This window comes from Bubalus bubalis, chromosome X (assembly GCF_019923935.1).
Source record: "Bubalus bubalis isolate 160015118507 breed Murrah chromosome X, NDDB_SH_1, whole genome shotgun sequence".
In the NCBI taxonomy this organism is placed as follows: Eukaryota; Metazoa; Chordata; class Mammalia; order Artiodactyla; family Bovidae; genus Bubalus; species Bubalus bubalis.
This window is the reverse complement of record NC_059181.1, coordinates 50,757,101-50,829,189: the sequence shown is the minus strand read 5'-3', so window position 1 is coordinate 50,829,189 and position 72,089 is coordinate 50,757,101. Positions and strand designations below refer to the sequence as shown.

The following is a 72,089-nucleotide window of genomic DNA, read 5'->3' as shown; positions in this document are numbered from 1 at the left end:
AACGGGTGAATTTAATTCAGATGACCATTATATCTACTACTATGGGTAAGAATCCCTTAGAAGAAATGGAGTAGCCGTCATAGTCAACAAGAGTCCAAAATGCAGTACTTAGGGGCAATCTCAAAAATGACAGAATGATCTTGGTTTGTTTCCAAGGCAAACCATTAAGCATCACAGTAATCCAAGCCTATGCCCCAACCGCTAAAGCCAAAAAGGCTGAAGTTGACCACTTTCATGAAGCCCTACAGCACCTACAACTAACACCAAAAAAGATGCCCTTTTCATCACAGGGGGTTGGAATGCAAAAAGGAGGAAGTCAAGAGATACCCAGAGTAGCAAGCAAGTTTGGCCTTGGAGTACAAAATGAAGCAGGGCAAAGGCTAACAGAGTTTTGTCAAGAAAACACTCTGGTCATAGCAAACACCCTTTTCCAAAAACACAAGAGACACCCAACCAACTGTGGAAAATTCTTAGAGACGGGAGTACCAGACCACCTTGCCTGTCCCCTGAGAAACCTGTACGTGGGTCAAGAAGCAATACTTAGAACCTTATGTAAAACAATGGACTGGTTCAAAATTGGGAAAGGAGTATGACCAGGCTATATATTTTCATGCTATTTAACTTCTGTGTAGAGTACATCGTGTGAAATACTGGGCTGGATGAATCACAAGCTGCAAGATAGCTGGGAAAAATGTCAACAACCTCAGATATTCAGATGATACCACTCTAATGCAGAGAGTGAAGAGGAACTAAAGAGCCTCATGATTAGGATGGAAGAGGGGAATGAAAAAAGCTGGATTAAAACTCAACACTCAAAAATCTGTGTTGGCATCTGGTGATGCCATCAGTGATGGCATCTGGTCCCATCACTTCATGGCAAATAGAAGGGGAAAAAGTGGAAGCAGTGACAGATTTTATTTTCTTGGGCTCCAAAATCACTGCAGACAGTGATTATAGCCATGAAATTAAAAGACACTTGTTCCTTGAAGGAAAGCTATGAGAAACTTAGATGGCATATTAAAAAGCAAAGACTTTGGGACTTCCCTGTTGGTCCCATGGCTAAGATTCCACGCTCCCAGTGCTGGGTTCGATCCCTGGGCAGGGAACTAGATCCCACATGCCGTAAGTAAAGATCCTATGTGACACAACTAAGACCCGGTGCAGCCAAATAAATAAATAAATATATAAAGCAAAGACATCACTTTACCAACAAAGGTCCACATAGTCAAAGCTATGGTTTTTCCAGTAGTCATGTAGTCACGTATGGATGTGGGAGTTTGACCACTGAATGCTGAAGAATTGATGCTTTTGAATTTTGGTGCTGGAGAAGACTCTTGAGAGTTCTGTGGATTGCAAGGAGAACAAACCAGTCAATCCTAAAGGAAATCAATCCTGAATATTCATTGGAAGGACTGATGCTGAAGCTGAAACTCCAATACTTTGGCCACCTGATGCAAAGAACTGACTCATTGGAAAAGACCCTGATGCTGGGAAAGAATGAAGGCAAAAGGAGAAGAGGGCAGCACAGGATGAGATGATTAGATAGCATTACTGACTCAATAGACATGAATTTGAGCAAACTCTGGGATGTAATGAAAGACAGGGAAGCCTGGTGTGCTGCAGTCTATGGGGTTGCAAAGAGCTGAACATGACTTAGCAACTGAACAACAACAGTAGAAGTAATACATAAACAGATTAACTAATTCTGTGAAAAAGAAATATATAAGTCATAAATAATAATCAAGAAAAGAAGAAAGCACAAATACAAACCAGGAAATGAAAAGTTGGACATAACCACAGTACAAGGACATTTTACACATTTTTTAAAGGATTACTCATACAACTCTATTCAAATCATTTTAAAGACCTTGAAGGGATGGAAAACATCCTAGGAAAACATAATTTACCAAAACTCTAAAAAAGCAAAGTTCATATAGACCAATTTCCATGGAAGAAACAGAAAAAGTTATGAAAAGCTACTTTCCTCCAAAAGCACTGGGCCATTATGATTTCACAGGGGAAGTCTACTAACACTGAAAAGCAGATGATTTGATGCTGTTCTTATTTTTCTGAGCCTAGACAAAAGTGGAACACTTTCAAATTCCTTTTATGAAGTGAGTATAATATTGATACCAAGATCTAACAAAGATTCCACAAGAAAAAGAAAATGATAAAGAGCAATTTTTACTTATGTATATTAATACAAAATCCTAAATAAAATATTAGCAAACAGAATCCATGATTATGTAGAGTTTATTCCAATCATATGTAGAGTTAATTCAATATCATTCAAATCATTAATATAATCTAACATGGTGAATCTAAGGAGAAAAATTATATCATCATTTTCAGAGATCCCAGAGAACCATGTGACACAATTCAATACCCATTCTTTATTAAAGGAATTCAGCAGAAGAGAAATATATGGTTTCCCCCTTAACATAATTATGTGTATGTATATGTATTTATATTTGTATATGTATGTATATGTATTTATATACATCTCCCCAAATCCAGCACTTAACTGGGAAACACTAGCAGTGTTTATATGCTAAAATCACAAGGGTATCTACTCTCTCCACTACAAATTAACATTATAGTTAAGGTAGCAGAAGCACTGTGAGTAGAAAAGAGAAAGAAATTACAATTGGAATGGAGGAAGTAAAGCTGTCATTACTTATAGATAAGACTGTATAGTCAGAAAACCCAAGCAAGTCAATAGAAAACAATTACAAACAGAGAACTCAGCAAGGTAGCAGAATATAAAATAAATTATAGAAATCATTCAGTTTAGACAATGTACAGAAGAGAAGTCCATTTATCATAACAGCAAAAAGACAAAATATTGTCTTGGTCTGTTGGGGTTGCTAAGACAAAACACCACAGACTCAGACTATAAGCCAACCAAAACTTATTATTCACAGTTCTGGAGGCTGGGAAGTCCAAGATGAAGGCACTCATAGATTTTTATGTCTGGTGAGGGCCTGCTTCCTGGTACATAGACAGCCATCTTCTCACTGTGTCCTCACATGGCAAGAGTGGCAAGGGAGTTCTCTTGGGTCTCTTTTATAAGGGCACTAATCTCATTCATGAGGGCTCCAATCTCATGATCTAATCACCTGCTAAAGGTCCTACCTCCAAACAGTATCACCTTAGGTTTCAACATATAAATTTGGAGGATGGGGGCAAACACAAACATTCAGTCTACCTAGAAACAAACTTGTCAAGAAATGTTTAAAAGCTTCAAGAGAAAACATTTATAACACTCTGAACAAACAGAACAGGCAGGGACAAATACAAAGGCACCCCATTTTCTTAAGAAGACTAAAAATTATAAAGATATAAAGTTAATTTCTAAATTTAGTATAAGCTAACTAAAAATACCATTTTTTCTTTCTCTGAAACTGTCTTAGACAAGCTGATTTAGAGTTCAAATGGAAAAATAACAAACAAGCACAACCAGGATATCTCTGAAAAGGAAGAATAATGATGGGGGACTATTGCCACAATAATTCTCTGTAAAAAACCAAAATGAATATTTAGATACCCAAACTTAGACACAGTTTATGGTCAGCTGAGAGGTTCTGTGCTCTGGGTCAGGCTCTGTTGATGTCACTGCTAGTTCATGTGTTTGCACTAAGTTGGTGGCTTGGCTAGAGGTTGGTTGCTATAGGATGCCTTGGCTTGGAGGCCCAGGCTCATTTCTAAATGTCCCTCACTGTAGTAGGCTAGCCTGGGTATGTTCTCGTAGCAGCAGCTTTCTCAGGTCTCTGCTTATATCAAGTTTACTACTATTCTGTTGGTTGAAGTAAACTGTAGCCAAACTCAGTCAGTATGGGAGGGTACTACCAAAGGGTATGGAGACACATGAAAAATTGGAGTCATTAATCCAATCTATCTCAGAAGTATAAATCAAAATCTAGAATCCATAAAATAAAACGTGGATGAATTTGTTTACATAAAAATAAAGTAAAATTTGCTTGGAAAAAATACAATGGAAAAATCAAAAGAACAACAAACAGGGAAAATAATATTGACAACTGATATCATTCACAAAAGTCTAACCTCTTTAATTTAATAAGCTTGTAGAAATTGAGGAAAGGTGAATAACCCAACAGAAAAAAACAGAGCATATAAACAGGCAACTCACAGAAAAAGACAAAAATGACCCTTAAACATATGAAAAGATGCTCAATGTCACTCATTATAAGAGAAATATAAATTAAAACTACAGTGAGATACCATTTCTAACCTATCACATTTTCAAAAACTTGAAAATTTTTAATAATATACACTTCTGAATGAGGTTGTGGTGAAACATAAACTCATATATGAATGGTAAGTGCAAAATGGTACACCTATGGAGGGAAATTTTGGCAAAGTTACAAATGTGATTCTTACAGCTAATTCTATGGATATATATCTGTATACATATAAAATGTCTATTCATCATGGCACCATTTGTAATACCAAAGGACTGAAAATACCCTGAACATCTATAAGTAGGGTACTGCAGTCATTAAATTAACTATTATCAGTTCAGTTCAGTTCAGTCGCTCAGTCGTGTCTGACTCTTTGCGACCCCATGAATTGCAGCATGCCAGGCCTCCCTGTCCATCACCATCTCCTGGAGTTCACCCAAACTCACGTCCATCGAGTCGGTGATGCCATCCAGCCATCTTATCCTCTGTCGTCCCCTTTTCCTCCTGCCCCCAATCCCTCCCAGCATCAGTCTTTTCCAATGAGTCAACTTTTTGCATGAGGTGGCCAAAGTACTGGAGTTTCAGCTTTAGCATCATTCCTTCCAAAGAAATCCCAGGGCTGATCTCCTTTAGAGTGGACTGGTTGGATCTCCTTGCAGTCCAAGGGACTCTCAAGAGTCTTCTCCAACACCACAGTTCAAAAGCATCAATTCGTCGGTGCTCAGCTTTCTTCATAGTCCAACTCTCACATCCATACATGACCACTGGAAAAACCATAGCCTTGACTAGACGGACCTTTGTTGGCAAAGTAATGTCTCTGCTTTTGAATATGCTATCTAGGTTGGTCATAACTTTCCTTCCAAGGAGTAAGCGTCTTTTAATTTCATGGCTACAATCACCATCTGCAGTGATTTTGGAGCCCCCCAAAATAAAGTCAGCCACTGTTTCCACTGTTTACCCATCTATTTCTCATGAAGTGATGGGACCAGATGCCATGAATGTTTTCTGGTCCCATCACTTCGTTTTCTGAAGTGATGAGCTTTAAATTAAAGCTCATCACTTTAAAGCTCTGTTGAGCTTTAATCCAACTTTTTCACTTTCCTCTTTCACTCTCATCAAGCAGCTTTTTAGTTCCTCTTCACTTTCTGCCATGAGGGTGGTGTCATCTGCATATCTGAGGTTATTGATATTTCTCCTGGCAATCTTGATTCCAGCTTGTGCTTCATCCAGCCCAGCGCTTCTCCTGATGTACTCTGCATATAAGTAAAATAAGCAGGGTGACAATATACAGCCTTGACGTACTCCTTTTCCTATTTGGAACCAGTCTATTATACATCCATATAATGTAACAGTTTGAGGAACTACTCTGTCTTTGCACTTCCATATAGTGTCTATGTACTGGAAACTTTCTAATGCTCTGATATGTAAGGACCTGCAGGATGTATCAAGTGAAAAAAGCAACATGTATAACTATATATATATATATATATATATATATATATATAGTATGTTAACTTTTGTGTAAGAAGAGGGAGATGGAACAGGATATACATTTATACTTGTTTGTAAGTGCATAAAGAAACACCAGAAGAATTTAAAAACACTGGTAACTACGGGCAGTGTGTATGGTGGCAACTGGGAAGAATGGAGAAAGGTTAAGTGACAATCCTCAAATTATAATTTTTATATAAGTTTGCTTTCAAAATGCATGTGCATTATCTATTCAAAAAGAAATTAAAATATTCACAGTAGTAACAAAAACCAGGGGATAAAGCTACTAGAAATTAAATTAGTAAAATACATAACAATTCTAAAGAAAAAACTTTAAACTCTTAATAAAGAGCACAGCTAAAAGGTGAACTGAACAAATGAGAACATTCCATACTCTTGGATGGGACGAGTAAATATTTTGATGGTGTCAACTCCCCTAAATTAATCTATAAATTTAGTGCAATCCTAATAAAAATTACAGTTGATTTTTTGAGGAGCTCAATAAACTCTTTTTAAAATTTATGTGGATAGTTAAGACAACCCAAAAGAAGACTAAAGAGGAGGGACTTGCCCTATCAGATTTAAGATACATTATAAAATATTAAAAACAAGGTGGCATTAGTACAAGAACAGAAACAATCTATTTGTGTACATTTCATAATATATGAAAAAGGTGGTATGGCAAATCAGTGAAAAAGGAAGGACTGCTTAGTATTTGGTGGTGGGAAATGTTGCTATGTGGAAAAAATAAAATTGCATACCTACCTATCACCACATATGAGATGGATTCTAAATGCATTAAAACCATGAAAGGTAAAACTATAAAGTTAATAGAAAAAAAACAGGAGAATATCTTTGTAACCTAGGAGGGGGGGACTACTTTTTAAGTACCCCTCCAAACCCAAAACCATAAAGCAAAAGTGTGATGAATTTGATTACAGTAAAATGAACAGTTTCTGTTCAAAGATGGCTATTATGGGCAAAGTTAAAACAAGGAAAGAATATTAGTCCCCTGAACTGACAGGGGACTAATAGCTAGACTATATATGGAACTCTAGCAGATCAATAGGAAAGAAAGGAACCCTAATAGAAAAATGGGCCAACAATACAAGCAGGCAATTTACAGAAGAGGTATTTAACATACATCTAAAGAAATGCTCAAAAACTAATTAGTGGGAATTCCCTAGTGGTATAGTGGTGAGGATTCTCTACTTTCACTGCTGAGGGTGCAGGTTCAATCCCTGGCCAGAAACTAAGATCCCACAAGGTGCTCAACAGTAGCCACCCCCAAATTAATTATTAATCAGAGAAATATAAACTAAAACAAGGTAAGATATTACTTTACACCTATTAGACCAGCAAAAACTAGAAAGCTGGAAAATGTCAAGTGTCAGCGAGGATGGAGGGGTCCAGGAATCTTTGTACACTGATGGTAAAATTGGACTGGTGCAGCCATCCCAAGAACCATTTAGTAGTATTGGTATTCTTAGTTAAACTAAGTATATGCACACTATGATGCCATCATTCTGTTCCTGAGTATATATTTCAAAAGAAATTCTTATACAGGCCAATAAGGAGACATGTACAAGGATGTGCATCACAGTATTATTTATGGTGTCATGGAGCTGGAAGCAATCTTGCTGTCCATCACTGGGGTAATATTCAAGAAAAATGTGGTGAAGGCACACTGTGGTTAGCATGGTGGTGTGGAGAAGGCAGTGGCACCCCACTCCAGTACTCTTGCCTGGAAAATCCCATGGATGGAGCAGCCTGGTAGGCTGCAGTCCATGGGGTCGCGAAGAGTCGGACACGACTGGGCGACTTCACTTTCACTTTTCACTTTCATGCACTGGAGAAGGAAATGGCAACCCACTCCAGTGTTCTTGCCTGGAGAATCCCAGGGACCGGGGGAGCCCGGTGGGCTGCGTCTGTGGGGTCGCACAGAGTCAGACAGGACTGAAGTGACTTAGCAGCAGTGGTTTGGTTTCAAAGTCAAGTCCAACTCTTTCAACCCCATGGACTGTAGTCTGCCAGGCTCCTCTGTTCATGAGATTCTCCAAGAAAGTATACTGGAGTGGGTTGCCATTTCCTTCTCCAGGGGATCTTCTCGATCCAGGGATTGAACTGGAGTCTCCTGCATTACAGGCAGATTCTTTACCAACTGAGCTATGAGGGAAGCATGCTGCTGCTGCTGTTAAGTCGCTTCAGTTGTGTCGGACTCTGTGCGACCCCATAGACGGCAGCCCTCCGGGATCCCCCATCCCTGGGATTCTCCAGGCAAGAACACTGGAGTGGGTTGCCATTTCCTTCTCCAATGCATGAAAGTGAAAAGTGAAAGTGAAGTTGCCCAGTCGTGTCCGACTCTTTGTGACCCCATGGATTGCAGTCCACCAGGCTCCTCCATCCATGGGATTTTCCAGGCAAGAGTACTGGAGTAGGGTGCCGTTGCCTTCTCCAGAGGGAAGCATGAGCAGTTTCAGTTTCTAATTGTATTAGCATGAGCAGTGGTTAGCATGAGCAGTTTCTAATTGCATTAATGTACATACAGCAATATGGATACTTTCAAAACAAAAGGATGAATGGAAAAAAGTAAGAAACAGAATGAAATGCCATTTATATAAAACAAAAATACACAGACAGAAAGCATTCTCCACAGTGGGACAACCTGATGTTATGTGCTCCTGAGAAGATACGATATGAAGTAAATGACAACCTGTATGTACTGTTGTTGGAGAAGGCAATGGCACCCCACTCTAGTACTCTTGCCTGGAAAATCCCATGGAAGGAGAAGCCTGGAAGGCTGCAGTCCATGGGGTTGCTGAGGGTTGGACACGACTGAGCGACTTCACTTTCACTTTTCACTTTCATGCATTGGAGAAGGAAATGGCAACCCACTCCAGTGTTCTTGCCTGGAGAATCCCAGGGACGGGGGAGCCCGGTGGGCTGCCGTCTATGGGGTCGCACAGAGTCGGACACAACTGAAGTGACTTAGCAGCAGCAGCAGCTTGTACTGTTATTGCTGAAATTATTTAACCTGAATCTAATCATGTGGAAAGAGGTGATTCCAGATATTCTGTGGGACACTCTATAAGAAACTGGCCTGAACTTTTGAAAAGTTATCAGTGTAATATCACATGCACACAAAATATAGGGGTACTATTCCAGATTAAAAGAGGCTAAAGTGTTACAACAACCAAATGTAATGCACAAACCTTGATTAGATACTGGGATCAAAATATTCAGAGATGGAGAAGCTCTATACAGTTAGCAAAAATAAGACCAGGAGCTGACTGTGGCTGAGATCAAGAACTCCTTATTGCCAAATTCAGACTTAAATTGAACAAAGTAGGGAAAACCACTAAACCATTCATGTATGACCTAAATCAAATCCCTTATGATTATACAGTGGAAGGGACAAATAGATCTAATCAAGGGATTAGATCTAACAGATGGAGTGCCTGAAGAACTATGGACAGAGGTTTGGGACACTGTACAGGAGGTAGCAATCAAGACCATTCCCAAGAAAAACAAATGCAAAAAGGCAAAATGGTTGTTTGATGAGGCCTTACAAATAGCTGAGAAAAGAAGAGAAGCGAAAGGCAAAGGACAAACGGAAAGATATACCCATTTGAATGCAGAGTTCCAAAGAATAGCAAGGAGAGATGTCCATTGGCAGATGAATGGATAAGAAAGCTGTGGTACATATACACAATGGAATATTACTCAGCTATTAAAAAGAATGCATTTGAATCAGTTCTAATGAGGTGGATGAAACTGGAGCCTATTATACAGGGTGAAGTAAGTCAGACAGAAAAACACCAATACAGTATATTAACGCATATATACGGAATTTAGGAAGATGGTAACGATGACCCTATATGCAAGACAGCAAAAGAGACACAGATGTAAAGAACAGACTTCTGGACTCTATGGGAGAAGGCGAGGGTGGGATGATTTGAGAGAACAGCATTGAAACATGTATATTATTATCATATGTGAAATAGATCGCCAATCCAGGTTCGATGCATGAGACAGAATGCTCAGGGCTGGTGCACTGGGATGACCCTGAGGGATCAGATGGGGAGGGAGGTGGGAGGGGGGTTAAGAATGGGGAACACATGTACACCCATGGCTGATTAATGTCAATGTATGGCAAAAACCACTACAATAATGTAAAGTAATTAGCCTCCAATTAAAATAAATTAATTTTAAAAAAAGAAGAGGTGGCAAGAATACACAGAAGAACTATACAAAAAAGATCTTCATGTCCCAGATAACCATGATGGTGTGATCACTCACCTAGAGCCAGACATACTGGAATACAAAGTCAAGTGGGCCTTAGGAAGCATCACTACAAACAAAGCTAGTGGAGGTGATAAAATTCCAGATAAGCTATTTCAAATCCTAAAAGATGATGCTGTGGAAGTGCTGCACTCAATATGCCATGAATCTGGAAAACTCAGCAGTGGCTACAGGACTGGAAAAGGTCAGTTTTCATTCCAATCTCAAAGAAAGGCAATGCGAAAGAATGTTCAAACTACTGCAAAATTGCATTCATCTCACACACTAGCAAAGTAATGCTCAAAATTCTCCAAGCCAGACTTCAACAGTATGTGAACCAAGAACTTTCAGATGTTCAAGCTGGATTTAGAAAAGGCAGAGGAACCAGAGATCAAATTGCCAACATCCACTGGATGATCAAAAAAGCAAAAGAGTTCCAGAAAAACAACTACCTCTGCTTTATTGACTATGCCAAAGCCTTTGACTGTGTGGACCACAACAAACTCTGGAAAATTCTTAAAGAGATGGGAATTCCAGACCACTTGACCTGCCTCCTGAGAAATCTGTATGCAGATGAGGAAGCAACAGTTAGAACTGGACATGGAAAAACAGACTAGTTCCAAATCCGGAAAGGAGTACATTAAGGCTGTATATCGTCACCTTGCTTATTTAACTTATATGCAGAGTTCATCACGGGAAATGCTGGGCTGGATGAAGCACAAGCTGGGATCAAGATTGCCAGGAAAAATATCAATAACCTCAGATATGCAAATGATACCACCCTTATGGCAGAAAGCAAAGAACTAAAGAGCCTCTTGATGAAAGAGAAAAAGGAGAGTGAAAAGTTGGCTTAAAGCTCAACATTCAGAAAGCTAAGATCATGGCATCTGGTCCCATCACTTTATGGCAAATAGATGGGGAAACAATGGAAACAGTGAGAGACTTTATTTTTTTGGGCTTCAAAATCACTGCAGATGGTGACTGCAGCCATGAAATTAAAAGATGCTTGCTCCTTGGAAGAAAAGCTATGACCATCCTAGACAGCATATGAAAAAGCAGAGACATTACTTTACCAACAAAGGTCTGTTTACTCATGTATGGATGTGAGAGTTGGACTATGAATGCTGAGCGCAGAAGAATTGATGCTTTTGAACTGTGGTGTTGGAGAAGATTCTTGAGAGTCCCTTGAACTGCAAGGGGATCCAACCAGTCAATCCTAAAGGAAATCAGTCCTGAATATTCATTGGAAACTGATGCTGAAGCTGAAACTCCAATATTTTGGCCACCTGATGTGAAGAACCGACTTATTTGAAAAGACCCTGATGCTGGGAAAAATTGAAGGCAGGAGGAGAAGGGTATGACAGAGGATGAGATGGTTGGATGGCATCACTGACGTGATGGACATGAGTTTGAGTAGGCTCCAGGAGTTGGTGATGGACAGCGAGGCCTGGCATGCTGCAGTCCATGGGGTCACAAAGAGTTGGACACGACTGAGTGACTGAACTGAACTGAAGAACATTTTGGGCTTAACTGGAAAATCTGAATATAGGGTATCATTTATGATATTATGGAATTAGTAAGTTTTCTTAGGTGTGATAATGGTACTGCAATTATGTAGGAAAATGTCCTTATTCTATAAGATATGTGCTGAAGTTTTTAGGGGTGAGGAGGTGTTATACTGCCTGCAAGAAAACATACACATATAAAGAAAAGTAGAGCAAATCTGGCAAAATATTAAGAGTATACTCTTTCATTGCACTACTTTTTCAACAGTTCTGAATTTTTAAAAATGAAAAAATGAAAATTTGGGGGAAATATATGCATGTAAAACAATATGCATTTTGCAAGAACACATATAAAGAAAAAGATATGCATAAAAGACTTTCAAATGGTTGTCTACATGAGGGAAATAAGAGTGGGAAGTAGAGATGAAAAAGAATGTAAAAAACAACAAAACCTCTCCCTAAAGTAACATATACTCATTGAATACGTGGAAAACACAGAAAAGTACAATGAAGAAAACTAAATTGATTGATAACTTCATTTTCCCTGTCAGTTCTCAAAATGTGGTACCTGGGTTTGCAGAAGCAGCTTCATCATTATCATCATCATTGAGAACTTGTTAGAAATGTAAATTCCTGGGCTCTACTACAGACTTAACTAAAACACAATTCTGGGTGTGGGGCCCACCAATTGGTATTTTAATAAGCTTTCCCAAGTGATTCTGCTGCTGGTCAAATTTGAGAACCATTTAGACACCATTAATTTTGTTACAGATACAGTCTTTCTTAAAAAATATGAACTACTTCAGGCATACAAATAAGTATGAAGAATAACACAACACACACCCACGTACCTAGTACTCAGATAAAATATTAGAGAAACAGTTGCTAAGTCCCTGTCAATTTCTCTCTTATGTTGTTCCCTCGTTTTCTTCCCCAGAGGTAATCTCAGGGCTACTGAGATGCTGCCTCCTGGGTTTTCTAGCTTAAAAAATCCATATAAATGGTCTCACACTTCATGTATCCTTTCACAACTTGCATTTTATCACGGCATTATGTTTTTGAGATTTATGTGGATTGGTATACCCAATTCTGCTTCGATTTTTTTCACTGCTGTATATAGTACTCTATTGTGTGGCTGTACAACTATTTACTTATTCTCCTCTTGGTGAACTTTTAGATTGTTCAGTTTTTTTCCCTATTACTAACAGTTCTGCAATGAATACTCTTTTTTCTTACTGCTTTAAAATTTTTTATTTTGCAATGAATATTCTTGCACATGCCTCCTTGTGTATATGTATAAGAATTTCTCTAGGACTTAATGTATATATGTGCACATCTCTAATAGAATTGCTGGGTTCCAGGGCCATCTTCAACTATTTGGATTAATTCTTTTATTTTTTTCTGATTACTTATTTTCTAAAGTAGTAGTACCAATTTTCATTCCTATCAAAGACTTCATACAGTTTTTCCCCATGGTTTGTGCATTTAGGACTTAGTATAAAAAGTCCTTCCACCGTCCTAGGTCACAAAGATATTCTCTACCATCTCATGTGGAAATAAATAGGGATCCAGTTAACTTTTTCTTGTTATGGTAAGCCAAATTTTCCAGTGCTATCTACTAAAATGTCCATTTCCCATTGATCTGTGGTGTAGGCCTGTAAACTTACCCATTTAACAAATATTTGCTGAAGACTGCCTTGTCTTGTGCTGGGTCTTGCAGAGGGCTCAAAGATATAGGCCGCTAGTCTCAGGGAATTTGCTCTCCTGTGGAGATACAGCAACATCAATGATTACCGTACTGAGATAAATGCAACAAGGTGCTCTGAGTTTTTAACCAAGCTGGGAAAGTTCAAAGAAGCGACAAGAATTAAGTCTTAAAGAATTTGCTAATGCAAAGGGGAAAGTGAAGGTGGCCAGGGCTGGTTTGGGGTCCAGAGTTGTGTTTCTCTAGGGAAAAGAGTTTAGATGCCTTCCATGGATGTAGTGGCAGTGAGTCCTGTGTATGTAAGGGGTAGGAATAGGCAGAGGGTGTCCAGGAACATATCCTTGGGATAGAGAAGCTTGGCCTCACCCCAAAGTTTAGGCTAGAGGAAGAGCCGTCACTGGAACTAAATTATCAGGAAGAAGACATTTTCAGACATAATTATTTTTTTATGGGGAGACTTTATTCTCCAGCCAGGTCAGGAGTTCCCCGAGATGGTTTCTTAAGAAACCCTCACTTGCCCCTACTCGAAAGATAAATCCATTCCCTCCAGCAGATGCCGCTCCGGAACCTGAGGGAAGGAGGGAGGAGGAGAAGAAAGCAAATGGGTGGGAGAGACTTCCAGTTGTCCGGGTTCCTGGGCCTGGCCGTGGATCTTTGCTAATGCAGAAAGAGCTCCGAGTGGGTCCCTCAGGGTTTGTCTGGGACCCTGCACGCCGGGATGGTTGCTGGGAGTAGTCATTTCAGGTGGGCATACGCTGCAAAACATGTGACTCAGGCAGCCATTTTCTCACACTCTGCCCGTCGCCATCTTCCATTGTAGACAAAGACACCGACCCCCCCACCCTTGTCTGATGCGGCCCTGGAGAAACCTTGGTCACTAAGATTCGAGAACACACATATTTAGGCCCAGGCAGAGGCCCGCAGACAAGAACTTGACTTACAAGTAGGTTATATGGCCACACCAGCCGATGAACCGCTGCCCCTCCCTCTTCACCACCTCCCCCTCAGCTATAACCTTACCTTACTGCGCAGCCGGGAGGCGGGGCCAGCGGGGCCGCGGGGAAGGGACGGGCGGGCGCGAACGGTCAATCCGAAGCTCCACCTTCGGGGACGCTCAAAGTACTGAACCGGCTCGGCGAGACCGGGATCCGGAAGTCGAAGACTAGCGGCGCGAGCGCAGCCCCTGGGCCAACAGTGTTGTGCTGTCTTCTCAGAGCTCCGCCGGAAGTGGAGGTAAGAAACTACTCTCTTTTTTTGTGACGAGAGCTCACCTAGCCGGCCGCGCGGAAAGGATCAACTGTTTGCGGTGAAACCAGAGGCACCCTCAGCCCCGGAGCAGAGAGGTAAAGAGTCAGGTTCCTTTCAGGGTAGAAGGGCCTGGATGAGAGACAGGGATTGCTCGGCACGTGGACATACGCCCAAACTCATTCTTGCGAGTAGAGGGGCACGGACCACCTAATCTAGATAGGCGTAGACCCCTGTGTGTGTGTTAGTCGCTCAGTCGTGTCCGACTCTTTGCAATCCCATGGACTGTAGCCCGCCAGGTTCCTCTGTCCATGGAATTTTCCAGGCAAGAATACTGGAGTGGGTTGCTATTCCCTTCTCCAGTAGACCCCTGGATACCCTTTATGGAGAGTTACAGACCCCGCTTGTGTGGAGAAGCGTGGATTGCCGTCCTCCTTTAGGGTAGTTAGGCTCCATTCCGCACTTTCCCAGTGTAGATGGGCGTGGACACCCCAAAGGTGTGGCGACATCGACACTCCCCTGTAAAGAGATATATCTTCCCTTCTCACGAGGCTGAACCACGCAGATTTCTACTGGCAGGTACACTTCGGCGCACTTTTTCCCTTATGACAGAGGCTTTGATGTATTTACCCCCACCCCCGCCCGACCACTAGAACAGAAGAGCTAATAAAACAGTCGAGTGAACCTCTTTCCCTTAGCGTCAAGACCTAGAGACCTCCCTACCTTGTCCCTGTGTAACTAATTCCTGCAGAAGTGCTAGACCACCCCTCCCTAAGTGTTTCGAGGCACAAGCCTCAGCCCACAGAGAACCACGCAGATATACCCCTTCTAGGCTAGAGTGAGTCCCCATTGAGGAAAGTCAGGCCTGATCACCTTCTTCCCGGGCACTGGCTTACTGAATTTGTTAAGGCTTGACCCACCAAAAATGCCCTGCAGCAAACAGCAGCAGGCCTTAACCAATGAAGAGAGAGAACTGCCTCTTCTGGGTCCCCTGGGGAAGAGGGACTCAGATTTATTCTTCTTTTCAGGTAGACGCAGATCATTCCTTCTCCCCTGCCCTTCCAAGGATTTAGAATCACCAACTGTAGGAAAGGAGAGACCCCAAAGGAGCAGAGAGGTGCCTTGCAATATTGAGAGGCAGTGACATCACTGATCACCCCATAGTGCAGTGCATATGGGCTCCCCCTTATCCAAGGTAGAGGAGCTCAGACCTTTTTCTCTCCATCCAGGGAAAAAAAAAACAACCCATAGGAAACCATCTCCCCCTCCCCATGTAGAGAACCAGAGGTCCTTTTCCTTCAGTGTTAACCACACTGCTGACTTCAATAGGTTTGCAAGATAAGCAGATGATGCCCCTCCCAACCTCCCTGGAAAGGTCTAGAATAGCCCACTGCAGGCAAGGTGCAGGCCCTGTTCATGGAAAGCTGAATAATTTCCCCCTTTGTTAGCATGGGACTAATGAACTAATGTCATCTTGTAGTGGAGGTAGGCATATCAGTCCCATCCCATGGCCCTCCCTAGGGTAAAGAGACTCAAGACACCCCCCCTACACACACACAAATGTACAGACCTGTGCTCCTCTTCCATGCAGCAGAGATGCACACAGCCACTGTGCCAATTTTTCCAGTTCCTCTGTATCCTGGAGTAGAGTGACAAAAGGCATCCTGCTCTCCCTGCAATCAAGGAATCTGCCAAGGAACAGACCCCAGCCATATATACAGGCACAGATTTTTTTCCCCCTCTCCCCCAAGATTTTGCACTGATCTCAGTCCACATAGAGATACATAAAAAAAGCTCTATTCAGAGGTCCCTTGTCCCCTAGGATATGTCTCCTCCCTCACCTCAGTTCCAGAATAGATGAGACATAGAACTCCCTATTTGGGGAAAAGAGATGCAGTAAATACTGTATGTAGAAACAGATTGTCCTTGCATACCCCTCTCCCCTTAGAGTAGAGAAGTTTAGAGCTAGTCCCTTACCTAAGGTATATAACACTACAGTGTGGAGGATTGAGGACCCAGGATCCCATCTGATGCATTGAGGCACTGACTCCACCCAGGAAGAGAGGTTTACACCTATATTCCTATAATATTATTAATAATCATATTCAGCCATACCAGACACCAGTTCCAGTATAACCCCTTCACTTAAATTCCTCTAATTGTTAGGGCTTCCTTGTCATGTTCTTTAACATTTTATTTTGCCTTCAGAGGGCTTAGAAGGGAGCTTGTGGCATTGTGGTTCCCCTCTCTGTCTTCAAATTGGTTCTTCTCCCATTCCGACAGGAAACAAAAGCCTGCAGATTTGAATCTACCTGCTTTCAAGTTAATCATCATGATGAAACTTAGACACAGTGAGTTTCTTTTACTGCTCCTTCCCAGTCCTAAGCTTTAATAAATACAGTATTTCAAGGCAGCTTTAAAAAATTGCCCAGTATAAGCCAGATCATTCAGTCTGTCTTTTATGTATGGTATTATTGTTGTTTTCCCTCATGTTATCCCCCATACCCATTTTACAGATAAGGAAACCAAGGCTCAGCAAGGTTAAGTGACTTGATCAAGAGACTGTGGGTGAATAGTGGTAAATACCATATTACACTGCCTGTAACCCTAACACAGCTTAACATTTTTCTTTATTATAAATTGTACCTATAAGTTGGTATCATAGATTGTGCCAGTGGTTAAGAGCATGGACTCTGGAGCCAGACTGAGTTTGAATCTCAGTTCTTCCACTTACATGTGTGTGGCCTTGGGCAAGTTACTTAACTTCATTCTCCTTATCTACAAAATGGATGGGAGTGGGGTGGGGGAAGAGGAGAATAATAATAGTTCCTACTTAATAACGAAATAAAAATAAATAGTATTTGCCAAATAGTGTTGTGAGGATTTCAGTTCAGTTCATTTGCTCATTCATGTCCGACTCTTTGTGACCCCATGGACTGCAGCACGCCAGGCCTCCCTGTCTATCACCAACTCCCAGAGTTTACTCAAACTCATGTCCATTGAGTCAGTGATGCCATCCAACCATCTCATCCTCTGTCGTACCCTTCTCCTCCCGCCTTTGATCTTTCCCAGCATCAGAGTCTTTTCAAATGAGTCAGTTCTTCATATCAGGTGGCCAAAGTATTGGAGTTTCAGCTTCAGCATCAGTCCTTCCAATGAACACCCAGGACTGATCTCCCCCAGGATGGACTGGTTGGATCTCCTTGCAGTCCAAGGGACTCTCAAGAGTCTTTTCCAACACCACAGTTCAAAAGCATCAGTTCTTCAGTGCTCAGCTTTCTTTATAGTCCAACTCTCACATCCATACATGACTGTTGGAAAAACCATAGCTTTGACTAGACGGACCTTTGTTGACAAAGTGATGTCTTTGCTTTTTAATATGCTGTCTAGGTTGGTCATAACTTTTCTTCCAAGGAGCAAGCATCTTTTAATTTCATGGCTCAGTCACCATCTGCAGTGATTTGGGAGCCCCCCAAAATAAAGTCTGTCACTGTTTTTGCTGTTTCCCCATCTATTTGCCATGAAGCAATGGGACCAGATGCCATGATCTTAGTTTTCTGAATGTTGAGCTTTAAGCCAACTTTTTCACTCTCCTCTTTCACTTTTATCAAGAGGCTCTTTAGTTCTTCTTCACTTTCTGCCATAAGGGTGGTGTCATCTGTCTATCTGAGGTTATTGATAATTTCTCCCGGAAATCTTGATTCTAGCCTGTGCTTCCTCCAGCCCAGTGTTTCCCATGATGTACTCTGCATACAAGTTCAATAAGCAGGGTGACAATATGCAGCCTTGACGTACTCCTTTTCCTATTTGGAACCAGTCTGTTGTTCCCTGTCCAGTTCTAACTGTTGCCTCTTGACCTGCATACATGTTTCTCAAGAGGCAGGTCAGGTGGTCTGGTATTCCATCTCTTTAAGAATTTTCCAGAGTTTGTTGTGGTCCACACAGTCAAAGGCTTTGGCATAGTCAATAAAACAGAGGTAGTTGTTTTTCTGGAACTCTCTTGCTTTTTTAATCATCCAGTGGATGTTTGCAATTTGATCTCTGGTTCCTCTGCCTTTTCTAAATCCAGCTTGAACATCTGGAAGTTCTTGGTTAATGTACTGTTGAAGCCTGGCTTGGAGAATTTTGAGCATTACTTTATTAGCGTGTGAGATGAGTGCAATTGTGCAGTAGTTTGAGCATTCTTTGGCATTGCCTTTCTTTGATATTGGAATGAAAACTGACCTTTTTCAGTCCTATGGCCACTGCTGAGTTTTCCAGATTTGCTGACATATTGAGTGCAGCACTTGCACAGCATCATCTTTTAGGATTTGAAATAGCTCAACTGCAATTCCATCACCTCCACTATCTTTGTTCGTAGTGATGCTTCCTAAGGCCCACTTGACTTTGCATTCTAGTATGTCTGGCTCTAGGTGAGTGATCATACCATCGTGATTATCTGAGTTGTTACCTGGGTCGTGAAGATCTTTTTTGTGAGAATTTAATGCATTAAAATAGGAAGAACACTTAGAAGAGTGCCTGGCACATAATAAGCACTCTATTAAGTATTGGCTTAAAAGATTCAGCCTTCATTTCTCTTTGGAATTTAACCCTTCAGAGCATGCATACAGTGTTCTGCCACTGAATTGTTGTCTGACATCTCTTGAGCTATGGATTTTTCTTACTGTGAAACAGACAGTGTGGATAAATTGCTGTTGTTTCTGCCTTCAGGACTCCTTTTCCTTCTCATCCTTTAATGGAATAACTCTTGCCTGTTTTTCAGATTTTAACTTATACATCACTTCCTCTGGAAATTGCTGCTGTTAACGTCCTCCCTTGGTTTCCACTTGTCTGTGCACCCATAAGAACCAGGGCTATTAACTCTGTAGATTAGGTCTGTCTCTTCTGCTGCTGCTAAGTCATTTCAGTCATGTCCAACCCTTTGCGATCCCATGGACTATAGCCCACCAGGCTCCTCTGTCCATGGGATTCTCCAGGCAAGAATATTGGAGTGGGTTGTCAGGCCCTCCTCCAGGGGATCTTCCGGACTCAGGGATCGAACCCTTGTCTCCTGTGGCTCCTGTATTGCAGGCGGATTCTTTACCACTGAGCCACCAGGGAAGCCCCTGTCTCTTCTACCATGCTGTTAACTTCTCACTGACACCTGGTTTATGTTTTTGTCCCAAGGGTGCAGCATGACCAGGCATAGCTATTGGACACTTACTGTGTGTCAGGCACTAGAATGTCTCAGTAATGCTAACTCAGTTCCCTCTCCTTCCACCATGATGTTTATAGTCTAGAAGGAGAAGACAAATGTGATACATGGACTCTTCCTTATAAGAGATAAGGCAAGGGTGGTAGGACAGATTTTGTGCTCCCCTGCCTTTATCCTGCCATAGCCCGAAGAGAAAACAGCATGTGGATAGCACACTGGATAGACTGGATGAAAACTGTGCAACCCAGTGACCTTGTATTCTGTGTGAATGGTGGCCCTGCCTATGTAGGGCTTGGTTAAAAAAAAAAATTCACTTTATATAATGATAAAAATTTCATCAAGAGTCAGGCTTTGGTTATGTCAGTACCAAAAACAAATAATCATTTCTTCAAGCAACACAAGAAAAGTGAACAAAATTAGTTTATATTGTAAGAACATCAAATACAAGATAATAATAGAATTTCTATTTTTTTAAATTAATTTTTATTAGTAACAATTATTGGTAGTGATGAAAAAGACAATAATTAGCTGGTTAAATAGAGTATATGCATACAAAGGAACCCTGGCAATTGAAAGAATGAAGTAGTATGGAAAAACAGTTAGATGGAAATATCTCCAGGATTTGTTAAGTGAAAAAAGCAAGTTACCGACAGGAATACATAGTATATTACCTTCCTTGGGAGAAAATGGGAAAATAAGAATATATATTCGTATTTGCACAAAGAAACTGAATGATGTGTGACAAACTAATAAAGTGGTTTCTTGTGGTGAGAGGACTGCAGGGACTAGGGACAAGTGTGGGAGGGAGACCTCTGAGAATACATATTTTTATTTATTTTTAATAATTTTTATTGGAGTATAGTTGATTTACAATGTGTTAGTTTCAGGTGTATAGCAAAGTGAATTAGTTATACATATATCCACTCTTTTTTAGATTCATTTCTGATATAGGCCATTACAGAGTATTGAGTACAGTTCCTTGTGCTATACTGTTATTACTGTTGTTGAGTAGCTCAGTCATGTCCAACTCTTGCGACCCCATAGACTGTAGCCCGCCAGGCTCCTCTGTCCACAGGATTTCCCAGGCAAAAATACTTGAGTGAGTTGCCATTTCTTTTTCCAGGGGATCTTCCCGACTCGGGGATCAAAACTGGGTCTCCTGCATTGCAGGTAGATTCTTTACTGTCTGAGCCACCAGAGAAACCCCATTTTTTATAGTAGTGTGTATATGTCAGTCCCAATCTCCCAGTTTATCCCCCCACTTTCCTGCACTGGTGACTGTAAGTTTGTTTTCTACATCTGACATGGTTTTATTTTGGAACTGTATGACTGTATTACCTGTTAAAGACATTTAAAAGATTTACAGCCATCAGTGATTGGTTGCACAGCTATGTAATCCATCATAATGGCAGACTGTGCAAGCTGCACAGGGAGGGAAATGGGGTGGCCACTGAATGAAGAACCAAGTGGCATCAGTGTTTTGGAAGTCTCTGGGAGGTTGAACAAATGTGCTTGAAGATAGTTGAGAGGAATGTCTGAGACTATTTTTCTTTCAAATAATAAAACACACTCTCCTTTTTAATAGCCATTCAAAAATATACAACAGTTGAAATTGTATTTGAACACTCTTTCTAGGGCTTCTGAGTAACCTTCCTAGATTTAATCATTATCATTACCATTTGGGTCCAGGGTATCTCTAGCCCAGGATATGGAGAGCTGTACCATGAAGCATCTCCCCTACCTTCTGCTGCTGAATATCAGTGCGAGTTGATAGATGGCGATATTGGTGCTTAGATTTAAGAAAATTCTTCAAGGTCATATAGGTAGGTAGTTATTGAACCAGAACAGAAACCTAGCTCTGGCTGGCTAAAAAATGGTAGCTGTTTTCTCTCTGAAGCTATTAAAGAACAATAACAGGGGCTCCTGGGTGTTGCAGTGTTGTGAGTGGTGAATGCACCCCTACCTTCTTCCCTGTTTCTCCTCCCCCTCCTTCTCTCTGAAGCAGATGTTTTTTCCTCTCTCTAAGTGAGGTATTTTCTTTCATCGTGGTGCTCATTTTCCAGGGAAGTTAGGTTGATGAAAATTGTTGAGTAAAATGGCCAGACCTGGTTAATTCCAAGCCTCACATTCTTTTCATTGCAACGTGAATATTGTGGAAGAAAAGACTTGGGATCTGATTTTTTTGTTACAGGGAAATTCAGTCCATTTACTTTCATTATGATAACTAATATGTTTGGTCTGATTTCTACCATCTTATTTTATATTTTTTGTTTGTTTCTTCTTATTCCCTTATTACTTCTAAAAAGTTTAACAAGTTAAATCTTCCACCAGTACTTAAAATTATGTTGGTAATTGCATTCATATTTAAATCAAGTGTAACTAAATTTCTGCATCACTTTATCATGTAACTAAATTTCTGTATCACTTTATCAAAGTTAAATAATAACTATTTTTATCCTACTCTTCCAAAGTGAGACCTTTAGCATGGTTTTATGCTTATTTTTGCTGATATACTTCCTCAAGTCATTTTACCAGAAGGTGAATGCAGGTGGTAATCTTTCCACATCTGAAAATTTCCTTTACCTTCACATAAGAGTGATCTTATTGGTCAGTTGTAGAAGTTTAACTTGCAATACTGTCCCTTGTCTCATTACTTTGTAATGATTATTCTTCCGTCTTAAGTGTTCAGAATTGTGGCTTTGAGAAGGCTGTCTGTTCTCCTTTGCTGGGAATGCCTTCTAATTGGAAGTTTACAAGATTTTCTCTTTGTCTTTGGGGCTCAAAAATTTCATCAGTATATGTCCAGGGCATCATCTCATGACTCATGAAGTCGCTCAGTCGTGTCTGACTCTTTGCGACCCCGTGGACTGTAGCCCACCAGGCTCTTCCATCCATGGGATTCTCCAGGCAAGAATACTGGAGTGGGTTGCCATTTCCTTCTCCAGGGGATCGTCCCGACCCAGGGATCAAACCCAGATCTCCCGCATTGCAGGCAGATGCTTTAACCTCTGAGCCATATGTCTTTTTTTGTTAATCTTGATGCGCCTGAATCCTGTTTTCAATTTGGAAAATGTTTATCTAGTATTTTAAAAAATAATTGCTTCTCCATTTGTATCTTTTCTCTTCTGAAACTCTTCTTAATTTAGATACTAGCTCTCTTGAGTCCATTCTCCATTTTCTATTTTATACTTTTCTTTGTATTTTTGTTCTGTTTTAAAGAAGTTTTTCCCTTGGCCTTCTAGCTTATTAATTTGGTTGTTAGTGTTATTCCTTCTGTTTTTCACAACATTGAATTTTTATTCAATATCAGGTTTTGGGAATCTTTTTCTTATACAGTTCCTTTGAAGTATCTTCTTGAATCTCCTTAAGAATAAGTAGTATTTAAATCCTCTGTTTCCTACAGTAACACTGCTTTGATGTGAACCACCTGATGTGATTGGGGAGCCTGTCCTCTGTCTGATAATCTCAAGCTGCTCCTATATTTGTTTGTATATCCTGACCTTCTAGAACCTCTTCCTGTAGGAATTCCTTTAGCCTCTTTGCAAATGGTGAGAATTATGGGACGTCATTCTTTCTGAGAGGCCAGTTGTGAAGGAGGTGACAGAAGGGACTTCTCATTGAAGTGGGGAGAGGACTTTTACTTTCCTAGGCTTTGTTAAGGTGTGATTGTAGAAGGTGAGCTCTCTGCTTCTTAAATCAAAGGGAGGCTGCAGTTTGGCTGAGTAGTGTAATTCCCTTGGGAGGCAATGGCATGAACAGGGTCAGCAGGAAAGGACAGTTCTCTCTCCAAGGGCTGAGGGCATCTACTCTGGTTTAGCTGGGTGGGACTCCTCAGATCACCTTCTCATGCTGCCAGCCCCCCACTTCAGTCTGGTGCCAAAATTGTTGAGCTGCCTCAGCTAGAAGTTGTAAGAGAAAAGTTATAAGTGCATGTTCCTATTGTTCTCTTCACAGGATTCCCTTAAGAATTGTTTCAGTTTGCACTGGATATAATGTTTCAGGTATTCACTGAAACATTGTATCCAGTACCTCTTCTGACACTGTAGCTGCCAGCTCTATGTCTGTCTTGTGTGCCTAGAGAGACATGGAGTCTGAGGCTTCCTTAGATTCCCAGTGTTGCCTACCTCCATTAAGGCTCAAAGAATGTTGGGTAGGTGGATGATGGCTTTTTTTTTTTTTTTTTTCTTTTTTAGAAAATAAAAAGCCAGGTAAAGGTTCCAAAGGCTGCAAGAAGGTAAGTTGGTACCACTCTCAGGTAAGGTATACCCATTGTTGGGGACAAGGTTGGGAACAGGTTGCCCACCCCAGAAGAGGCCCACAAAACCAAGTAGATATTGGGTGACTCCAAATAGAGCACCACATTGGAATCAGCAGATTTGGCTTTCCCAAAAGCCATTTGGGTGGCTTCAGCAGAGAAGCGGCAACATTTATTAAGTTCCCACCACAAGCCATATACTGCTTTGTGCTTAGTTTACCTTGATAGGGATTGTCATAATCTCATTTTTTTTTAGATGAAGAAACTGACCCTCAATGAGAAAGTTCCTAGGTTCAAGGTAGCTCAGCTGGGACTTGAGTCTTAATTCCCAAGTCTCTATTGCTCATGGAGAGGCAGGACTCAAACAGTCTTTGGCCCAGCTCCTGAATCTTCTGGTCCCACTGGGAAAGTTGTGGACAAATAGGACTTGCATCAGAGCAGCAGTTCTTAAATTTTAGCATGGTTAAAGTTCTCAAACTTTAGCCCTCCAGAATCACCTGGAGTGTTGGTTAAAACACAGATTGCTTGAGTTTTTGATTTAGTGTGTCTGTCTCAGCGTCTGAGAAGTGCCCAGATGATGCTACTGCTGTTCCAAGGGCTTCACTTGGAGAGCTAATAGTATTCCCTTGGCCTCTACTTGGGAAACCTTTCTACTTACTGCCCACCCCCCACCTTTCCTGGTATTCTTTACTTAGTCCCTGCCTAGCTAGGGGAAGAAGGGTCTCTCTGGTCATATGGACAGACTTCTGGGAACAGAGCCTTTTTGTTTGCTTCTCTCCTCTTTCCTCCCACAAATCTACTTATGAGCAGCTTTAAACCCCCCCCCCCCACAAAGGGTGATTTCTATGGGTTCATTAACTCTTCATTTTTTTCTCTCTTGTTTGGTAACCAGCCTGCAAAGCAGAATGGGAAGAAAGCAGCCACCAAAGTGGCCTACTCTCCCCAGTTTTTCCACTCCAATGATCACGCCAGTCGAGAGGCTGAGTTAAAGAAGAAGAGGGTAAGCCCTTTCCCTTGGGGGAGAGAGAGGGCCTCACTTGACTGCCAGGTCCATGGAAATGTTGAAAGGCAAAGGCCAGAATTGTTAGGGTTGTTGAAGCTGTTTGTGGAAAGGAAAGAAAGGGCAGTTGCTTTGATACTTGATTTAGTGTCTCCATTTGCTCACCTCCCAGTTCATGGCTGTCTGGTTTTTGGTCTCACTGCTCCACTGGAATGACCCTGCCAGTCTCACCAGCATGTTCTCTGACATCAGACTCATGGATTGCTTTCTTCCCTCATCTTTTTCAATTCTCAGCATTTGAGACCATGCTTTTTTAAAAAAATTATTTGTAATTGAAGGATAATTGCTTTACAGTATTGTGTTGGTTTCTGCCACACATCAGCATGAATTAGCCATAGGTACACATATGTCCCCTCTCTCTTGAACTTCCCTCCCACCTTCCTCCCCATCCAACCCCTCTAGAGCCCTGGTTTGAGTTCCTGAGACATACAGCAAATTCCCATTGGCTATCTGTTTTACATATGCAGGCTTTTTTTTTTTTGAAACACTGTCACTTTGGTTTTCCTGTCATTTCTCCTGGATGTCCTTCTTCCTTTTCTCTAGTTTCTTTTGCTGTTCTTTATAGGATGGAATATCCCAGTCAGTTCAGTTCAGTCACTCAGTCATGTCTGACTCTTTGCGACCCCATGGACTGCAGTATGCCAGGCTTCCCTGTCCATCACCAACTCCTGGAGCTTGCTCAAGCTCATGTCCATCGAGTCGGTGATGCCATCCAACCATCTCATCCCCTGTTGTCCCAGGGCCTATTTTTTTTCCCCCCTCTCTGGTCTTAAGCGGTTCCCACTGCTTGGGACATGATCTCTCTCAGCTTTATATATTTTCCTTGTATTAGTGTCTGCCATGCTTTCCCCTCCTTCATCTCTTTGTCTTTCTTTCCCTCAAACCCCTTATCTCTTTATCTCTTGCTGTCACGTCTCTTCCCTCCCTGTATCCCTGCTCCTACCACTTGTGCCAAGTCACACTGTTTTCTTTCTCTGTCACCTGCTCCCTATTACTCTTGATCTTCCATCCCTCCCTTAGATTGCAGACCTCATCAGCTTCAGCCCTTTTGTATGGTCACTTGTTAGGTTGGGGAGATGAGGGAGAAGCAGCAGGCTGCCCGGGAGCAAGAGCGACACCGACGTAGGACCATTGAAAGCTACTGCCAGGATGTCCTGAGACGCCAAGAGGAGTTTGAGCACAAGGTGAGAGAGCAGTCTTTGCTCCTCAGTAGGGCTGGTGTGGGCTTGCTCAAAAGCATCTTTTGCCATTGCTCTGTGAAAAGGAAAGAGGAAGGGTGTGAGATTTTTGGAGGGGGAGTAGGGAACCAGTTCAGAGAGGATGGGAAATGGTAGGGACATGGAGGGAGGGTAAGAAGGAGGTGAAGAGCTATATCTGTGATTGGAGAGCCCTGGTTAGGTCCTTTCTCCCAAGCTGAAACACAGACTGGGGATTGGGAGTGGAGAGGACTGGGAGACAGGGGGAGAGAAAGATTGAGAGTGTGAAGTGAAAGTTAAGAGAGGAGTCGACTTCTTTCTACGACTTCTTACTGCATTTCTGACATATAATTTCATCTCACAGAATATACACTTTCCAGTTCAAAGTTTCTTTTCTAGTATAAAGTACACATTTTGCTTTCTCCATCGCATGTTCCCCATAGATTGTTTTTTCACTTACACCTCCCTCTTAAATTCCTCCCTCATACACTCAGGTGCATACCTGGTCCTCTAGTTGGTACTCAGACACAAACTTAGAAATAGGCACACACATGGACCATGTAGGTCTGTCCTTTCCTCTTCTTGATTTTGTTGCTCATGGTGGGCTGGGACTCACATGACTCTCCCAGCCTCACATGACTCTCCCAGCCTCCCATGGTTGCCAAAGATGGCTCTCACTCTCCTCCCCTGGACCATCCTCTTTTTTTTCTTCTAGGAGGAAGTTTTGCAAGAATTAAATATGTTTCCTCAACTGGATGATGAGGCTACAAGGAAGGCTTATTACAAGGAGTTCCATAAGGTATGGGGGCCCATTTCTTAAGGCCCTTTAGGGAGGGCACCAATCCAGTCATGTCTCCTCTCTCTTTCTGTTTTTCCTAAGAGGAAGACCTCTTCTTTCATGGGCCTTTTGATTCCTGCCCAGTTCTTTCCTTGCCTTCTTACCCTCTTCCCTGCCCTGCAGGTGGTGGAATACTCTGATGTGATTCTGGAAGTCCTGGATTCCAGGGACCCATTGGGCTGCCGCTGCTTCCAAATGGAGGAGACTGTCCTACAGGCAAAAGGGAACAAGAAGCTGGTCCTGGTCTTGAACAAGATTGGTAGGTGTTGGACAGGATTGGGTAAGGCAGGGCAAGGGCCAAGCCTTGTTAAAAGACAAGCTTGGACTAGGCCCTGAGACACAACAACTCAGTGGTATTCATAATAGTTGTGCAAGGTAGGAATTCTTGTTTGAGTTTTTAAAGCTAGGGATTTGAGAGGTAAAGTCACTTGTTGAAACATACACACACACCACACAGTATAACAGAAGTTGAGAATGGAGTTAAAGCCTCTCTGCCTTTCATTTCCCTGTTTTTGGCATTTTGAGCTTTATTTGTGCCTGGCCAGTGCTAGAGAGTTCCTCTTCTCCCTCATGCTGGATCCCAGATGGTGGGGCATAAGAGCACATGGATGCGCTCAGGGGTCACTCTGGTCTGGGTTTCATCTCAGTTTTGATGTCTATTTTCTCTGGAATCTTGGACAAGTCATGTCACCGGAGAGCTTCCATTTTTCTAGGTGTAAAATGGGCTGTGATTGTCCCAATCTCATAGGATCATTGTGAGAATTAATGATAAAGTGCTTGGTACATACATGGTCAGTACTTCATAAATGGTAGCCATTCTTTTCAAGGTTATTTTTGACATTTGGCCCAACCTAGAATAATCCAGGGAGGAAATGGAAAATAGTCTTTGGGAGGCCTCTGGTACCAGGCCCCAGGTCTGGAAGGAAGGCATCTAGGAATATAGCTGGTTACCCATTGTCCTTGAGGAAACAGGTCTACTTAGAGAGGGCCAACTTGTCCCCTAGACTAGACTGTCCTTTCTGACTAACCTGGGGACTGGACAGGAACTGGCAGGCTAGGGAGATATCTGTTGGCAGAAAGTGGGCCAAGCCTGGGTTGTGGGTGGCTGCATCTTTGGAGTGAGCCATGAGGTGATGTTCTTACCAGTCTTATCTGTTCCAATTTTTCCTAGACCTGGTCCCTAAGGAGGTTGTGGAGAAGTGGCTAGAATACCTTCGGAATGAGCTGCCAACTGTGGCTTTCAAGGCCAGTACCCAGCATCAGGTCAAAAACCTGGTAAGCTGGGGCCAGAAACATCTAGCCTCTTACACAGTAGCCTGGGGCTACACTCTTTTCTAATTATATTATTAACATAGAAATATGTTTACAATGTCAGACTAAATTAAAGTGTACAGAAACATTTGTTGCTTCTAGGGAGAGAAAGTGGGTCCTGGGGGACATTTTTTTTCCATTTTGTACGAAGTGTAAAACTTACTTATTAAAAAATAAAGTAGAAAAAGTAAAAACAATTACAATTGACCCTTGAACTACACAGGGATTAGGGACATCCCCCTTCTGCACAGTGGAAAATCCGTGTATAACTTACAGTTGAACCTCAGTATCTGCGGTTCTGCATTTATAGATTTACCCAACTGCAAATCATGTAGTACCATAGTATTTATTAGTGAAAAAAATTTGCATGTAAGTGGACCTGCACCATTCAAACCTATGTTGTTCAAAGGTCAACTGTATAGATGAGACTTGAATATCCTTTCACTGTTACCCTAATCCCAATCTCCTTTATCCATATACCAGATTAACCACCATTGTTAGTTTGGTGTATCCTTCCAGATGTTTTTCTGTGCTTTATATTATATGTGGATTTGTATATAGAGAAAATAGTGCTTGGGTGTATCATATATGTTATCCTACGATGTACTTTTTTTCCCTTGAAGATCTTTCTATAGAGTTCTACCTTTTTTACACTAAATAAAAATAGTTTTCAATTTTTTTAATCATTATAAGCAGTCTTCTTGGCTAGTCAGCAAGTGTTTGTGTAGGTTGGGTACTGAGAGGTAGAGTGGCTGGGTCATAGGTATTTTGCATTTTAGATTTTCCTAGATACTGAAAAATTGCTCCCCAGCCCCACCTCCCTCCTCTACCCCCCACCCAAATGGCTGTACCAATTTATCTTCCCACTACTGGGACAGATGAATGTGTGAGAGGGCCTAATTCCCTCCACCCTTGCCAATATTTGATATCATTAAACATTTTAATCTCTGTTCATCTGGGAGAAACATGGTAGTTCCTTTATAATTTTTTGCCTTTTAGATATCAAAAATGTGATATGCATCCTTTTATAACAGGTTTTTCTTTGATCTGTATTCCACTTTAAGGATATAGCTCCTTAATCTATTTCTTATTAATGGATATTTAAGTCAATTTCTATTTTGCAGTACTATGGTAGGTAAGTAAGGACAGAGGAAGAGATGAAAGGGCATTCTGGGCAGAGGAGGTGGCATCAGGAATAAAGAGATGGAGGCTGAAATGGCCTTGTCCTGTGTGAGGAATCAAGGGAAGGTAGGCTCTATGTGGGCCGAACAGTGTCTCTTCTTTCTCTGGACAGGGAGGCAAATGTTCTCATCGTGTAGACAGGGTTCACTGAAGCCCAGAGAATGGAATCAGAATTTGCTGGCCACATACCTGTGAGAAGCAGAGTTGGAACTCAAACCTGGCCTGCTTAGAGGCGAGGAGGCTGTCCTGCTCCTGCTGAGGGAGGCAAGCAATGTGTGTCTAGGCAGAGACTGAGACAGAAGCCTGGAGATGGAAAAACTGGAAGAAATAGGCCTTGTAGAAGCAGAGAAACGGCACTTGTTCATTCAGGGCCTGTGTAAGAAGCCCTTTGCTTCATGCTGGGGATTTCAGTGATAACAGGGAGGCAGTCCTAAAATTTGGAAATCTGCACTCAGACCACATCTCTCATCTGATGCCTTTTTCTGTAATATCCCTCATTTTCCAGAATCGCTGCAGTGTGCCAGTGGATCAAGCCTCCGAGTCACTGCTGAAAAGCAAAGCCTGCTTTGGAGCTGAAAACCTCATGAGGGTTCTGGGGAACTATTGCCGCCTTGGTGAAGTGCGCACCCATATCCGTGTGGGTGTTGTGGGTAAGGCCTCGGGGGGAGGTTATGGGGCCCGGGCTTCTTCCTTGTGCAGGGGCTTCACTGGGGGAAAGGATTCTGGGAACTTCATGTTACTTTTGGCTAGGGAGGAGAGGAGCTGTTCAGGAAGGGTCCTTCTTTTTTTTTTTTAAGGTATTTATTTATTTTGGCAGCACTGGGTTTTTGTTGCTGTATGGGCTTTCTCTCATTGTGGCAAGTGGGGGCTACTCACTAGTTGAAGTGCTTGGGTTTCTCATTATGGTGGGTTCTCTTATTGTAGAGCATGGGCTCTAGGGTGCACAGGCTTCAGTAGTTACAGCTCGCATGGGCTGAGTTGCCCTGAGGCATGTGGAATCTTCCTGGATCAGGGATTGAACCCCTGTCCCCTGCATTGGCAGGCAGATTCTTACCCACTGTGCCACCAAGGAAGTCCCAGGAAGGCTCTTGTGATTTGTAATTTGGATTGGTGGACATGGGGAGGCATACTCAGAATCACCACTGTAGTTGGAGTATTAAAACCATGGACTAAATGTGTGGGGCTGGGCTTAGAGTTGACCCATGTCATCCTACCACTCTGGGGAAGGGGATGGTTGCCTCATCCAGTATTCTTTCCTGGAAGATCCCATGGACAGAGGAGCTTGGTGGGCTGCATTCCATGGGGTTGCAAAGAGTTAGACATGACTGAGCACATATGCATGCATCCCACCAGAGCTGTGGGAGAGAGGGGTGAACATCTCCCTTTCATAAATAAGAACACTAGGGCTCAGAGAAAGGAAAGGGACTTGTAGTGTTCACTCCGGTGTGAGACAAAACAGAGCTGAGGCTCAAACCTGGAGCCCAGGGTGTTGAAGCAAAGCTGTTGGGAAAGGAGCCGGGAAGTTGAGAGAGGCAGAGATAGACCAGCAGGGAAAAGAAATGAAGCCAAGAGAAGAAACCATTGGAGAAAGAGCTGGAAACAGGAAAAGGTAAAATACCTGAATAGATACAGAAAAATATCTGGAAAACCAAATGGTGGGATTGGTGGGGAGTGGAGAAGGAAGACAGAGTTGAATGACAGAGGCATGCAGACAGAGGGAGATATGATCACAAAAATAGGTGCAGAGACCTGCAGAGAGAGACATGAGAGGGTTAGAGACCCTCTCATGTGAGTAGGGAGGGAGATATGTATACCCAAGGAAAGAATGAGTGAGTCAAACTCAGGGATAAAGAGATTCAGAGGGAGATGCACATAGAAAGAAGCAGGAACAAAGATGCAGACAGACACTGAAGAATGTACACCCAGACCTATACACACATGTGGATCCACAGACACATGTACAGATCCACACATATGAAGACACATACAGATCCAGAGCCAAAATACATGCAGACCAAGCCCTTCCCACATACCTAGCCAACTCCCCTCCAAGCAAACAGAGCCATAGAGATACACGTGTGCCCAGATGCATTTGACCCTCAGACACAATCATGTCAGAGACACAGACACACATCTATGATGAGACAGATATATATGTATATATAGAGAAATAGAGGCAGAGAGAGGACTAGGGAGACACAGAGAATAAGAGACACAGTGCTTCATGTAGAGAGACGAGCCCACTGAGAGAAGGACCAGGTACAGAAAGAGCTGAGAGGAGTTGGCATAGAGGGAATTAACAAAGAGGCAGAATTGATGGGGTGGGGAGAATTTGAGAGAAAGGACAATGGCCATAATGAGAGAAAGTGAGACAAACTGGCAGAGAAAGAGTTGCTTAGCTATGCAGAGTGAAAGACAGAAATAGGAAAAGCAATGGTATTTAGAATGAGAACAGCCAAGAAAAGATACACAGAGACTTCTATACACAAGGGATATATACACAGGCACATCTATCAGGGAATAAATAGTACACATGTAAGTTCTAGCACACAGAGAAAGAGAATGGTGGGAATGAGAGACCCAATGAGTAAGAAATAGACAAGGACATCCATAGACCGAGAGGTGCTTACAGATGCCCAAACAGAAAAACACACCACAGACAGAAAGCTCCTCAAAGACTGACATCTCAGAAAGGAGCCCCACCTCCCACTCCCTACCCCCTGCCAGGTGAATTATACACCAGGATGGATGGTTCTGTTTTATGACACTTCCCAGTGCCCACCATCCATTGGATTGTGTCACAGAGGCCTTGCATCCAGCACCTTTCCCAAGCTGGTTGTAAGTGGGAGGTGAGTGTTACATCTAGTGAGAGGAACACATCTAGCCAGGGTGCTCACATGTAGAGGAAAGGGATAGAAAGACCATGGAGGGGCTTGGTCAGGGCCTTTGGACAGGAAGGCAGAAGGCCAGGCTCTGTTTTTGGCTTCCAGTGGCCTGGTCACACTGCCCCTGCCTGGGCCTCCCACACACAGGCTGTCCCAAATAGTTCTGAGGACCCTTCCTGCCATGAGCTATCTGCTGCTCCTTTGTAGGCCTTCCCAATGTTGGGAAGAGCAGCCTGATCAATAGTCTGAAGCGCAGCCGTGCGTGTAGTGTGGGAGCCGTTCCTGGGGTCACCAAGTAAGTACCTGCTTGCTCCCCTACTTCACAGATCATTCACCCTACCATTTCCCAACTCCCGTGCCTTCAACCCCTGTCCCTTATGTTGGACCAGTTTCTGATTCTGCCGTAGGCATGAGAGTTTCATTAATAGCCCTCATTTACCTGGCACACCCTGGGTTTGGGCCAGGCACCCAGCTGGGTGTCCCCCCCACCCACAGCTCCTTGAAGCCTCCTGACAATCATGCAAGATTGGGCTCTGAGTAAGCAGCTCTGCTTCTTCGATGAAGCAACAGGCTCAGAGTCAGAGGCTTGCCTGTGGTCCTGCAGCTCAGTCCCTGGTGGTGGAAGTGAATCAGATTAGAATCAGACCCTGCATCTCTCCACCTTCATCTGTGTGCCATTTGTCACACTCCTTCTCTCTAGTGGGTGCTTGGCTTAGAGGATGCCAGACACATCTGGGCTCATCACTGTCCTACGTCCTCTCTCATCTCCCCTCTCCTGACCCAGGTTCATGCAGGAGGTCTACCTGGACAAGTTCATCAGGCTGCTGGATGCTCCGGGCATCGTCCCAGGACCCAACTCAGAGGTGGGCACTATCCTGCGCAATTGCATTCACGTGCAGAAGCTGGCGGACCCTGTGACCCCGGTGGAGACCATCCTGCAACGCTGCAACCTGGAGGAGGTATGCAGGGCTCTCACTTATGCCCTGCCTTACTCCAAGGGCCCTTCTTTCTTACTCATGATTTCTTCCTCTCTTTACCAGATTTCCAGCTATTATGGTGTCTCTGGGTTTCAGACCACTGAGCACTTTCTGACTGCAGTGGCCCACCGCTTGGGGAAGAAGAAGAAGGGGGGCATATATAGTCAGGAGCAGGCAGCCAAAGCTGTCCTGGCTGACTGGGTGAGGTGAGTAGGAGTAAGGGTGAGGCCTTCTGGGAGTCAGGCTCCACAAGGGGGCTCATCTGTTTTCACTGCAGCAGTGGGGCAGCCTGACTTCCTGGGTAGGGAAGGCCAAGGCATCAGGTCATATCCTGCTTGGCAACTCATGCCCAGTGATTATCCAGCAATTCAACCTCTTGTTCAGAAGTTACTGTCTGGGCTTTCTAGTTGACCCTCACTGTTTCTGACTTGAAAACTCATCCTTTCTTTGACTGGTCATTAGCTTTTTTTAACATACAATTAACAATTTTATTTATTCATTTATTTATGTTTGGCCATGCTGGGTCTTTGTTGCTATGTGTGGGCTTTCTCTAGTTGTGGTGAGTGGGGGCTACTCTCTAGTTGCAGTGTGTGGGCTTCTCATTTCAGTATTTTATTGTGGAGCACAGGTTCTAGAGTATATGGGCTTCAGTAGTTACAGCGCGTGGGGCTCAGCAGGTGTGGCGATGGGCTTAGTTGCCCTGTGGCATGTGGAATCTTCCTGGACCAGGGATCAAACCTGTGTCCACTGAATTAGCAGGTGGATTCTTAACCACTGGACCACCAGCAAAGTTCTCATTTGTCATTTGTTGTCTTAATAACATCAGTTTCTTCCCACCTCCCAATGCAGCGGGAAGATCAGCTTCTATACACTTCCACCCTCCACCCACACTCTGCCTACCCATCTCAGTGCTGAGATCGTTAAGGAGATGACTGAGGTCTTTGACATTGAGGATACCGAGCAAGCCAATGAAGACACCATGGAATGTAAGTAGGGTTAAGTGGGTTGGCCTGCCCAGCAACTGGTCCTGTCCTAGTGGAGCCACACACACCTGACAACAGGTCCCATATTTGACCTCCCCATGCTCTGGCCCTAGTCTGGTTTCGGGAGAACTATTTTAAACATCTTTAAGTTTAATGTCTTTTCCCACAAAGTGAAGAACTATAATTTGGGTCACAGGAAGATAGGGTGGTGGTGGAGTGGAGTGGGGGGTTGGCTGGTTGTGGGCTCTTACTAGATACGAAAAAGTCAACAAAGTACCCGGAACATGGTAAGGTGTTTAGGAAGCGTGAGTTTCCTTTCCCCATCTCTTGAGGCCTGGAGTGGACTGAGATATTTCTCTCAAAAACCCTTTCTCTCCACAGACATAGAGAACAGACTGGTGGACATAATGGAGGGAAGGAGAGGGTGGGACGAATAGAGAGAGTAACATTGAAACATATACATTACCATATGTAAAATAGATAGCCAGTGGGAATTTGCTGTATGACACAGGGAGCTGAATCTGGTGCTCTGTGACAATCTAGAGGGGTGGGATGGGATGGGAAGTGGGAGGGAGGTTCAAGAGGGAGGGGCATATATATACCTATGACTGAATCACGTTGATGTATGGCAGAAACCATCACAACATTGTAAAGCAATTATCCTCCAATTAAGAAAGGAAACAAAAAAGAAAACCCTTCTCATTGCCCCAGGTTTTGTCACAGCCATTGACATGGATATTGCATGTCCATTCCCACATTTTTACCCTCGTCCCCATTGGTGGGTGAGGCATCTGAGACACAGAAAGGTGATACTTGCTAAATGGTACATGGTTAGTGACAGGCAGATGTGGCATTCAAACTAGCTCTCTTGTCCTATTGTTGAGGACTCTTCTAGCTCAGTGTATCTGAGTGGTTAGAAGAATGAACTGCCTGGATTAAAATCTGAGTTTTGTTAGCTGTGTAGTGCTGCACAAGTTTCTTAACCTCTCTATGACCAATGACATCATCCCTACAATGGGATGATAGCACATACCTGATAGTTGTGAAGACTATTTAATATGTAAAACCTAGTGCCTGGCATATAGCACATGCTTGGTAAATATTAGCTGTTATTAAGATGGTTATTTTTTGGAGTACAAAGGTATGACTTTCAGAAACTCCTTTGGGAAGTTTATTCTCTTCAGCTATTCTACCATCTGCAGCTCCTTCCTTTTCTACCCCACCCAAGAAAGGTGCCCAATGCTCTCTGGGCCTGTCTGTGGACACTCTGGGGTAGTGGAGAAAGTCTTGGCTGGCCTGGCTTCCAGTTACTCTGTTTCTCTTGAGGGCCACTAGCTTTCCTTCTCTGGGTCTTATAGTGTGCTTGGATTACAAATGAGGACAAGAGGCTTGCCTGCTTCAGAATATATTCCCCATGTGGCTTCGGGCAAGTCAGCCCTCTTTCTGAACTTTACTTTTCTGTCAAGTGGGCATTTGGGAGGAATTAGAGCTCACATTTTTAGGGCTATATGTGAGGGCAAGTGGGGCTCTGGCAGTGAGAATGCACTTTAGCAAATGATTGAGGTCCCGGAAGTTGAGAAGAAGGAGTGGTTAATAATTAGAGTTTCCTAGTTGCCCTAGTGTTGAATCTTGAAGAGTGATTAGCAATTAGAGGCCCAGGGAAGGAGATGGGGCAAAGTTTAGAAGAGGTGCGAGGGTAGTGTGGTCCCAGGGCAATGTGCACATTTGTGGTCTGCAGTAGAGGCGAGCTCCAGACAAGGCACCAGTGAAATAGGGAGAGAGGCCTGGTCCTGGGGAGGGAATCCCAGTAGCTACCATTTATAGAGCAGTGTCTCAGGCCAGTGCGTTTCAGGCACCCATTGCTGTGATTCACAGCAGCCCTGTGTTACAGGGCTTGTGGCATTCTGCTTTTCAGATGAGGAAACTGAGGCTTCATGACTGGCAGGCAAGTACCCTAGTGGAAAACCCACACCTTTAATCCTTTGTTATATGGCCTCCCAGCAGGAATAAAAGAGCCTTTCTTCTTTACTCCCCTGGGCAGTGTCCACATATTCTTTCCACTGAGGCCTGACTGGGGGGCTGGTAGCAGAAAGGAGCCAGGGCCCTGACAGTGGTATTGATTGTGTTAAAGGCTTGGCCACTGGAGAATCGGATGAGCTGTTGGGTGACATGGACCCGCTCGAAATGGAGATCAAGTGGCTCCATTCTCCGATGGTGAAAATAGCAGATGCCATGGAAAATAAAACCACCGTGTATAAGGTACCTGTCTCTTTCTTCATGGCAACCCTCTCCTCTACCCAAGGGCTCTGGGAAATGGTCAGTCCCTTCCACTTGGCTCCCACGAGGTCCACCTATAATAGTGGGGAGGTACAGGTCATTCATTCACTCCCTGTGGGCACCCTGGCTGTAGGCAGGGTATATCCTTTGCAAACCAATGGTACATCCAAGGAGGAGATATGCTCTCAGGCAGCTTTCCCAGCCCAGCTTTAGCCCTAGAGAACAGGATCCCCATCTATCTACCCAGCTGTTCAAGTTACAAACCTGGACATCCCTGACTTGTCCTTCCCACTAACTGGTATCTTGGATCCTATACACAGTCACCAAGTGTGTCTTCTCTCTCCTAAATCTTAATAGATGCTCTCGGTGTCTTTCTGGCCTACCATTTCTGTAACCCTAGCCTAATCTTTCAGTTGTCTTTGACCTGGACATATGTCTCATATGGCAGCTCCCAAAGGTCACTTGCCCTTTCATGGGTCCCCAGCACCTACTGGATCAAGTTGATATGCTGTGCTGTGATCTCTGGAGGCTTTTTCAGCCTCTTCATCTGCCAGTCCCCCCTGTCTCTGCCCTTCGAGAGGTCACAGTTTAGTGGTTTAAGCCATAGATATCTACACTGATGAGAGACACACAGGGATTCAGGGCAGAGGATGGGAAAGCATGGATCTAAGGGCCCTAACCTATACTACTTGTGAGCCAGGGAAGTCTTCCCTCGGGGCTCTGATACTTCTGCCACATCTTGAAATTTGAGGAATTCTCTGGGCAGGAGGGGCAGCAGCCCTTGGGCAGGGGCTCAGCCTGTGCATGTGCCAAGACCTGAAAGGGTAAGAGCATGGTATTTTGCAGAAATCACTAGTGGTCTGAGGTAGCTGGAGTCAGGGTAGAGGCAGGGAAGGGTGAATCGGTGTCAGATCCCTGAAGGCCTCGAGTTTGACTTTAAACCATGCTGCTAAGTCACTTCAGTCGTGTCCGACTCTGTGTGACCCCATAGACGGCAGCCCACCAGGCTTCCCCATCCCTGGGATTCTCCAGGCAAGAACACTGGAGTGGGTTGCCATTTCCTTCTCCAATGCATGAAAGTGAAAAGTGAAAGTGAAGTCGTTCAGTCATGTCTGACTCTTAGCGACCCATGGACTGCAGCCTACCAGGCTCCTCCATCCATGGGATTTTCCAAGCAAGAGTACTGGAGTGGGGTGCCATTGCCTTCTCTGTTTAAACCATGGGTAATAGGTAAACACTGAAAGTTGGCTATTTTACGTGGGAGGAGGAAAGGCAAAGGGTTTAAATTTTTTCCCAGTTTGTTTATTTAAGATATTTTGACTAGGTACATGGTAAAAAACTGAAAAGGTAGGAAATTCCCTTGCAGTCTAGTGGTTAGGACTCTGCTTTCACTGCCAAGGTCTGGATTCAATCCCTGGGGAACTAAGATCCCACAAGCCATGCAGGGTGCCCTCCCACCAAAAAAAGGTAAAGGGTATACAATAAAAGTAAATCTCTCTTGCTTCTCTATTCCAGCCACCCTGCCCTCTCCTTGGAGGCAATCACTATTGGACTTGAGTGTCCTTTCAGAGCTATTGCATCTTCACACACATACACATAAAAGCAGATAGTGGATCTATTTTAATCCAAATAGTCATATGCTGTTTGTATTGTTCTGCACATTCTTTATTTCACTTACAAATTCATAGTGTAGATTGTTCCATATGATTACTTAACTGCCCTTCATTTTTGATGGCTATATAATATCTGGAAGGGTTCCTTAAGCAGGGAAGTGACATGGTCAAGTTTATATAATAGAACTATCACTCCAGTGACTGCAGTAAGAATCAAGTTGGAAAGAAAGGAGCCAAAGTAGAGGTAGGGAGTCTATGAAGGAAATTTTTGCCTGTGCTCTGTAAGAGATAAGACCTGCCTTAGGGCAGTGGTAGGAATTATGCCCATTCCCATTTTCATATAGTTTCAAAACTCCCCCTAGTGCTTATAGGAAAATCAGTTTAAAGTTGTAAGTTTAAGGCCATCTCCTAGTATTTCTTACTGAGTCCACAGGCACCCAGAACATACCATTTTTCCTCATAGACCAGCAGTAGTTCCCTACTCTGTATTACAAGTTCCAGGCTCAGGTTCAGGGCCATGAGTAGGGCCACTCCATTGTCCAACTCTGGGAGATACCATTAGGTGTGCTGTGTTATGAATGGTGCCCACCCCCTGCAACCCCAGAGTTGTAGGGTTTATAGCTTTGCTTTTCCCCCGCTGTAGTGTAGTAGGTAGTCATACATACAGAATTCTGATTGCTTGGGTTCTGATTTATTCCACTGCTTCCTAGCTGTGTGACCTTAATTACCTTGTTTGTCAAAGACATTGTTGCCAGCATTAAATGAGTTAATACGTACGTGTGTGTGTGAGTACATGTATACATATTCATATGTATGTATACGACACACATACACGTATGTGCTTAGAAAGGTACCTGGCACATAGTGAGCTTTCTGTCAATATTATGTTTTACTGACCCTGTGTACCTTCTACTCCAGCCCAGTAGATACCCTTTCAGGTGCCCAGGTATGCTCTGTGCTTTCCAGTGTTCAGTCAGGAATGACCCTTCCATCAGCAGTGTGTTGACCACCACCATGCTCTCAGCTTCTGTCACCTAGGCTGCATATCTTTGGTGGGCACTTACTATATTCTAACTTGTGGTGTGGTTGAGTTTTTTCCTCTTTAGCCTGGTTGCTTCCCAAAGATGGGTGTTCACGCAAATCATTTCTCCAGCATTTCCCCATACAGAACTGGGCACAAGATAGATGTTGGAACATATTTGTTAAATTGAGTAAGACCTTAAAAGGTCATTTGAACAAAGAATCATTGTAATATCAATTGTCATTGACAAGTAGTTCTAATTTTTCATTTTATTCTTGTAAAAACCAGGCAAGCTACCCACTGCCCACCCTTATTTGACAGATGAGCAAATTGTGGCTGAAAGAATAACTAAGCACCTGCCAATCTGTGGTAGAACCAGACTTGGAGCTTAGTTCTGTGTAACTCCAGACTCCTGTTCTTAATGCAAGCCTGTCCCTGCCTCCTTTGCAGAAGTCTTTGGAGTTATTTTGGGGGCTCAGACCTCACTGTTGTCCTCACTTTCCCCAGATTGGAGATCTTACTGGGTATTGCACCAATCCAAACCGTCATCAGATGGGATGGGCCAAGCGCAATGTGGACCTTCACCCTAGAAACAATAGCATGGTGGATGTTTGCCCAGTGGACCGCCGCCCAGTGCTCCAGAGGATCATGGAGACAGACCCCCTGCAGCAGGGCCAGGCTCTGGCATCTGCCCTGAAGAAGAAGAAGAAGATCCAGAAGCGTGCAGGTGGGAGGACCTGACCACCCTCCTGTGTTCCACCTGAGGCCTTAATTAAGGGCTCCTAAATGAGCATCTCCATGTGTCCAACCCTCTGCCAGGATTAGGGGGCAGGGATGGGTTAGGAGGATCACCTGCTAGCAGAGTGGTCCTCAAACTTCAGTAGCTTATTTTAGAATTGCCTTGGAGGTTTATTAAAACACAGGATTCTGTTTAACATCCCCAGAGTTTCTAGTTGAGTAGATTGGCCATTGACAGGGGCTGAGAATTTGTGTTTCTAACTGGTTCCTAGTCAGTGCTGATGTTGCTCCTCTGGGGGCCACACTTGGAGAACCACTGGCCTAGTCTTATGTATCAAATGCCACCATTTATTTATCATTTCTTTCTATGTGTTAAGAAGCTTTCAGGCTACATACATATGTTTACTTTATCTATAGATAAAACACTCAAAATCCAAAGCATACAAAAGGATATACATTAAAGTCTCCTCCAGTCCCCTAGTTCCAGGCTTCCCCCCAGAGGCAACCAGTTAATTTCTTGTATCTCATTCCTGGGGTAGGTATACAGGCAAATATCTATATATTCCTTGTTCTCTTTTTTAGACAAATGTTAGTCTCCTGAACATACAATTTGCCACATCATTTTTCCACTCAACATATATTACAGATATTTCCCCATCAATTCACCAAAGAAGTCCCTTTATTTTAATGGTGGTCCATTGTGTGGCCGGTCCACTTAGGTCTTCATGCTATACTAATTTTCACTAACTCATTGCAAAAGTCTTATTCTCATTCGGTAAGTGAGGAAACTGGGTCCCAGATACTCCAGGTATTTGGGCCAAAACGTGAACCTAGGATTGATTGATCCCATAAGCCCTGTTCTTTGAACTAGACTATGTTCATAACCATTTGCTCTTGGCCTGATTCTACACTGAGTCCTGGGAATACAGAGATTAATTGCTCTTTAACTGCTGGTCTTATTGGAGTGAGGAGGAAATAAGAAAACAGACATTGGGAACACAAAGTGATCACTATGAAGACATAGAAAACAAAATGAGGGAACTTAACCCAGCCTGAAGGTTGTGGTGGGATAGAGGTGATTGGAGAAGGCTTCCTGAAGGAGGTTATGTTTGAGGAAAATCCCTAGGAATAATAGGGTGTGGCTGAAGGCTGGAGGTGAGCATTCAGGTTCAAAGCCCTTACCGCTATCCTGCCGGTTTGCTGTAAGAGCTTTGGGGGTCTTACAAAGCACTGCTGATGGCAGAATGCTAAGTTCAACACAGTAAAAGAAAAGAGCTGTTTTGATACTAGGAAGAGATAAATATACTTGAAGCTCAGTAGTGTGACTCTGAGATATAAGCTATTTTGGGGTGATCATTTCACAGGTAGACAAATGGGTCTTTGTGTGAGATTTAGTAGTGGTCTGCCAGTAGCCCACCAGTTGTTTTGTTTAGTGTTGACGGTGGGCGGTTAGGGATCCAGTTTGGGAGTTTGGTGTGGACAAAGATAAATGTGGCCTAGCTCCTGCAAACCTCCTGTTGGCAAGCCAACCACCAAATGACTTCCTGTTTTTCTCCATCTGCAGACAAACTTGCCAGCAAGCTGTCTGATTCCATGATGTCCGCTCTTGACCTCTCTGGCAATGCTGATGACAGTGCTGGTGACTGATCCACTGATCTCACCTCCCTCTCCAACTCCAGTTCCAATGGAAATAACAGATGAAATGGTTTGCTTCTCCCTGAAGCACCTGCATATTAAAAGAACCCCTCACCTACTTCCCTTCATTCTCCAGGAAAAAAAAAAAAGGTCCCAAGTGTCTCAAGCTGACAAACCTAATACCTTTATTTAATCCCTACTCTGTTTACAAGAGAAATAAAAGAAAATAATTGGAAGATCCCTTATGCCAACAATTTATCCCCCACCTTATAGGCTGGACTGGTTGGAGGGCCTGCCAAGACAACATACATGTATATTGGAACCTAGGTGCTATCAAAACACCACTCACAAAACCCTCCTGGAGACTGCAACTAGAGGCTAGGCTGCTGTGTATCTGGGGATTCCTTGTGTGTGTGTGTGATGATTTGTCTACCAGTCCACAACAGAGCTTAGCAGTAAGACATCCCTGCAATGGGCTGCAGGCCACACATCTTCCTCCCACCCAAGTCCCCAGATCCTTGCTGTGGCAATGGGAGTAAAGGGAACAGTAATGAGCCTTCTGAGACTCTGGAAGGATCTAGGGATACGATAGAGGAAAGAAGACAACACACAAGCCTGGCTGGTTTGAGGTGTGGTAAGCACTGTTTGTTCACACAGGGAAAATAAGGCACCTATTGGTAGGTGCTTGTTATGGGGCATTTCTGGGCAGACTGAGTTGGAATCCCTGGAACTGATTGATGTACTCTGGCTGGGCCGCATCCTTGTGTCACCATGTCTCACCCAGTACCAGCATTTGATTCAAAAGAGTTTTGGTGTCATTTATTCATAGGCTGCATCCTCAAGAGCTACCAACTCCTTTCCCAGTGTTTTCTAAAATTATACCCCTGTTAGCTACCTCTTCTGGAGGAACCTACCCTATCAGACAAAGGCCCAGGCAGTGTCAACATTCCTCAGTAAGGAACTTGGGTAAATTATGGCAACAGAAACACAAATCTTATTTTACCAGAGCTTGTTTGAGTCATGCTTAGGACCTCAGTTCCCAGCAGTCTACCAGAGACGACACATTTGAAGGGAATGGGTCTTAGACTGCAGTCTGCCCCAAACTCCCACATCCTCATCTTTGGAACCACATTCACAGCTTAGCCTTGCCTCTTGCTGTCACCCTCTAATTTACCTATTCAAATCCTAAGACTAGAACCATGTAATGGACTGATGAGCCCTTGGCTGCAGGATGATTGGCAGGGAAGTGCAGACCACTCCTGCATTCTGGAACAGCCAGAGGAGAGAATTACATACCGCTTGAGCACTATACCCTGATACCTCCCTTAACATTCAATGCAATTCTTCCAGTAAGAGGTTAGTCTCTCCACATGAAAGATAGTAGGCTCCAAGTTGTCAGGAAGTAGGCAAGACAACATACATGTATATTGGAACCTAGGTGCTATCAAAACTATGCCAGGCCCTTTACTCTGCACTGTACTGCCTCCTTAACATTGATTAAGTACCTATGGTGTGCTAGCCTCTGTTAATCAAAATTTTAAATGCATTCTCTTTTTTGGCTTTAAAAATAGAGTCTTGCTAAAATTCTGCTCCACATATCCTTTAATGGGGGCCAACTTACTTCACACTACCTTAGCAAACTCCTGAAAGATAATAGTGCTACAGTGAAAAATTGGGTACTAGGACAGCTAAGGCCATTTAATAACCATATGACAATTCATAATTTAACTTCATAAATCTTTTCTAGTGCTCCTGAGAGAGAAAGTACTAGGAATTGGTATCTTGATAAGGAAGAAACAGCAAGGGAACAAAATTTGGTCCAAGTCAAACAGAAGAACTAAGGTACTCATGTCAGGATAAGAATTTGGGATTCCAGATTTTCTACAGCATATCACAATTGATCCCTGGTTAAGATTCCACATGTCACAAGAGCAACTAAGCCTGTGTACCACAACCACTGAGACTGTTCTGCAACTACTGAAGCCCACATGCCTAGAGCCTGAGAACCCACTGCAATGAAGAATACACCTCACTGGCCACAACTAGAGAAAGCATGAGCAAAGCAATGAAGACCCACTGCAGCCAATGATCCCTGGTTAAGATTCCACATGTCACAAGAGCAACTAAGCCTGTGTACCACAACCACTGAGACTGTTCTGCAACTACTGAAGCCGGGTTCTCAGGCTCTAGGCATGTGGGCTTCAGTAGTTGCAGAACACAGTCTCAGTGGTTGTGGTACACAGGCTTAGTTGCTCTAGTGACATGTGGAATCTTAACCAGGGATCAAACCCATGTTCCCTGAATTGCTAGGCAGATTTCTAGCCACTGTACTACCAGGGAGATCCCCACAGGTTTTAAAAAATGTTTCTCGAGTCTTTTCCCTCTTGCCTTAATAGTATAATTTATATACGATAAAGTTTACCCTTTATAGTGTAAGTTCTGTGAGTTTGCACAAATATATACAGTAGTGAACTACCATCACTATCAAGATATGTGATAGTTTGCATCACCTCCAAACTCTCGGAGGCCTTTGTAGTCAACCCCTACCCCCACCCTCAGATCCACTGATCTTTTTTTTTCTGCTCCTATGGTTTTGCCTTAATATGAATGTCATGTAAAAAGAATCATACAGCATGCAGGCTTATTTTATGCCATTGCCACAGTGTGTGTGTTCTCAGTCGTGTTCAATTGTTTTTGACTCTATGGACTGTAGCTTGCCAGACTCCTCTCTTCATGGGATTATCCAGGCAAGAATACTGGAGTGGGTGGCCATTTCCTTCTCCAGGGGATATTCCCGACCCAGGGATTGAACCCATGTTTTCTGCATCTCCTGCATTGGTAGGCAGAGTCTTTACCTTTAGGTCACCTGGGAAGCTCTTTTATGCTTTATGTTTTAAAATTTTTTGTTAAAAATTTTACATAGAATAACTAATGTCTGGTGTACAGTTCAATAAGTGTTGACAAATGCATAGAGTTGTGTAACTAACACAGTTAAGGTACAGAACTGTTCCATTACCCTTTGCCCTCCCCTGTCAAATTCATACTGGCTACTTTATAGTAAAAACTTCCCTACTCTGACTCATGGCAACCCTGATTTGTTCTTTCTCCTTATAGTTTTATCTTTTGGAGAATGTCATATAAATGAAATTGTATAATATGGATCCTTTGGAGACAGGATTCTTTCACTAAATATAATACATTCGAGATTCATCTACCTTGTTGGGTTTAATAGTCCCTTACCTGAGTTATACTCCATTGCATGAATGTACCATCATTAGCTTATCCATTTCCCAGTTGAAGGGACACTGGGTTGATCCCAGGTTTGATCAATTACAAAAACAACAACAACAAAAAACTGGAGAACAATTATACCAAAGAAGTTCTTACAATGTTGTGAAAGTTCTAGGCCCCAAAACAGACTTTCCAACCTAGGGATCCCAGCAAAGGGACTGAGAATTCCCAAGGAATCTAACTTTGAAGGTCAGCAGGATTTGATTACAGAACTTCCACAGGACTAGGGAAACAGAGATTCTTGGAGGGCACAAACAAACCTTTGCACACACCAGGACCCAGGGGAAAGGAGCAGTGATGCTACAAGAGACTGAGTAAGACTTGTCTGTGAGTGTTTGGGAGTCTCCAGCAGAGGCATGGGTCAACAGTGGCCTGCTGCTGGTCAGGAGCACTGACAGCAGCAGTCCTGGGAGGCACAGAGTGCTAGCATAAGTCCCTTTGGAGGAGGTTACCATTACCCCTACATTGGTTTGCCATCAAGGCCAAACTACAGGGAGGGAACACAGTCCCACCCATCAGCAGAAAGTTGGATTAAAGATTTAATGAACATGGCCTTGCCCACCAAAGCAAGACCCAGTTTTCTCCACAGCCAGTCTCTCCCATCAGGAAGCTTGCACAAGCCTCTTATCCTAATCTATCAGAGGGCAGACAGAATGAAAACCACAATCACAGAAAACTAACAAAAATGATCATATGGATAACAGCTTTGTTTAACTTAATAAATTATGAGCAAATGCTATGTAGGGCCACCCAAGACACATGGGTCATGGTGGAAAGTTCTGACAAGACATTGTCTATTGAAGAAGGGAATGGCAAACCACTTTAGAATTCTTGCCTTGAGAACCCTATGAACAGGATGAAAAGGCAAAAAGATATGACACTGAAAGATGAATCCCCTCCAGGTTGGTAGGTGTCCAATATGCTACGGGAGAAGAGCAGAGAAATAGCTCCAGAAGGAAGGAAGAGGCTGAGCCAATCAGGAACGATGTCCAGTTGTGAATGTGTCTGGTGGTGAAAGTAAAGTCTGATGCTATAAAGAACAATACTGCATAGGAACCTGGAATGTTAGGTCCATTAATCAAGGTAAATTGGAAGTGGTCAAACGGGAGATGGCAAGAGTGAACATCAACATTTTAGGAATCAGTGAACTAAAATGGACTGGAATGGGTGAATTTAATTCAGATGACCATATATCTACTACTGTGGGCAAGAATTCTTTAGAAGAAATGGAGTAACCCTCATAGCCAACAAGAGTCTGAGCTGCAGTACTTAGATGCAATCTCAAAAACAACAGAATTACTTCGATTCGTTACCAAGGCTATTCAAAATCACAGCAGTCCAAGTCTATGCCCCAACCATTAACGCTGAAGAAACCGAACGGTTCTATGCAGACCTCTAGAAGGTCTACAAGACCTTCTAGAACTAACACCAAAAAAAGATGTCTTTCTCATCAGTGTTTTTCAGTCGCTCAGTCATGTCCAACTCTTTGTGACCCAATGGACTGCAGCACGCCAGACCTCCCTGTCCTTCACCATCTCCTAGAGTTTGCTCAAACTCATGTCCGCTGAGTTGATGATGCCATCCAACCATCTCGTCCTCTGCCGTTCCCTTCTCCTCTGCCTTCAACCTTTCCCAACATCAGGGTGTTTTCTAATGAGTCAGCTCTGCATCAGGTGGCCAAAGTATTGGAGCTTCAGCTTCAGCATCAGTTCTTCCAATGAATATTCAGAATTCCTTTCCTTTAGGATTGATTGGTTTGATCTCCTTGCTGTCAAAGGAACTCTCAAGAGTCTTCTTCAGCATCACAGATTGAAAGCATCAACTCATTGGCCCTCAGCCTTCCTTATGGTCCAACTCTCACATCCATATATGACTACTGGAAGAACCATAGCTTTGACTTTATGGACCTTTGTCAACAAAGTAATGCCTGCTTATTTATTTATTTATTTACCGACTTTTTGGCTGTACCGGATCTTAGTTGGGGCATGTGAACTCTTAATTGTGGCATGTGAGATCTAGTTCCCTGACCAGGGATCAAACCCAGGCCCCCTGCATTGGGAGCTTGGAGTCTCAGCCACTGGACCACCAGGGAAGTCCCCTCTCCCAGCAATCTTGATTCAAGCTTGTGCTTCATCCAACCCAGGCTTTTATGTGATGTACTCTGCATATAAGTTAAATAAACAAGGTGACAATATACAGCTTGGTCATACTCCTTTCCCAATTTTGATCCAGTCAGTTGTTCCATGTCCAGTTCTAACTGTTGCTTCTTGACCTGCATACACATTTTTCAGGAGGCATGTAAGGGGGTCTGGTATCCCTATCTCTTTAAGAATTTTCCACAGTTTGTTGTGATCCACACAGTCAAAGGCTTTAGCATAGTCAATGAAGCAGAAGTAGATGTTTTTTGGAATTCCCTTGCTTTTTCCAGGATCTGAAAAATGTTGGCAATTTGATCTCTGGTTCCTCTGCCTTTTCTAAATCCAGCTTGTACATCTGGAAGATCTTGGTTCACATAATATTGAAGCCCAGCTTGAAAGATTTTGAGCATTGCCTTGCTAGCATGTGAAATGAGTGTGATTGTGCAGTAACTGGAGCAACCTTTGGCATTGTCTTTATTTGGGTTTGGAATGAAAATTGACCTTTGCCAGTCCTGTGGCTACTGCTGATTTTTCCAAATTTGCTGGCATATTAAGTGCAGCACTTTAACAGCATCATCTTTTAGGATTTGAAATAGCTCAGCTGGAATCCCATAACCTCCAGTAGTTTTGTTTGTAGTGGTGCTTCCTAAGGCCCACTTGACTTCGCACTCCAGGATGTCTGGCTCTAGGTGAGTGATCACATCATCATGGTTATCTAGGTCATTAAGACCTTTTTTCTATAGTTCTTCTGTGTATTCTTACCATCTCTTCTTAATATCTTCTGCTTATGTTAGGTTCTTACTGTTTCTGTCCTTTATTGTGCCCATCTTTGCATTAAATGTTCCCTTGGTATCTCTAGTTTTCTTGAAGAGATCTCTAGTCTTTCCCATTCTATTATTTTGATCTATTTCTTTGCCTTATTCACTTAGAAAGGCTTTCTTATCTCTCTCTCCTTGTTATTCTTTGAAACTCTGAATTCAGATGTGAATATCTTGGACTGTTCTATGTAGATTACTTTGCCTTCTGCAAATTTTAACAGTTTAATTTCTACATTTTCAATATATATGATTTTTATTTTGTTTTCCCACTGTACTGGTGAGAATTTCCAGTATAGTGTTTAATTGAAGTGATGAAAGTGGAATTCTTGCTGTGTTCCATATCTCAGGAGAAAACATTGTCTTTCACCATTTTGTGTCATATTAGTTGTAGTTTCTTTTTTAGATGCTGTTGGTCAAATCAAGAACATTTCTATCATTATTATCCTGGGTATTTTTTTAAATTTATTTTTTTAATTTGGCCCATGCTGGATCTTCATTGCAGTGTGGGCTTTTCTCTAGTTGTGGTGAGTGGTGGCTACTCTCTAGTTGAGGTCTAGGGCTTCTCATTGCAGAAGCCTCTCTTGTTACAGAGCACAGGCTCTAGGATGTGTGGGCTTTAGTAGTTGTGGCACATGGGCTAAATAGTTAAAATTCCTGGGCTCTAGAGCACAGGCTCAATAGTTTTGGTATACAGGTTTAGTTACTCCCTGGCATCTTCCCAGATGAGGGATTGAACCTGTGGTTCTTGCATTGACAGGCGGATTCTTTAACTCTGAGCCACCAAGGAAACCTGAGCATTATTATTATTATTATTTTATATATATCATCAATGGATGTTGAAATTTTGTCAAATGCTTTTCTGTATCAGTTGATATAATTATATGTTATTTCTTTTTCAGTCTGTTGATGTGATGAATTACATTGGTTGATTACAAATGTGGAACCATTCATGTTAACACTGCTTTAGCTTTGTCCCTCAAATTTTCATATGATTTATTTTCATTTCCATCCAATTGAATCCAATTCAATGTATTAAATTTTTTTTTAATTATTGAGATACAGTACCATATCTTCTTTATTCATTCATCTGTTGATGGACCCTTAGGTTGCTTTACTATCTTGGGTATTGCAAATAATGCGGCAGTAAACATTGAAGTGCACATATCTTTTCGAATTAGTGTCTTCATTTTCATTGGATAAATACTCTGAAGTGGAGTTGCTGAATCTTATGACAATTATATTTTTAAATTTGTGGGAACTTCCATACTGTTTTCCATATTGGCTGCACCAATTTGCATCCCCACCAACAATGCTGGAGTGTTCACTTTTCTCCACATCCTCACCAACATTTGTGTTTTGTAGTCTTTTTGATAATAATCATTCTGACAGATTTAAGGTGATATTTCATTGTGGTTTTGATTTGCATTTCCCTGATGATTAGTGATGTTTTTGTGCCAGTAACATACTGTTTTGATTAGTGTAGCTTTTCAGTATAGTATGATATCAGGGTGTGTGCTACTTGCAGCTTCTTTCTCAGACTGTTTTAAGTACTCAAGCTTGTATGTGTTTCTGTGATGCCATAGAAAATTTAGGATTCTTTGTTCCAGTTTAGTGAAATATGCTATTGGTACTTCAATAAGGATTGCATCAGATCTTTAGATCATCTTGGTAATATGGTCATTTTCACAATATTAATTATTCCAATCCATGAACATGTATATCTTTCCATCTGTCATCTTCAATTTCTTTCATCAATTTATTCATTTTCCAAGTATGACTCTTTTACCTTTTGATTAGGTTCATTCCCAGGTAATTTAATTCTGTTTGATGCAACTTGTAAATAGAATAGTTTTTTTAATTTCCAGAAAAACATCTATTTCTGCTTTATTGACTATGCCAAAGCCTTTGACTGTGTGGATCACAACAAACTGGAAAATTCTGAAAGAGATGGGAATTCCAGACCACCTGACCTGCCTCCTAAGAAATCTGAATGCAGGTCAGGAAGCAACAGTTAGAACTGGACATGGAACAACAGATTGGATCCAAATTGGGAAAGGAGTATGTCAAGTCTGTATATTGTCACCTTGCTTATTTAACTTTTGTGCAGAGTACATCATGAGAAATACTGGGCTGGATGAAACACAAACTGGAATCAAGATTGCCGGCAGAACTATCAATAACCTCAGATATGCAGATGGCACCACCCTTATGGCAGAAAGTGAAGAAAAACCAAAGAGCCTATTGATGAGAGTGAAAGAGGAGAGTGGAAAAAGTTGGCTTAAAACTCAACATTCAGAAAACTAAGATCATGGCATCTGGTTCCATCACTTCATGGCAAATAGATGGGGAAACAATGGAAACAGTGACAGACTTTATTTTTGGGGGCTCCAAAAATCACTGCAGATGGTGACTGCAGCGATGAAATTAAAAGACACTTACTCCTTGGAAGAAAAGTTATGACCAACCTAGACAGCATATTAAAAAGCAGAGACATTACTTTGCCAACAAAGGTCTGTTTAGTCAAAGCTATGGTTTTTCCAGCAGTCATGTATGGATATGAGAGTTGGACTATAAAGAAAGCTGAGTGCCAAAGAATTGATGCTTTTGAACTGTGGTGTTGAAGAAGACCCTTGAGAGTCCCTTGCACAGCCAGGAGATCCAACTAGTCAATCCTAAAGGAAATCAGTCCTGAATATTCATTGGAAGGACTGATGCTGAAGCTGAAACTCCAATACTTTGGCCCCCTGATGCGAAGAACTGACTCACGGGAAAAGACCCTGATGCTGGCAAAGATTTAAGGCAGAAGGAGAAGGGGACAACAGAGGATGAGATGGTTGGATGGCATCACCGACTCAATAGACATGAGTTTTAGTAAACTCTGGGAGTTGGTGATGGACAGGGAGGCCTGGTGTGCTGCAGTCCATGTGGTTGCAAAGGTTCGGACATGACTGAGTGACTGAACTGAACTGAACTTTCAAATAATATATTATTAGTGTATACAAAGGCAACTGATTTTTAAAATTAATTTACTTTTAATTGAAGGATTGCTTCACAATATTATGCTGGTTTCTGTCATACACCAACATGAATCAGCCAAAGGTACACATATATCCCCTCCCTTTTGAACCTTGCTCCCACCTCCCCGGAGAAGGCAATGGCACCCCACTCCAATACTCTTGCCTGGAAAATCCCATGGACGGAGGAGCCTGGTGGGCTGCAGTCCATGGGGTCACTGGGAGTCGGATACGACTGAGCGACTTCACTTTCACTTTTCACTTTCATGCATTGGAGAAGGCAATGGCAACCCACTCCAGTGTTCTTGCCTGGAGAATCCCAGGGACGGGGGAGCCTGATGGGCTGCCATCTATGGGGTCGCACAGAGTCGGACATGACTGAAGCGATTTAGCAGCAGCAGCCCACCTCCCACCCCATGCCACCCTTCTAGGTTGTCAGAGAGGCCTGGTTTGAGTTCCCTGAATCATATAGCAAATTCCCACTGGCTATCTATTCTGCTATCTATATGATAGTGTATATAGTTCCATACCACTCTCTCCATTTGTCCCCCACTCTCCTTCCCCAACTTGTGTCCACAAGTTTTTTCTCTATGTCTGCCTTTCCATTGGTTCCCAGAAAATAGGTTCATCACTACCATCTTTCTAGATTCCATATATGTATACATTAATACACAGTACTTGTTTTTCTCTTTCTGAATTACTTCACTCTGTATAATATGCTCTAGGTTCATTCATCCACCTCATTAGAACTGAATGAAATGCATTCCTTTTTATGCTGAGTAGTATTCCATTGTCAGAGAAGGCGATGGCACCCCACTCCAGTACTCTTGCCTGGAAAATCCCATGGACGGAGGAGCCTGGTAGGCTGCAGTCCATGGGGTCGCTGAGGGTCGGACACGACTAAGCAACTTCACTTTCACTTTTCACTTTCATGCATTGGAGAAGGACATGGCAACCCACTCCAGTATTCTTGCCTGGAGAATCCCAGGGATGGGGGAGCCTGGTGGGCTGCCGTCTATGGGGTCGCACAGAGTCAGACACGACTGAAGTGGCTTAGCAGCAGCAGCAGCAGCAACAGCAGGAGCAGCAGTATTCCATTGTATATATGTACCACAACTTCTTTTTCCCTTCATCTGTCAGTGGACATCTAGGGTGCTTCCATGATATAGCTATTGCAAATAGTGCTGCAATGAGCATTGGGGTACATTGGCCATTCTCAATTTTGGTTTCCTTGGGGTGTATGCCTAGGAGTGGGATTGCTGGGTCATATATGGTGGTTTTATTCCTAGTTTTTAAAGGAATCTCCATACTTCAAAAGCAGAGACATTACTTGGCCAACAAAGATCTGTCTAGTCAAGGCTATGGTTTTTCCTGTGGTCATGTATGGATGTCAGAGTTGGACTGTGAAGAAGGCTGAGCGCCGAGGAATTGATGGTTTTGAACTGTGGTGTTGGAGAAGACTCTTGAGAGTCCCTTGGACTGCAAGGAGATCCAACCAGTCCATTCTGAAGGAGATCAGCCCTGGGATTTCTTTGGAGGGAATGATGCTAAAGCTGAAACTCCAGTACTTTGACCACCTCATGAGAAGAGTTGACTCATTGGAAAAGACTCTGATGCTGGGAGGGATTGGGGACAGGAGGAGAAGGGGACGACAGAGGATGAGATGGCTGGATGGCATCACTGACTCGATGGACGTGAGTCTGAGTGAGCTCTGGGAGTTGGTGATGGACAGGGAGGCCTAGCGTGGTGCGATTCATGGGGTCGGGAAGAGTCAGACACGACTGAGCGACTGAACTGAACTGAACTGAACTGAATAATGAGCAATGTTGAGCATATTTTCATGTGTTTATTAGCCATTTGCATGTCTTCTTTGGAGAAATGTCTGTTTAGGTCTTCTACCCACTTTTGATTGTTGTTCAGTTGCTCACTTGTGTCCAAATCTTTGCGATCCTATGGACTGTAGCCTGCCAGGCTCCACTGTCCATGGGATTTCTCCAGTAAGAATACTGGAGTGGGTTGCCATTTCCTTATTCAGGGCCTCTTTCCAACCCAGGGATTCAACCTGCATCTCTTCAATCTTCTGAGTTGACTGGTGGGTTCTTTACCAGCTGAGCCACTGGGGAAGCCCCGTATATGCAATAATGTATTAATTAATGCATTATAACGTGTTAATATACAATATTTATTTCTCTCTTTCTGACTTATTTTACTCTGTATAATAGGCTTTAGGTTCATTCACTATATTAGCAATGACTCAAAAGGGTTCCTTTTAATGGCTGAGTAATAGTCCATTGTATATATACACTATAGCTTCTTTATCCATTCATCTGTTGATGGACATCTAGGTTGCTTCCATGTCCTAGCTATTGTAAATAGTGCTGAATTGAACATTGGGGTGGATGTGTGCATGCTAGGTCACTTCAGTCATGTCTAACACTTTGCGACCCAAAGAGTGTGGCCCACCATGTTCCGCTGTCCATGGGATTCTCCAGGCAAGAATACTGGAGTGGGTTGCCATGCACTAGGGGATCTTCCCGACCTAGGGATCAAACCCAGGTGTTCTGCAGCTTCTGCATTGCAGGTGGATTCTTTACCACTAAGTCACCAGGGAAGCCTGAACACTGGGGTACATATATCTTTTTCTATTTTTAAAAAATAATTAATTTATTTTTTATTGAAAGATAATTCCTTTACAGAATTTTGCTGTTTTCTGTCAAACCTCAACATGAATCAACCACAGGTATACATATATCCCTTCCCTTTTGAACCTCCCTCCCATCTCCCTCCCCATTCCACTCCTCTAGGTTGATACAGAGCCCCTGTTTGAGTTTCCTGAGCCATACAGCAAATTCCTCTTGGCTATCTATTTTATATATGGTAGTTTAAGTTTCCATGTTACTCTTTCCATACATCGCACCTTTTCCTCCTCTCTCCCCATGTCCATATGTCTATTCTCTATATCTTTTTCTCCATTGTTGCCATGTAAATAAATTCTTCAGTACCATTTTTCTAGATTCTGAATATGGTATTTATCTTTCCCTTTCTGACTCACTTCGCTCTGTATAATAGGTTCTAGGTTCTACCTACCTCATTAGAACTGACTCAAATGTGTTCCTTTTTATGGCTGAGTAATATTCCGTTCAGTAATACCATGATTTCTTTATCCATTCATCTGTCGATGGAAATCTAGGTTGCTTCCATGTTCTAGCTATTGTAAATAGTGCTGCAATGAACAATGGGATGCATATGTCTCTTTCGATTTTGGTTTCCTCAGGGTATATGCCTAGGAGTGGGATTGTTGGGCCATATGGTGGTTTTTTCCCTAGTTTTTTAAAAGAATCTACATACTGTCTTCCATAGTAGCTGTGTCAATTTCCATTCCCACCAACAGTGCAAGAGTGTTTCCTTTTCTTCACACCCTCTCCAGCATTTATTGTTTGTAGACTTTTTGATGAGGGTCGTTCTGACCAGTGTGAGGTGATATCTCATTATAGTTTTGATTTGCATTTCTCTAATAATGAGCAATGCTGAGCATCTTTTCATGTGTTAGCCAACTATATGTCTTCTTTGGAGAAATGTCTGCTGAGGTCTTTCTCCCACCTTTTGATTGGCTTGTTTGTTTTTCTGGTATTGAGTTGTATGAGCTGCTTGTATACATTGGAATTTAATCCTTTGTTATTTTCTACTTTGTAGCAAATTAATCATTTGCTATTATTTTCTCCCATTTTGAGGTTTGTCTTTTCACCTTGCTTATGGTTTCCTTTGCTGTGCAAAAGATTTAAGTTTAATCAAGTCTCACTTATATACTTTTGTTTTTATTTCCATTACTCTAGGAGGTGAGTCAGAGTATCTTGCTTTGACTTATGTCATTGAGTGTTCTGCCTATGTCTTCCTCTAAGAGTTTTATATTTTCTGGTCTTACATTTAGGTCTTTAATCCATTTTGAGTTTCTCTTTGTGTATGGTGTTAGGAAGTGTTCTAATTACATTCTTTTACATGTAGCTATCCAATTTTCTCAGCATCATTTATTGAAGAGGCTGTTTTTTGCCCCATTGTATATTCTTCCCTCCTTTGTCAAAAATAAGGTACCTATAGGTGCCTGGGTTTATTTCTGGGCTCTCTATCTTGTTCCATGGGTCTATATTTCTGCTTTTGTGCCAGTACCATACTGTCTTGATGACTGTAGCTTTGTAGTATAATCTGAAGTCAGGAAGGTTGATTCTTCCAGCTGCATTCTTCTTTCTCAAGACTCCTTTGGCTATTCAGGGTCTTTTGTGTTTCCTTATGAACTGTGAAATTTTTTGTTCTAGTTCTATGAAAAATGCCATTGGTAATTCGATAGGGATCGCAATGAATCTGTAGATTGCATTTGGTACTATAATCATTTTCACAATATTGATTCTTCCTACCCAGGAACATGGAATATGTCATCCTTTATTTCTTTCATTAGTGTCTTATACTTTTCTGTGTACAATACTTTTGTCTCCTTAGGTAAATTTGTTCCTAAATATTTAATTCTTTTTTTAGGTAAGTTTGTTCCTAAATATTTAATTCTTTTTGTTACAATGGTGCATGGGATTGATTCCTTAATTTCTCTTTCTGATTTTTCCTTGTTAGTATGTAGAAATGCAAGTGATTTCTGTGTCTTGATTTTGTATCCTGCAGCTTTGCTAAATTCACTGATTAGCTCTAGTTATTTTCTGATACTATCTTTAGGGTTTTCTATGTACAGTATCATGTCATCCGCAAGCGGTGGCAGCTTTATTTCTTCTTTTCCAATCTGGCTTCCTTTTATTTCTTTTTCTTCTCTAATTGCTGTAGCTAGGACTTCCAGAACTATGTTGAATGATAGTGGTGAAAGTGGACACCCTTGTCTTGTTCCTGATCTTAGGGGGAATGCTTTCAGTTTTCACCACTGAGAATAATGTTTGCTGTAGTCTTATCATATACTGCCTTTACTATGTTGAGGTAGGTTCCTTCTATGCCCATTTAATAAGAGTTTTAACCATAAATGGGTGCTGAATTTTGTCAAAGGATTTTCCTGCATCTATTGAGATTATTATATGGTTTTTATCTTTCAATTTGTTAATATGCTGTGTCACATTGATTGATTTTCATATATTGAGGAATCTTTGCATCCCTGGAATAAACCAAACTTGATCATGTTTTTGATGTGTTGCTGAATTCTGTTTGCTAAAATTTTGTTGAGGATTTTTGCATCTATGTTCATCAGTAATATTGGCCTGTAGTTTTCTTTTTTGTGTTGTCTCTGTCTGGTTTTGGTATCAGGTGATGGTGGCCTTGTAGAATGAGTTTGGAACTGTTCCTTCCTCTGGAATTTTTAGAAAGAGTTTTAGAAGAATAGGCATTAGCTCTTCCTTAAATGTTTGATAGAATTCTCCTGTGAAGCCATCTGGTCCTGGGCTTTTGTTTTTTTTTGGGGGATTTTTGATCTCAGCTTTAGTGTCAGTGCTTGTAATTGGGTTGATCATAATTTCTATTTCTTCCTGGTTCAGTTTTGAAAGATTTAATTTTTCTAAGAATCTGTCCATTTCTTCCAGGTTATCCATTTTATTGCCATATAGTTGTTCATAATAGTCTCTTATAATCCTTTGTTTTTCTGCATTGTCTGGTGTAACCTCCCTTTTTCATTTCTAATTTTGTTGACTTGATTCTTCTCTTTTTTTCTTGATGAGTCTGGGTAAAGGTTTGTCAATTTTGTTTATCTTCTCAAAGAACCAGCTTTTATTTGTATTAATCGTTACTATTATTTTTTCATTTATTTCTGCTCGAATTTTATGATTTCTTTCCTTCTTCTAATTTTGGAGTGTTTTTGTTCTTCTTTTTTTAGTTGTTTTAGATGTAAAGATAGTTTGTATATTCGATGTTTTTCTTGTTTCTTAAAGTATGATTGTATTGCTATAAACTTCCCTCTTAGAACTGCTTTTGCTGCATCCCATAGGTTTTGAGTTGTTGTGTTTTCATTGTCATTTGTGTCTAGAAATTTTTTTATTTCCCTTTTGATTTCTTCAGGAACCTGTTGGTTATTTAGAAGCATGTTGTTTAATCTCCATGTGCTTGTGTTTCTTACACTTTTTTCGTTGTAATTGATATTTATTCTCATAGCATTGTGGTTGGAGAAGATGCTTGATACAGTTTCAATTTTCTTAAATTTACTGAGATTTGATTTGTGACCCAAGATGTGGTCTATCCTGGAGAATGTTCCATGTACACTTGAGAAGGTGTATTCTTCTGCATTTGGATGCAATGTCCTGAAGATATTAATGAGATCCATCTCATCTAACAATCATTTAAGATGTGTGTTTTCTTATTTATTTTCTATTTTGATGATCTGTCCATTGGTGTGAGTGGGGTTTTACATTCTCCTATTATTATTGTGTTACTGTCAATTTCTCCTTTTATGTCTGTTAGTGTTTGTCTTATGTATTGAGGTGCTCCTATGTTGGATATTTACACTTGTTATGTCTTCCTCTTGGATTGATCCCTTGATCATTATCTAGTATCCTTCCTTATCTCTTGTAATCTTTATTTTAAGGTCTATTTTGTCTGATATGAGGATTGCTATTACAGATCTGTTTTGCTTCCCACTTGCATGTAATATATTTTTCCTTCCTCTCACTTTCAGTCTACATGTGTCTTTAGGTCTGAAGTGGGTTTCTTGTAGGTAGCATATATATGGGTCTTATTTTTGTATCCATTCAGCCAGTCTGTGTGTTTTGGTTGCAGCATTTAATCCATTTACATTTAAAGTAATTATTGATATATATGTTCCTATTGTATTTTCTTGATTGTTTGGGGTTGATCTTGTAGATCTTTTCCATCTCTTGTATTTCTTGACTATATAAGTCCCTTTAACATTTGTTGTAAAGCTGGTTTGGTGGTAATGAATTCTCTTAACTTTTGCTTGTCTGAAAAGCTTTTTATTTCTCGATCAATTTTGAATGAGATTCTTGCTGGGTACAGTAATCTTGGTTTTAGAATTTTCCCTTTCAGTATTTTAAATATATCCTACCACTCCCTTCTGGCCTGCAGAGTTTCTGCTGAAAGGTCAGCTGTTAAGCATATGGGGTTTCTTTTGTGTATTACTTGCTGCTTTTAATATGCTTTCTTTGTGTTTAGTCTTTGTTAGTTTAATCAGTAGTGTCTTTGCATGTTTCACCTTGGGTTTATCCTGTATGGGACTCTTTGCACCTCTTGGACTTCATTAACTATTCCCTTTTCTATGTTGGGGAAATTTTCAACTATAATCTCTTCAAAAATTTTCTCATACCCTTTGTTTTTATCTTCTTCTTCTGGGACCCCTATAATTCGAATGTTGGTGCATTTTATATGGTCCTAGAGGTCTCTGAGACTGTCCTCAGCTCTTCTCAGTCTTTCTACTTTATTGTGCTCTTGAGAAGTTATTTCCACCATTTAATCTTCCAGCTCACTGATTTGTTCTTTCTCTGCAGATATTCTATATTGATTCCTTCTAGAGTGTTTTTAATTTCAGCCTTTGTGTTCTTTGTCTCTGTATGTTTATTCTTTAACTCTTCTAGGTCTTTGTTAATTGATTCTTGCATTTTTTCCATTCTGTTTTCAAGGTTTTTGATCATCCTTACTATCATTATTCTGAATTCTTTTTCAGGGACTTTGCCTATTTCCTCTTCATTTATTTATACTTCTGTGTTTCTAGTTTGTTCCTTTATTTATGCAGTATTTCTCTGCCTTTTCATTTTTTAAGTTATTGTGTCAGGATCATCCCAGTGCACCAGCCCTGAGCACCCTGTTTCATGCATCGAATCTGGGCTGGCGATCTGTTTCACATATGAAAATATACATGTTTCAATGTTATTCTCTCAAATCATCCCACCCTCGCCTTCTCCCACAGAGTCCAAAAGACTGTTCTATACATCTGTGTCTCTTTTGATGCCTCGCATATAGGGTCATCATTACCATCTTTCTAAATTCCATATATATGTGTTAATATACTGTATTGGTGTTTTTCTTTCTGACTTACTTTGCTCTGTATGATCAGTTTCATCCACCTCATTAGAACTGATTCAAATGCATTCTTTTTAACGGCTGAGTAATATTCCATTGTGTATATGTACCACAGCTTTCTTATCCATTCGTCTGCTGAAGGACATCAAGGTTGCTTCCATGTCTTGGCTATTATAAACAGTGCTGTGATGAACATTGGGGTACATGTGTCTCTTTCAATTCTGGTTTCCTCAGTGTGTATGCCCAGCAGTGGGATTGCTGGGTCATATGGCAGTTCTATTTCCAGTTTTTAAAGGAATCTCCACACTGTTCTCCATAGTGGCTGTACTAGTTTGCATTCCCACCAACAGTGTAAGAGGGTTCCCTTTTCTCCACACCCTCTCCAGCATGTATTGTTTGTAGGCTTTTTGATAGCAGCCATTCTGACCGGCGTGAGATGGTACCTCATTGTGGTTTTGATTTGCATTTCTCAGATAATGATTGATGTTGAGCATCTTTTCAAGTGTTTGTTAGCCATCTGTATGTCTTCTTTGGAAAAATGTCTGTTTAGTTCTTTGGCCCATTTTTTGATTGGGTCGTTTGTTTTTCTGGAATTGAGCTGCAGGAGCTGCTTGTATATTTTTGAGATTAATTCTTTGTCAGTTGCTTCGTTTGCTATTATTTTCTCCCATTCTGAAGGCTGTCTTTTCAACTTGCTTATAGTTTCCTTCGTTGTGCTAAAGCTTTTAAGATTAATTAGGTCCTATTTGTTTATTTTTGCTTTTATTTCCATTACTCTGGGAGGTGAGTCATAGAGGATCCTGCTGTCATTTATCTCAGAGTGTGTTTTGCCTATGTTTTCCTCCAGGAATTTTACAGTTTCTGGTCTTATGTTTAGATCTTTAATCCATTTTGAGTTTATTTTTGTGTATGGTGATAGAAAGTGTTCAGTTTCATTCTTTTACAAGTGGTTTACCAGTTTTCCCAGTGTGCTGAGTTTTTTGTTTGTTTGTTTGTTTTTCCTCTGATGGGCAAGGCTGAGTGAGGTGGTAATCCTGTCTGCTGATACTTGGGTTTGTATTTTTGTTTTGTTTGTTATTTAGATGAAGCATCCTGCACAGGGTGCACAGGGTGGTTGGGTGATGCAGGGTCTTGTATTCAAGTGGTTTCCTTTGTGTGAGTTTTCAATATTTGATACTCCCTAGGGTTAGTTCTCTGGTAGTCTAGGGTCTTGGAGTCAGTGCTCCTCCAAAAACTCACGGCTTGATCTCTGGTCGGGAATGAAGATTCCACAAGTGGTTTGTTATAGCATTAAGTGAGATTAAACAAATATCCAAAAACAAGAAACCAAAGATGAACCCCAGACAAATCACAGTTACAAAATCAGGCAAATAATAATTAAAATAATGGAATATACACATATACATATACACCCGTGAATAAAGTGAAAACAATCCAACAAAAACAAAGTACAGTCGACTGACCCAGTGAACAAAGGAAATCAAAAATTATATTTACTAGTTACAAACAAAAATAACTTAAGCACAAACTGGAAAACAAAACTAAAGCAAGGTCCCAAGTGGGGAATATAGCAATTAAAAGAAAACTAACAAACATGTTGAGAGGATAGGAAAGAAAGAATAGATATGCAAGGTTAAATAGAGGTAGATGAAGAAGATTTATATACATTAAAGATTTACTGCAAGAGGAAAAGATCAGTAGGAAAAGCAAACAGAAGAATAAATGTAGAAAAAATATAATAGGTTAAAAAAATTAAAAATATAAAAAAGAAAAGGAAAAAAAAAAGGAAGAAGAAAGAAAAAAGGGGAAAAAAGAAAAACTCCACAGAACTGCAAAAGCCTAGTGTAGAGGCAGAGGTTTATAACAACAATAGAAAGTGTGACTGAATATACATATATACATATCCACGCATAATCAAAATCAAAACAGTTCGACAAATATAAGGTACAATACATTGACCTGGAGAACAAAGGATATCAAAATTTATATCTACTGGAACAAAAGTAATTAAAGCACAAACTGGAAAACAAAACTAAAGCAAGGTGCCAATTGGGGAATAAAGCAATGAAAATAAAACTAACAAATATGTTGAGAGGAAAGGAGAGAAAGAAAAGAAAGGAAGAATAGATATGCAAAGTTAAATAGACATAGATAAAGAAGATTTATATACATTAAAGATTAACTGAAAGGGGAAAAGAACAGTAGGAAAAGCAAAAAAAGGAATAAATGTATAAAAAATAATAACAGGTTTAAAAAATTAAAATTAAAAAAAGAGAAAAGCATAAAAAAGGGGAAAACTCCACAGAACTGCAAAAGCCCAATGGAGTGGCAGAGGTTTATGGCAACAATAAAAAATGTGACTGAGGGAAAAAAAAGCTCAAAAGCTTAATTGAATTTCTTACTGCCAATAAAATCGACAACTACAATCGGGGTCGGGGAGGGGGGAGGATAAAAAAGGGGAAAAAATCCGAAAGAACCTACTGCTGCTGCTGCTGCTAAGTCACTTCAGTCATGTCTGACTCTGTGACCCCATAGACGGCAGCCCACCAGGCTCCCCCGTCCCTGGGATTCTCCAGGCAAGAACACTGGAGTGGGTTGCCATTTCCTTCTCCAGTGCATGAAAGTGAAAAGTGAAAGTGAAGTTGCTCAGTCGTGTCTGACTCTTAGCGACCCCATGGACTGTGGCCTACCTGGCTCCTCCATCCATGGGATTTGCCAGGCAAGAGTACTGGAGTGGGGCACCATCGCCTTCTCCAAAAGAACCTACAGAGCAAGTCAAAAAATAAGAATAATAAGTATTTTTATTGAGTCACTGCTCTCAGAGTCCTTTCCCTCACTGGGAGTCACGGTCCACCTTACTTCCCTAGGATGCCCTCCAACACTGTGCTCATCTCTGGACCTGCTGTGGGGGCAGCTCAGATTCTAATCTGGTCCCACTCTGTGTTCTTGCCTTCAATGTCCACAGCTATCAGAGCTAGTGTGATTTCTTTTGTGGGAGCTCTCAATGGCCTTTTATATATTCCATCATCACAGAGTCTGCTTAGTTGATCATGTGGATTTAATCTGCAGCTTGTACAACTGGTGGGAAGGTTTTGGATCTTCTTCCTTAGCCACACTGCCACTGGGTTTCAATTGTAGTTTTATTTCCACCTCCACATGTGGGTCATCCACTGGGGTTTAGTTCCTGAGACTGTCCTGGAGGGCTTGGGTTTGCCCCTGTGAGGGCCAGATGTAGAGGTGGTACAGATGCTTGGGTCTCAGGGGTTCTGGAGGCACCAGGTACTCAGGGAGGTTGGCAGCTAGGGCAGCAGGAAATATAGTGCTCTAGAAGGGCATGGCAACCAGTATTGGCCAATAGGCTCCAGTATTCTTGCCTGGAGAACCCCCTCTCTGACAGAGAAGCCTGGCAGGCCACAGTCTACAGGGTCGCAAAGAGTTGTACACAACTGAAGCGACCCTGCATGCATAGACACAAGGCTTTTTCTTTTGCCTGTCGCAGCTCTGCCCCAGTGAGGGTTGAGTGTGAAGGTGGCACAGCTGCTTGGTTTGCGGGAACCCTGGTGGCGCCAAGTGTGCAGGGACACGGACTGCTTCAGCTGCATGAGTTATGGCCCTATCAGAGTCTTTTTTTGAGCCTCTTGTAGCTGGCGATTAGAAGGCCTCTTTGGCCAGTCTTTCTCCAAAGCTCCACCTGTTCAGGCACTTAGAGGACTCCCTTGCCTGGAGTCCTTCTCTGTTGTTTGGTGCCTCACGCACATAGAGGGACCCCCCTGGCTGGGGTCCTACTCTGTAGATCTGCACGTCAGATACTTAAAGGAGCACCCTGAGTGGGGTTCTACTCTGTAGTTCAGTGCGTCAGGTGTTTGATGGGTTAGCCTGTCTATTGTTCAGCTGCTGATGCTGGCATCTGGGAAGAGAGAGGCTATGATGATGGCTTCACCCCCTAAGCGTGACTCAGCAGTATCACCTTGCTTCCATGGCTCCCCGGCTTTCCTCCCCAGGCATTTCCCACCAAGATCTCTTCCTTCACATCCTCTCAATTCGACTCTCCGCAGTCAACAGCAGCCCTCACCCTGGGATTGCTCCAAAATCCCTAAACTCCAGCTCCCAGCCTCTGCACCTTCCAGGAGACCAGTGTTCTTGTCCAGGGTATGTATGGTTTTGGCAAGGACTGTCTGATTCTCATTCCATTTAGGCTGCCACAGATCAGCTGTTTCACTCTCAGCCTTAAGTGTTTCTCCTGTGACTCAATTGCCCCGCTGTGGGGATCAGACCCCTGATTCAGTTCCCCCACCTGCTGAGGGCAGGTTCAGTCCTACTAACACTCTTGTTTTTCCCCCTAGTTCCTTCATCCTACCGAATTTTGCTTGGTTCTATATATTCTTTTCTGGTGGTCAGGTACTCCTGTCTCCTCTCAGCTGGTGTTCTGCATGCACTTCTGTGTCTCAAGGTGTATTCCTGATGTATCCATGCAGAGAGATGTACTCCAGGTCCACCTATTGCTCCACCATCTTGTTCTCCTCCATATTTCTTTTTCAATTATAGTTTTCTCATGGTATATGTCCAGTATTGGGATTGTTTGGTCATATAATAGTTTTATTCCTAGTTTCATAAGTAACCTCCATACTGTCTTTCATAGTGGCTGTATCAATTTACATTCCCTCCAACAGTGCAAGAGGGTTCCCTTTCCTCCACACCCTCTCAAGCATTAATTGTTTGTAGATTTTTTGATGATGGCCATTCTGACCTGTGTGAAGAGATATCTCATTGTAGTTTTGAGTGGCATTTCTCTAATAACGAGCAATGTTGAGCATCTTTTCATGTGTTTATTAGCCATCTATATGTCTTCTTTGGAGAAATGTCTGCTTAGGTCTTTACTGAATTCACTGCTTAGCTCTCTATCATATGACCAAACAATCCCACTACTGGACATATACACTGTGAAAATTATAATTGGAAAAGATATATGTACTCCAGTGTTTTGACTTCCCTGGTGACTCAGAGGCAAAGAAGGAGTGGCTACCCACTTCAGTATTCTGGCCTGGAAAAATCCATGGGGTCACAAAGAGTCAGACATGACTGAGTGACTTTCACTTTCACTCCAAACAGTGATAGCTGTATTTCTTCTTTTTCAATCTGGATTCCTTTTATTTCTTTTTCTTCTCTGATTGCCACAGTTTGGTCTCCCAAAACTATGTTGAATGATAATGGCAAGAGTGGGCACCCTTGTCTTGTTCTTTGTCTTAGAGGAAATGCTTTCAGGTTTTCACCATTGTGAATGATGTTTGTTGTGGGTTTATCATATATGGCCTTTATTATGTTGAGGTAGGTTCCTCTTATGTTCATTTTTTGAAGAGTTTTTTTTTTTTTTAATCATAACTGTGTGCTGAATTTCGTCTAAGCTTTTTCTACATCCATTGAGATTATCATATGATTTTCATTTTTCAATTTGTTAATATGGTGTATCACATTGATTGATTTGAGTATATTGAAGAATCCTTGTATTCTTGGGATAAATTCAACTCGATTATGATGTATAATCTTTTATATTTGCTAGAGTTTTGTTGAGGATTTTTACATCTATGTTCATCACTGATATTGTCCTGTAAGTTTCTTTTTTTGTGATGTCTTTATATGGGTTTTGTATCAGGGTGATGGTGGCCTAGTAGAATGTGTTTGGAATTATTCCTTCCTCTGCAATTTTTGGAAAGAGTTTCAGAAGGATAGGCATTAGCTCTTCTCTAAATGTTTGATAGAATTCACCTGTGAAACCATCTGGCCCTGGGCTTTTGTTTTTTGTGATATTTTTGATCATGGTTTTGATTTCAGTGCTTGTGACTAGCTTGTTCATAATTTCTATTTCTTCCTGGTTCATCTTGGAAGGTTGAACTTTTCCATTTCTTCCAGGTTGTCCATTTTATTGGTATATAGTTGCTCATAGTATTCTCTTAGGATCCTATGTAATTCTGCATTATATGTTGTAACCTCTTCTTTTTCATTTCTAGTTTTGTTGATTTGATTATTTTACTTTTTTTATTCTTAATGAGTCTTGCTAATGGTTTGTTAATTTTGTTTCTCTTCTCTGAGAACCAGGTTTTTGTTTTTATTAATCTTTACTATTGTTTCCTTCATTTCTTTTTCATTTATTTCTGCTCTCATCTCCATGATTTCTTTCCTTCCATTAACCTTGGATTATTTTGTTCATCTTTTTTCTGTTGTTTTAGGTGTAAAGTTAGGTTGTCTATTCAATGTTTTTCTTGTTTGGTGAGATAGGATTGTATTGCTATAAGCTTTCCTGTTAGAACTGCTTTTACTGCATCCCATAGATTTTGGCTTGCCATTTTTTCATTGTCAGTTGCTTCTAGGAATTTTTTGATTTCTCTTTTTATTTCATAAATAACCTGTTTGCTATTTAAAAATGTATTGCTTAATCTCCATTTATTTGTTTTTTTTTTTCTTTTACAGTTTTTTCCCTTGTAACTGATATCTAGTCTCATAGTGTTGCTATCAGAAAAGATGCTTGATATGATTTCAATTTTCTTAAATTTACTGAGGCTTGATATATGTGATCCAAGATATAGTCTTTCCTGGAAAATGTTCCTTGTGCACTTGAAAAATGTATATTCTTCTGCATTTGCATTGAATGTCCTCAAGATGTCAATTAGGTCCATCTGGTCTAATGTGCCATTTAAGGCTTGTATTTCCTTTTTTTTTCTCTTTTGATTATCTGTCCATTGGTGTAAGTGGGGTGTTAAAGTCCCTTATTATTATTATTTTACTGTCAATTTCCCTTTTTATGTCTGTTAGTGTTTGCCTTATGAATTGAGGTACTCTGGTGCATAAATATTTACAATTGTTATGTCTTCTTGGATTGGTCCCTTGATTGTTATGTAGTGTCCTTCCTTATAACTTATTATTTATTTTAAGGTCTATTTTGTCTCATATGAGAACTGCTGCTCCAGCTTTCTTTTGACTTCCATTTGCAAGGAATAAATTTTTCTGTCCTTTCACTTTCAATCTATATGTGTATCTAGGTCTGAAGTGGGTCTCCTGTAGACAGCATATATATGGGTCTTGTTTTTGTATCCATTCAGCCAGTCTTGTCTTTTGGTTGGAGCATTTAATCCATTTACATTTAAAGCAATTATTGATATATATGTTCCTACTGGCATTTTCTTAATTGTTTTTGATTTGTTTTTGTAGGTCTTTTCCTTCTCTTGTGGTTCTTGTCTATAGAAGTCCCTTTAACATGTGTTGTAAAGTTGGTTTGGTGGTGCTAAATGGTTTTAACTTTTGCTTGTCTATAAAGCTTTTGATTTCTCCATAAATTTTGAGTGAAATTCTTGCAGGGTAGAGTAATCTTTGTTGTAGATTTTTCCCTGTCAGTACTTTAAATATATCCTGCCATTCCCTTTTGGCCTGCAGAGTTTCTGCTGAAAGATCAGCTATTAACTGTGTGGAGTTTCCCTGGTATGTTACTTTTTGCTTTTCCCTTGCTTTTTAAATATTCTTTCCTTGTGTTTAATCTTTGTTAATTTGATTAGTATGTGTCTCAGCATGTTTCTCCTTGGGTTTATCCTGTATGGGACCCTTTGCAGTTCTTGGACTCAATTGGCTTTCCTTTCCCATGTTAGGGAAGTTTTTGACTATAATCTCTTCAAAAAATTTCTCAGACATTTTCTTTTTCCCTTCTTCTGGGACCCCTATTATTTGAATTTTGGTGCATTTAATATTGGCTTAGAGGTCCCTGAGACTGTCTCCAATTTGTTTCATTCTTTTTCCTTTACTCTGCTCTGCAGGAGTTTTTCCACCATTGAATCATCCAGCTCAGTATCCATTTTCGTGCCTCAGTTATTCTACTATTTATTTCTTCTAGAGTATTTTTAATTTCAGTAATTGTGTTTTTTGTCTCTGTTTTTTCTTTATTTCTTCCTGGTCATTGTTAAATGTATTAATTAATTCCTGCCTTTTCTCCATTCTATTTTTGAGGTTTTGGATCATTACTATCATTACTTTGAATTCTGTTTCAGGTAGTTTGCCTATTTCCTCTTAGTTTATTTGGTCTTGTGAATTTTTACCTTGTTCTTTAATTTGCCTTATATTTCTCCATCTCTTCATTTTTTTTTTCTAACTTACTGTCTTGTAGGCCTCCTTTTCCCAGGCTCTACGGTCCAATTACTTCTTCCTTTGGGTTTCTGCCCTCAGTGGGTAAGGTTTGTCCAGTGGCTTTTGTAGGCTTTATGTTGGCAGGGATTTGTGCCTCCATTCTGGTGGGAGGAGAAGTTTTTTCCTCCTCACATCCACAGGGCTCTGTGAGGTGATATGTTTTGGGATGTCTGTGGAAAGCCTGTCTGCTGATGATTGGGTTTGTGTTTTTGTCTTTCTTTTTTCAGTGGGGTGTCCTGCAATGGGTGCTGCTGGCATTTGGGTGATGCCATGTCTTGTATACAGGTGGAGGTCTTTGTGGTAGTTCTCACTAATTAATACTCCATGCAGTTAGGAGTTCTCTGGCAGTCTAGAGTCCTGGACTCAACGCACCCAGTCCAAAGGCTCAGACCCAATCTCTGGCCAGGGGACAGAGGTTTCACAAGCCATTTGTTATGGCATTAAAGGGGATTAAAACAAACACAGAAAAACAAAAGAACAAATGAACCCCAGACAAATGGTAAATACAAAATCAGACAAATAATAACAAAAACAAAGGAACACACATACATAAACACACACACACACACAAACAAGACCAAAACAGTCCAAATAAAGAAAGTACAAGAATGTAACTGGGCAAAGAAGACCACAAATGATATTGACCAATTAAAAACAAAACTAAAACACAAATTGGAAAACAAAACCAAAGCAGAGTGTCAACGTGGGAATAAAGGAAGGAAAACAAAGCAAACTAACAAACATGATGAAATAAAGAAATAACAGGAAAAAAAGAAAAAATATAATATGAAAGATGAATAGAAGTATATAAAAAAGATTTATATATGTTAAAGAATAACTATAGCAGGGAAAGAACAATAAAACAAACAAACAAACAAAAACCAAAAATAAAACCCAGAGAAGTAAACAAAACAAAACAAAACAAAACAAAACAAAACCAAGCCACAAACATCCAATTGTGAGGTAGAAATATATAAAGGAAATAAAAAGTGTGATTTTAAAAAAGTTCTCAAAAGCTTGAATAGAGTTAAGAGTAATAATAAAATCAGCAACCACAGCAACATAGGAAAAAAAAAGAAAGAAAAAAATGCATAACTAACTGCAGAACAAATTAAAATATAATAATAATAAAAATGTTTTTCTCAGGTCTCAGCTGTCACTGTCCTTTCACTCACTGTGAAGCAGGGAACTCCCACCTCCCTAGGAAGCTCTTCAATACTGGGCTGGTCTCTGGTCTTGCTGTGGGGATAGCTCAGACTCTAATCTGGCCCTATTCTTGTGTGTTCTTGCCTCCAGTGTCCACAGGCAACTGTTTTCTGTATATTAATTTTGTATCCTACAACTTTACTGAATGTTTTTATTAGTTCTAATAATATTTTCATGGTGTCTTTAGGATTCTCCATATGTAGTATCATTTCATCTGCAAAGAATGACAATTCTACTTTTTCATTTTCAATTTGATTCCATTTATTTCCTTTCCTTGTCTTACTGGTGTGGTTAGGGCTTCCAATCTTATGTTGAATAAAAGTGAAGAAAGGGGGCATCTTTGTCTCATTTCTGACCTTAGAGGAAATATGTTCAGTGTTTAACCACTGAGTATGATGTTAGACGTGGGCTTGTCTTCCATGAACTTTATAATGCTGTGACATGTTCCCTCTATATTCATTGTGTTGAGAGTTTTTTTTTAAATCATAAACATATGTCAAATTTTGTCAAATGTCTTTTCTATCTCTTTTGATCTGATCATATGATTTTTATCATTTTGTTAATATTTGTTTCATTTGTGGATGTTGAACCATCCTTGAATCTCTGGAAAAATTCCACTTGACTATTGTGTATGATTCTTTTATTGTGTTGTTGAAATTGGTTTGCCAGCATCCGTTGGATAATTGAAAAATGAGAGAGTTTCAGAAAGACATCTACTTCTGCTTTATTTACTATGCCAAAGCCTTTGACTGTGTGGATCACAATAAACTGTGGAAAATTCTTAAAGAGATGGGAATATCAGACCACCTGACCTGCCTCTTGAGAAATCGGATTCATTTTGATATTTGGCAAAACTAATACAGTTATGTAAAGTTTAAAAATAAAATAAAATTAAAAAAAAATCTGGATGCAGGTCAGGAAGCAACAGTTAGAACTTGGACACGGAACAACAGACTGGTTCCAAATCAGGAAAGGAGTATGTCAAGGCTGTATATTGTCACCCTGCTTATTTAACTTACATGCAGAGTACATCATGAGAAATGCTGGGCTGGATGAAGCACAAGCTGGAATCAAGATTGCTGAGAGAACTATCAATAACCTCAGATATGCAGATGACACCACCCTTATGGCAGAAAGTGAAGAAGAACTAAAGAGCCTCTTGATGAAAGTGAAAGAGGAGAGTGAAAAAGTTGGCTTAAAACTCAACGTCCAAAAAACTAAGATCATGGCATCTGGTTCCATCACTTCATGGGAAATAGATGGGGAAACAGTGGAAGCAGTGTCAGACTTTATTTTTTGGGGCTCCAAAATCACTGCCGGTGGTGACTGAGCCCTGAAATTAAAAGACACTTACTCCTTGGAAGAAAAGTTACGACCAACCTAGACAGCATATTCCGAGAAGGCGATGGCACCCCACTCCAGTACTCTTGCCTGGAAAATCCCATGGACGGAGGAGCCTGGTAGGCTGCAGTCCATGGAGTCGCTAAGAGTCGGACACGACTGAGCGACTTCACTTTCACTTTTCACTTTCATGCATTGGAGAAGGAAATGGCAACCCACTCCAGTGTTCTTGCCTGGAGAATCCCAGGGACGGGGGAGCCTGGTGGGCTGCCGTCCGTCTATGAGGTCGCACAGAGTCAGACACGACGGAAGCGACTTAGCAGCAGCAGCTGCTGCAGCAGACAGCATATTAAAAAGCAGAGACATTACTTTGCGAACAAAGGTCCATCTAGTCTAAGCTATGGTTTTTCCAGTAGTCATATATGGATGTAAGAGATGGAGTATAAAGAAAGCTGAGTGCCGAAGAATTGGTGCTTTTGAATTGTGGTATTGGAGAAGACCCTTGAGAGCCCCTTGAACAGTAAGGAGATCCAGCCAGTTAATCCTAAAGGAAATCAGTCCTGAATATTCATTGGAAGGACTGATGCTGAAGTTCCAATACTTTGGTCCCCTGATGTGACTTTACCCTGACTCATGGGTACAGACCCTCATGCTGGGAAAGACTGAATGTGGGAGGAGAAGTGGATGACAGAGGATGAGATGATTGGATGGCATCACCGACTCAATGGACATGAGATTGAGTAAATTCCAGGAGTTGGTGATGGACAGGGAAGCCTGGTGTGCTGCAGTCCATGGGGTCGCAAAGAGTTGGACATGAATGACTGACCAAACTGAACTGAAATTCATTGGCAATTATTCTGTTGAGGATTTTTTATTCTATGTAAATCAGGAATGTTTCATGTAAGTATTTTTTCTTTGTATCCTTGACTAATTTTGAGATTAGTTAATGCTGGTTTCATAAAATGTATTTACATGTATGCTCTTCCCCCAATCTTCTATATTTTGTAAGAATTTGAGAAGTATTTATTCTTGAAATGTTTGATAGGATTCACAATTGAAACCATCTTATCCTGGGCTTTTACTTATTTATTAAAAATATTTATTTATTTAGTTGGCTGCACCTAGTCTTAGTTGTTACACCTGGGACCTTTGATTTTCATTGGAGCATGTGGGTTCTTTAGTTGTAGCATCTCAACTATTAATACAGTATGTAGGATCTATTCCCCTGACCATAGATCAAACCTGGCCTCCTGCTTTGTGTGTGAGAAGGCTTAGCCACTGGATGACCAGGGATGTTTCCTCTGGGCTTTTATTTTTTTGGAGGTTTTGATTACTGGTTTGATCTTTCTGCTAGTGGCTGGTCTATTTAAATTTTTTGTTTCTTCCTCATTTAGTCTTGGTAGGCTGTATATTTCTGTCAGTTTCTTATAAGTTGTCCAATTTTGTGGTAGACTCTTATTATGCTTTGTATTTCTGTGGTATCATTTGTAACATCTCTATAATTTCTGATTTTATTTATATGAGACTTGATTTTTTTTCTTGGTTAGTGCAGCTGAAGTTTTGTCAGCTTTGTTTATCTTTTCAAGGAAACAACTCTCAATTTTACTGATTTTTTCCTATTGTCTTTTTGGTCTCTATTTCACTTATTTTCACTCTGACATTTTATTATTTCCTTCCTTCTACTGACTTTGGGCTTCATTTTTTTCTTTCAATTTTTCTAGTTCCTTATAATGTAAATTTGGGCTTCCCTGGTGGCTCAGATGACAAGGAATCCACCTGCAGTGTGGGATATCTGGGTTTGATCTCTGGGTTGGAAAGATCCCCTGGAGGAGGGCATGGCAACCCACTCCAGTATTCTTGCCTGGAGAATCCCATGGACAGAGGAGCCTGGTGGTCTACAGTCCATGGGGTTGTGAAGAGTTGGACATGACTGAGCGACTAAACACAGCACACAAGCACAGCAAACTGTAAAGTTAGGTTGTTTATTTGAGCTTCTTATTGTTTTATGATGTAGGCATTGATCTCTATGAACTTCCCTCTAATAACTCTTTTTGCTGTAGCTCATATGCTTTGGTAAGTTGTATTTCCATTTTCATTGACTCAAGGTTTTTTATTTTTTTTTAATTTCTCTATTGATTTTTCTTTGACCCATTAGCTTTGCAGTAACATGTTTCACATAAGATCAGATCAGATCAGTCACTCAGTCGTGTCTGACTCTTTGCGACCCCATGAATCGCAGCACGCCAGGCCTCCCTCTCTATCACCAACTCCCGAAGTTCACTGAGACTCACGTCCATCGAGTCAGTGATGCCATCCAGCCATCTCATCCTCTGTCGACCCCTTCTCCTCCTGCCCCCAATCCCTCCCAGCATCAGAGTCTTTTCCAATGAGTCAACTCTTCGCATGAGGTGGCCAAAGTACTGGAGTTTCAGCTTTAGCATCATTCCTTCCAAAGAAATGCCAGGGCTGATCTTCAGAATGGACTGGCAGGATCTCCTTGCAGTCCAAGGGACTCTC

General features: G+C 41.5%; 1 protein-coding gene and 1 long non-coding RNA gene across 5 annotated transcripts in view; one reads left to right on the top strand and one right to left on the bottom strand.

Annotated features, from left to right (window-relative positions):
• Window positions 1-1,267, bottom strand: part of LOC112582305 — a 5,803-nt gene extending 4,536 nt beyond the window's left edge. Inside the window, exon 1 of the long non-coding RNA XR_003106823.2 lies at window positions 1,208-1,267. This is a non-coding gene — a long non-coding RNA (uncharacterized LOC112582305). The remainder of the gene's footprint in view (window positions 1-1,207) is intronic.
• Window positions 1,268-14,264: 12,997 nt separating this feature from the next.
• GNL3L (G protein nucleolar 3 like) lies at window positions 14,265-41,834 on the top strand. 4 transcript variants are annotated; one of them, XM_006068998.3, is made up of 16 exons: window positions 14,265-14,417; window positions 16,713-16,780; window positions 23,817-23,857; window positions 24,771-24,878; window positions 26,006-26,122; window positions 26,850-26,933; window positions 27,096-27,231; window positions 28,144-28,247; window positions 29,971-30,115; window positions 32,558-32,645; window positions 33,135-33,309; window positions 33,391-33,533; window positions 34,177-34,313; window positions 36,442-36,569; window positions 39,729-39,948; window positions 41,524-41,834. In XM_006068998.3, exons 2-16 carry the CDS (start codon window positions 16,762-16,764, stop codon window positions 41,604-41,606), a joined length of 1,728 nt encoding a protein of 575 aa, XP_006069060.1. In that variant the 5' UTR covers window positions 14,265-14,417; window positions 16,713-16,761; the 3' UTR covers window positions 41,607-41,834. The 4 variants fall into 4 exon arrangements, with proteins under 4 accessions (XP_006069060.1, XP_025132688.1, XP_025132689.1 ...); XM_025276903.2 differs by having other exon boundaries at window positions 14,272-14,527; XM_025276904.2 differs by lacking the exon at window positions 14,265-14,417 and adding an exon at window positions 14,989-15,008.
• Window positions 41,835-72,089: the final 30,255 nt, after the last annotated feature.

Coding starts and splice junctions, on each gene's coding strand:
- GNL3L (XM_006068997.3), top strand. CDS start 21,398: ATGGCGATATTGGTGCTTAGATTTAAGAAAATTCTTCAAGGTCATATA. Junction 23,858..24,770: donor GTTCCAAAGGCTGCAAGAAG/GTAAGTTGGTAC, acceptor TTTGGTAACCAG/CCTGCAAAGCAGAATGGGAA. Junction 27,232..28,143: donor CCTGGTCTTGAACAAGATTG/GTAGGTGTTGGA, acceptor AATTTTTCCTAG/ACCTGGTCCCTAAGGAGGTT.